Below are 72,089 nucleotides of genomic sequence, written 5' to 3' on the forward strand. Positions count from 1 at the left end.
TAGAGAGCGAGAAAGGTGAAAATGTGAAGGTGAATAAGATTGGTGCGGAATGACTTCCGAACCCAACTCTTGTAAAGTGTTTTCTGTCAGTCTAGCATAATGCGGGCGGGCGTTAACGTGGACTAGCATCAGTTCACGCAGTCTTCCTGCTCGTTGTTCTTGGACTGCGTCTGTAAGACGTCTCAGTTGTTGACAATAAATGTCAGCAGTTATAGTTACACTTCGCGGAAACAATCTGTAATATGACACGACATCGCTGTTCCACAGATGCATGACGCTGTCGTTTCTGGATGCGCACAGGTCTATGTACGAGCAGTTGCTGCTTTGTTTGTGCTTCTACGTCATACTCCGCAAGCCACCTAATGGTGTGTGGCGGGGTCCCGGCGGAGGTTCGAGGCCTCCCTCGGGCATGGGTGTGTGTGTTTGTCCTTAGGATAATTTAGGTTAAGTAGTGTGTAAGCTTAGGGACTGATGACCTTAGCAGTTAAGTCCCATAAGATTTCACACACATTTGGACATTTTTTGGTGTGTGGCGGAGGGTACTCTTGTACCCCTAACTGAGCCCTCCAACCCTGTTCCACTCACGTGTAGAGCGTGGAAAAAATGATTGTCCGTTCGCCTCTGGTTTGGCTTTATTTCTGAAATTTTCTCCTCGTGGTCATTACGCAAGGCATATCTGGGGGAAGTAATACATTGTCCGACTCTTTCCGAAAAGAACTCTCTCGAAATTTCAATAGCAAACCTCTCCGTGGTGCGCAACGCCTCTCTTGAAATGTCTGTCAGTGGAGTTTGTTGAGCGTCTATGGAACGCTCTCGAGCCAACTAAACGATCAATAGTAAATCATTCCATTCGTTTCTTTTCCTTAACATAAAAATACCATTTCTCATTACCAATAAAGATACATGATAGGAAAGGTCGGTGTTGTTCACGAGCCGATTGACGACCAACAATCAGAGATACACAGAGGCCAGCTGCTGATTTTTGTCATTTTTGGTTAGAGCACGCGGTACCCATACATCCAATTTTTGAACCTTCCCCACTGAGCCATGCGTGGCTCGTGTTCGTGTCATATGTCATTTGACATCCTGTTTTTACTGGACCACCACCTCGTTGTGTTAATTTCAATTACTGGTGTCACTGAGTTGCCGCCTTGCCAGCCCGTGAGCGCAGCAGCGGCGCTTATCGATATAAGCCCTGGCGCATTATCTTTGCTGACTGCTATTACTTCCCAGTTGTCGTGTGTTCTGGTTAGTTTGGATGTATCAGTGAGTTGGGAGGCGCTAGCAGTGCAGTTCGGACCTCGCAGTGCTTAACTTAGGACGTGGCAGAAGTTCAGTGGGGGCGCGGCTGCAGTGAGTTCCGGACAGCCATGACGGTTGCCGATACATATCACTCGGGTGCGGACCACCTTGGCTGGTCGTCGGTGGGTCGTCTTGTCGGACGACATGTATGTTGGCCCGCGATCACTTATGGGTTGACTGCGTGACTCGTGATTCGTCCTTGTTATTGTACAGTCGCTGCAATTAGTATTGTCTAGTCCTTCGTGCAAGTGTTTGTGAAACTGTGTGTAGCTTGTGATGTCGACTACTCAGTTATTTTAGTGCTGTCTCCGTGCTGATAGGGTGGCAGTCGGTCGGTTGGTGTGGATCGGCCAGGAAATTTCCGTGGGGCGTAGTTGGTCAGGCCAACTGGTGGTCTCTACGCAGTGTCGGAATTTGTGGGGCTGTTCCCATTGCTACGAGGTCCATGGCTCACCGACCCTGGACACGAAAGTTGAGTTTGGATTTAATTTACCAGCAAGTTAAGACTGTTCACATTGCGCCGTTTGGTTCTTGTTGTTGACTGTTAGGACATTCCCGCGAGCAATAACGTGCGTGTTCAAGTTGGCGAAGGTTTAGCCACCGTCCTGTGGAGTCTAACTGTATTTGGTTATTTGCAATTGAAGTGCACCGGCGGAATTTTCTGCCTTGTGGCCGTTAACGTTCCGGTTACCTGCCCTGGCCGTTGACGTAAATTTAGGTAGTGTCCTTTCCTCACCGTGTTGTCGCTGTCCAGCTGGTGTGTAGTTCGACAGCTTAATTGATGGTTTTATGTTTGCAGTGAACTCCCGGTTGCGTGCTGGTCGAGTGCAGCGCACTCTCTATCTCACCTAAGTGAACGTTAGAATTTCAAGTGCTGACCGACCCCTGAAACTTCTGAGCGCCGTTAGCTGCACTGTATTTTCTTATTTCCTGTTGTGTGGATTTGTATGGCTCATAGCCGATGGTTTTGAATTAATGTTGAATTGGTTTCCGTGGTGTTTTAAGTCACGGGCCTTCAGCCGCTTTAAAATTAAAGCTCCTTGCTTTTCAAGTGTTAGATTGTTTGGGCCATCAGCCTGATTGAAATATTGTTTAAAGATAAAGCCTTGGGCCTTCTGCCTACTAAAAAATTATTTTAGTTGTGTTTTAAGTCATGGGCCTTCAGCCGTTTTTAAAGTTAAGGATCTTTGTCTTTCGGTCATCAGACACTTTGGGGCCTTCAGTCCAACTGGAGATAAGGCCTTTTCCATTGTGTTTTTTTTTTTTAATGAAATTTTACCTTGAGTCTTAAATCATGGGCCTTCAGCCGTCTTTAAATGAAGGTTGTTGCTTTTCAAGTGTTAGATTTTTTGGTCTTCAGCCCAAAGTTATAGAATTTACTTAACGAGAGGCCTTCTGCTTTCTAAAAGTTCTCTTTGGCGTCTGAATTTTGAGTTAATGGCTTTTAGCCGTCTTTTTTTTAAAAATTAGAATGGTTGTGTCCTTAAGACACAAGATAGTGTGGCGTATTCAGCCGATAAATAAGTTCAAGAATTTGCACTGTAATGTTTGGTCAAATAAATAAAGTTGTTTGTGTTCGACTGTAACTGACAGCCGCTCATTTTGGCCCCTTTCCACAATTCCAACTACCTGTCCTGTCCTGCGGGTTTAGCAGGGCGTTTCACCCACTGCATGCAAATGTATCACGACGGCGGAATGATCACAGTTCATCACATTTGCCAGTTCTCGAATACACTAACATGTGTTATTGTGCATTAACCTGTTTAAACGATCTTCATGAAAGCCCGAAGGTCTTCCTGAACGTCGAGAGTTACTAATGTCAAAACGATCCTCCCTTAAAACGAGAAATACCGTTTTTTGTTGTATTCTGTCTAGTGGCATTAACTTCATACATAGTGCAAATGTTTCTGCCAGCCTCCGCTGCTGTCACCCCTCTACTGAACTCAAACAGAAGAATATGTCGGAAATGTTCCGATATCCACTTGGCACTCCATTTCCTAGCGTCCACAGCTCCACTCACTATATCCAAACGACAAAATGGCAACATGTAAACTCAAATAGCAAAAATGACAATCGATAATCAAACCCGTAGCAACAGGAATGCGAACAAGCAAAGCGAAAGCTTTAAGAACTAATGCATCCAACTAATAGTATTACTCGACAGCTCGGACTCTTCCCAGTTAGTCCTGTTACTTGTGAGGGAACTCTAGTGCAATAACACCAAGTTAAATCTCGACAAAACATAGATGTAATAGACTGATACTTAGGTGTGCGGGGTACTACCGCGAAGAATGTAACACGTAGAAAACAAGATCGACGCTTAGTCGAAAGCCGAAAACGCAGTAGACAGCGAGCACTGTGATTTCAGTTACCGATAGCTGAAAACAGTAACCTTGAATGAAAGCAATAATCGCCTTACGCATCGACACACAGTTCAACAGGAGTTCCAAACATATCTCCAGGTCTACAAAGCAATGTACCTGATGTATTCGAGAGTCGGAATAGCAGATTAAGCCTAGGGCAAAGATTAACAAATTGTTCTTGATGTAGATAAATTCAGACCTGTGTAATCCATGAAAGGTAAAAGCGTGGCTTACTTTGCCGGCTGCAGTGGTCGTGCGGTTCTAGGCGCTGCAGTCTGGAACCGCGAGACCGCTACGGTCGCAGGTTCGAATCCTGCCTCAGGCATTGATGTGTGTGATGTCCTTAGGTTAGATTTAACTAGTTCTAAGTTCTAGGGGACTAATGACCTCAGAAGTTGAGTCCCATAGTGCTCAGAGCCATTTGAACCATTTGAACCGTGGCTTACTTTGATTACAGTTACAAGTTATAAATATAAGATCTTATTTTCACATGGAATCAATAAAGTTGCGTAATTAACTTGACGTATATTTTCACGGAAACCTAGTGTACCTTGAAATACACGCGCCACAGTACTGTAGCGCACCGCTAGAGGCGACAAGAGCAAAATGACAGAGCCGACTGATATAGTGGACTATCGTGGTGTAATTCGTTTTCCGTATTTGCAGCCGCATTATGTTACTACAGTGACCAGTCAGTTACTCTAAGTGTACTGCAGCAACGCATCATCATATTGCCCAATGGATAGGTTGCGCATACGCTTTAAATGTTGTTGCCGAACAAATATGATGACGAAGAACGAGGTGGCACTCCAGGATCGCAAGAGAAATGGTGCTCGAAATCTGGCTTGTCACGAAGCGATAGTGGAAAAATTGAAAATCAGTCGAGGGTTAGTTATTTGTATCTTTCATGACATTCTAAAGGTGACAAAGCTCGTCGCCCGCTGCTTCGCTGCAGCTAACATCCATTCACAAAACCCGTCGAATCGAGGCAGCAGGGGAATTATTGCAGCTGTGTCACGCCATTCCAGATGGTTTCTCTAAACGTCTAACCTTCAAGGAGGAGACAAAGAAGCAAAGCATGCTGAGCAAACGTGTGGATTCACCAACACCGAAAAAAGCGTTGACCCAATCAACATCGGACAAGGTGTGTTTTTAGACTGCCATGGCGTGAGGCTAACAGTTTACGCTCGTAAGTAGGAAACCGTCACAGGACCATAAGCACTTCGAGAATGAATAACACCAGTACAAAGTTCCAACATCGCAGCTTTATTTGCTTCTGGTGATTCTTCGTATAATGAGTCATATAGAGTCAGCCGTGTCAGACAAATATTTGATAGCAACGACGTGCAGATATCCGAAATGTAGCAACCACATAGACCAAAATGCGGGTAAAAAACGACAAGTTGCAATCCACGTATACGATTCTGGGAAACTATAGTTTGATCTACAAAACAGAATGCATAAAAGACCTTTTTATGGCCCATACGTGATAACTGTGGAAAGACCGGTTACTGTCCTGCTGCACCTCAAAACTGTAATAACGGTAAAATAAGTTGCAGTAAACTTCCGACCTATAGTGCAACAAATCACAAATTATTGAAACTGATCAATGCAAATAATTTATTTGAACAGGCTTATACACTCCTGTAAAAGAATATTTACATTTGTTAACATCAGTATGTAGCAGAAACAGTAAAACACAATTTCAAGCTTTTTTGCTTTACAGTGGTCATAGCTATGTAGTATTAATACTTTTGGTGTAATAAGTTTTCATGTAAGACTAAGACTCATTTTGGGAAAAAAGTATCTGTTGTCAAGAGATAAAGTGATTTAAAGCTTTATTTATTACGGTACTTTCGGCGTAATCCCAAGTTTGGATAAATAATAACCAAGCAATCGGTTTCAGACACTGTGGAAGATCTGAAAATAGTATTACAGTAGTGTGCTTTTAATTAAAGTGCCAAAGCATCGTTGTCATTTATACCTTGATACGATAAATTTTTATTCAAGGGAACTTCTGTAACACTTCCTGCAAATAGTGCAGATTGTCAGAAACCGATAATTTGGCTACTGATGATTCAACATTGTGATCGTGCCAAAGGTTACCTAAAAAAACAAGACAGTTTTGTCACAATTTCCATTCTGTTGAAGAAGAAAAATCTGATTCTTACATTTTACGTGAGGATTGAATTTTTGCAATGCTTATCCCCAATGGTGAGATGTTTTCAGTACAATGGTATATCGTACTCAGCTTCTTATTTTTGATGTGGCAGTAAATATAATATTTGCAGGTACATGTCGATGTTAGATAATTTCTGATTTATAATGGAGAATTGATTTCCTGGTTTTTACTCACAGATTTATTTTTCATCGAGGACGTACCTTGTAAGAAGTAGGTGAGGGCAGCTCATATCAAAATTTTCCGTACAATTTGCGAGAAAGCCGGAATATGTAATGAAAATGGAAATAAACGTTTGGCGTCATTAACTGGGAAGCCCCTTGCTGGGCAGGTCGGGCTGCCTTGGCGCAAGTCTTATTATATTTGACGCCACATTGGGCGACCTGAGCGCCGGACGGAGATGAAATGATGAGTAAGACAGCACAACACCCAGTCCCTGAGCGGAGAAAATCCCCGACCCAGCAAGGAATCGAAACCGGGCCCGTAGGACGGCAATCCGTCACGCTGACCACTCAGCTATCGGGGCGGACTGTATATTTAGTGTGCATTGATTAGTAGCAAGTGTACACAACGCCTTTTCTCCTGAAAACTCAAAACTACTTTTCGATTCGTTGCTTGTTCTGCCACATGATGTCTTCGAAAGAAAGACTTCTCACGGAACTCACATATCGGCATCTCCCCGAAACTGTCGCCTCTCTCTATGGTAACTTCTGAGACGAAAACTTCCCTTGCCAGAAACCAATCTGTTGAAACCAGTTTCGAAGAGATACTTCAGTTTAACTCTGATCGGCTAAAAAGAGGTCTCCTTAATGTACACTAGTCCATCGAATAATAATAAGCTCAAACGTGTCTGCATATTGCATCTTGTTACGATACATCCGCCTTCGCAAGTTCTTTTCTTGCCCGGTTTTTCCGAGAAATAATGGGCTGGTGATGTCTCATCTCTTTCCTCCCTTTCCTCCTCCCTTTCAATATTCGGCACTGTACGTCTACGACTCTTGAAACATTTTAAATCGCAGCCCGAAAATTACGAAGTACTACCGCACAGAATATACGTATTCGCGACGTTGTTCGCGAACTGGAATTCCAACACCCAATACCTTTGAAGCTGTAGCTGTATTTTTGGACGAACTCTTATATGTAAAGCTTCGTTTCGAGACAAATCACAATGCTGAAAATGGTTCAAATGGTTCTGAGCACTATGGGACTTAACATCTGAGGTCATCAGTCCCCTAGAAATTAGAACTACTTAAACCTAACTAACCTAAGGACATCACACGCATCCATTCCCGAAGCAGGATTCGAACCTGCAACCGTAGCAGTCTGGCTGTTCCAGACTGAAGCGCCTAGAACCGCTCGGCCACCGAGGCCGGCAAATCACACTGCTATCAAAACCAGTACTCTTACAAAAACACTAGTTCACAGCAACAGCTCTCGAAAGCAGAACACTCCAACACTCGTAAACACTGTACATCGCAAAGAGAGCTGAGATAAAACGTATAACAACTGAAGCTCATCATCACATGATGTTGTTTACTGACAGCATAGCAACTGGCTGCATTATCCTGCCGACCTATTAACGTGGGTCGTGGAGGATCGTTGCTCAACGTTGATGTTCCATGGGAAACAGTGTTATGTCCCCTCTACGGGGTCGAATTGTCAGCAGTCGTAGGCTGTCTGTTGGGCCTTGAAGCTGTACTGATTTATAAAAAAGGGAACTATCTTATTAATGCACTGTGGATTGTAGCTAAATAAATGTGAAACATAGGCTGCAGTTGCGTCTGGGGTGAAGGTCACATCTAAAAACAGTAACTGAAATGTAATGTTATTTGTTTCTCTAATTTCATAGCGCCACAATATTACTTTCTGATATTCACATTACATGAATGACGCTGGTTGTGACGTAGCAATGTTGCAAAAAAAAAAAAAAAAAAAAAAAAAAAAACGCTGATTTTTGTGTTTCGTAAAGGGCAGAAGTTCACATGCCTATATATTTGGGTAGGCTCGTTCATGTTGTGAGCTGCAGTAACTTCATGGTCTCGATAAAGCGAGGTCATGCAACGCTCTCTGAGCGAGATGAACTAAGGAAGTTTATATGCTGTGAATTTAAAAGAGGATAAAGAAGGTAACCTATCCGCATTTTGTATTTTGAGTAGCAGTACCATTACAACAAAAATGTTCTACGACCGGTTTCGGCCTATAGGCCATTCGCTAGTGTTCACAAATGCCTCTAAAGGAGAGATAAGGAGAATCTTAGAATAAGTCCCTATCAGAGTAAGGGGAAGCTGGATTAAATCTCCTCTCCTGCTTTAACCTCTTCGTCTCACCCCACGTCCTCACTTATTTGCTGGATGTCTTCCTCTACAGATTTTATCCGCTACAGTTCCCTATAGTAACGTACAAGTAATTGCCTGATGTTTTAGTACGTGTCCTGTCATGCTGTCTCTTCTTCTTGTCAGTATTTTCCATACGTTTCTGTCTTCACCGCTTGTGCGGAGAACCTTCTCATTCCTTACCTTATCAGTCTACCTAATTTTCAGCATTCTTCTGTAGCACTGCGTCTCAGACGATTCAGTTATCTTTTGTTCTTGTTTCCTCACAGCCATGGTTCACAACCATACAGCGTTGTGCTGCAAACAGAAATTTTTGCCTCAAATTAAGCTCTGTTTGATACTAATAGTCGTCTTTTGACCAGAAATGCCCTCCTTTCCTGTACTAGTCTTCTTTTTACGCCCTCCTTGCTTCGTCCCCCATGAGTTATTTTGCCTCCACTGGAGTAGAATTCCTCAACTACGTCTACATCGTCGTTACAGATTTTGTTGTTAAGTTTTCCGCTGTCCTAACTTCTGCTACTTTTCATTACTTTCGTCTTCAGTCGGATTACTGTCAATTCATATTCTGCACTCATTAAACTGTACATTCCGTTCAAGAGGACTTGTAATTCTTCCCCAATTTCACTGACGACAATTTTATCAGCGAATCTTATCACTCATATCCTTTCAACTTAAATTTTAATCACTCTCCTGAACCTTTCCTTTTATTTTCATCGTTGCTTCTTCGATCTTGAACACGGGTGGAAGCAGCAACTGCAAAATGCAGCCTTCGTGAGGGAAACATGAACAGCAGCCAAATCAGTTACAATAGGGGAAAGATTAATTAAAAACTCCTTGACCTAAGTTTCGACGTCTTTAAAACGTCTTCTTCAGAAAGATCAATGATTGTACCTAAAATGTTTACTGTTATATACGTGTTAGAATATTGGTGTATAGTAAGACAACAAATCATTGACTTACAAAGAATTTTTACTATTTTTGGGTAAATAATGCTGCGAAGTTACATTAAAAATGCAGCGTCAAGGCAGAATCAAAGATAAAATTCACCTCCATGATCGTGCCAACTGTCATCAGAAAGTGCTTCACAAACTCAGCTGGTGAACTGATGGCGCGTAGATGTCTCTTCAGCTGAGGAAAATGTCGTACGAAAGAGAGGCGGTACATTTATAAGCGAAATAAGTGTGCCTTTAAGTAAGGGAGGGAATCACTCTGAACTGACTAGAAATCAACTACAGAATTAAAAAATTGAAATACTGTCATAAAAAAGGGAGGCTTAGTGCCCGTATGACAGTACGAAATGACAAAAATACAGCTTTTTATTTGGTTATCGTCAATAAAACTATTTTCCGAACCAATGACGTAGCTCAAATATAAAGAAATTATATATAAAGTGATAAAGGGAATGGAGGTCGAGGTTGTGACGTGTCAAATAAATTTGACTGGCTTTAGTGCCGTCACGATGTTTTTTGTCGTTTCAAATTATTGCAACGCAGCCAGGAAGTAAGTTAACTCGAAGAGCTTTACATACGATATGTCAAATTTTTATAACTAATATTCATCTTAACACCTATGTTGTAGAAAGCCAGTAGTGTCGAGTCACACAAGCATTCGAAAAGAGGAGGCAAAGGTCAACCTTGTGTCGTCGACCGCGGCACCGACTGGGCACACCAAAGATCGTCTTGGGCGAGCTAGTTGCTACCAGAACAACCGGCAGCCATGAAATGTTCATTTGTAATTATTAAAAATAATGGTAGCGCTCTACGTTTGTCTAAATGAATGGTTCCCCTATGGCTTTCTATGGGAGTAGAGTCAGTCACTATTGAGGGTCGAAGAGAGAGGGAATCAAGATCGGTAACCCGACGTGCTCGTTAGTGCATCGTAGTTAGGACACGTTTGCAAGTGTCACAATCGAGACCCAATTGATAGTAAGTGTATCAATTATTTCGTGGGTATGAGAATGTCCTAGAATTTTAATGTGAATGTAATTTACGTTGTTCTTGGTTGGAAAGTTCAGAAAGGAAAGGGATGACGTGTTGCAGTAACTTATTTTGGGTACTAGAAACGGAACTATATTCCGAATTTGATTCGGAATAGGGCTCCCCGTATTTTATTTTGTGTATGGGCTTATTCAAGTGATAGGCTGATTTTGGTGGCTGATAGGAATTTTAGTGAGTGGTGAGGTACGACAGTTTTGAATACCGAATTCGGTATTTTTCTGAATGGGTCCGTTTGTGGTTGATGTGTTCTTAGTTTGTGCACACGCCAGTAGACTGTGTGTTGCAAATGGTTATTGGTGGTTGAGGAAGACACTCTCTAAGGCAGCTGATCACTAGCCGCTAGTTTATTTTTTGCCTAGATACATACTACGAGGTGTTAACATTTGTCGTTTATAGAGTGGTGGTTTATTGAGCTGTAGTCTCTAGTTCTAATTGATCCGTGGATCAAGCACACAAACACGCGGACCCGAATTCATGCTTATAGTCAGCGTACTTCGGCCTTAAGGAGTAACAGTGACATGACAATTAAGATAGTGGTACTCTAGTTGAACCATCTTGACGCGGAAACCCAACTTATCATTATTTTAGTAGTTCAGTGTGACTAATGACATTAACTTATGTTTTTCTAAGTGGGAACGCGATAAGCCAACAACTGAAGATGCTGAATTTTTTAACATGGTGGTGGGGTGTAGGTGTTTTCTTCTTTTATTTTCATCCCGTCACTCGTTCACATTACGACGTTGGTTTATTGCAAAACAAAACATACTGAAAAAATAGAACATAAACTATAGTTCGTAAAGTCTAATCTAAAGCCGCACGAGTTTTCATTTCCATTCAAATTTAAATATATGAATCATTTTATAGGTAATTTGAAAGGGAGAGAATCTAATGAAATTCAGTTTTACAAGTAGCTGAAGGTCGCTAAAGTTGGAGGTGAGGTATAGACTGCGAACTGACGCTTGTTGATATAGAGAGATTAATGTGCAAGGAATCGCTTAATACGCTACAAGCCATTAAACCAGTAAAAAGTGATTTCAATGAGGTATCGAGTCAAAATAGATGGTGGATATAATTTAAGAATGCTTTCAACAATTTTCAGAAGGAATGGACAATTCTCTGTCTAAAGATAGTAATAAATAAGGAAAATGAAATGAGCATATGGTATCGTTGGTCGGGAGGCCCCATCCAGGGAAGTTCGGCCGCCAAGTGCAAGTCGTATTTCAGTCGACGCAACACTGGGCGACTTGCGCGCCGGTGATGAGGATGAAATTATGATGACAACACAACACCGAGTCTCCGAGTGGAGAAAATCTCCAACCTGGCCGGGAGTCAAACTCGGGCCCCTTACATGGGAGGCGAGCACGTTACCAAGCAGCTGAAAAGGCGGACAATAAATAAGGAATAAGCGTATAATAAGGAATAAGTAGATAACTGAATACCAGAGGTTAAATTTAGTGAAATTAATCGTCGTTGACTTAAAAAACCATCACGTCTCTGGATTAAAAAACAAATTGTGTTTCATTGAAATCCGTTTGTATATTAAATTAACAATTTCGTGATGCTTTTTGAGTTGTAAGTAACCTTAGGACTGTATGAATAGTTTATTTTTACGGCAAAGGTATTTTTAAATACAGATTAGTGCTACGGGCCGTTACTGTGAGGTTATTGGAGGTTAGCTTCACTCGTTGAATTACGTGTGGTGTAAGATACTTATCTTTGGTAAGGAGAGGGGAAAGGGAGGTCTTCGATTCAAGATAATTCATATTATCATATTTTTATTTCTAGTAGCACGATAAATACGTCGTAAAAGTGTTTGGTAGTATTCTCTGGCACGATTATTGGGTGCTAATTTTACGAAGTTTTCTCCATACAACGGATTGATTGGCATTCGTAATATTTTATGTTCACGATTAAGAGAAATTTAATTATAAAAGAGTGGATATCGATTTATTCCGGAGGTATCCAATAGAGCTGGGAGGAATAATTTCCATTTCAGACAACATTAAATTTTCTATTACGTGTTGCGTTCATCTATATTAATACAACGTATATCCTTACCTGACAAATCAGATACGTCTCTATTGCATTCCTCCATTATTATTTAGTAACATTAGTTTTTCAATTTTTTCTCGATTTTCTCTTGTGCTGGCGCGAGATCGTGCCTAAGCGTCTTAAACACTACAAATTACGTGGACATTGACAGGTAACAATTTCGGCACACTGCAAGGTAAGCGAAATGTTGGGAAAAAATGGAAAAATGAACGGGAGCAATTTAAAAACTAGTCTTTTTAGATAGAACAGAGTAGCTTCTAGACACGCAGACTGTAATAAAGCTATCATTTTCCTCTCCACCCATTCTTTTGGTATTATGTTTGTTAAGTCAAATTTTTAATTTAGACCTTTACTTACTCCTTTCGTATATAAGGCTATATTTCTGTCTTTACTATAGACCGCACATTATGTACCTCCTAGCTTCTGCTGACGCATTTTTGGTTTTTCTATACACTAACTTTGGTATACGTTCTGCGAATTTTTTCTACGAATCTATGATGTCGATTAGGCTGTAGGTACCCAATTGAATCCTGAAGCCAAATTGATCGTCATCTAACGGCTTCTCAATTTTCTTTTCCGTTCTTCTTCGTATTATTCTTGTCGGCAACTTGGATTCTTAGCTGTTAAGTAGATTGTGTGATAGTTCTCGCAATAGTCTGCCCATGCTATTTTTGGAATCGTGTGGGTGATACTTTTCCAAAAGTCTTGTGATACATCGCCAGCCACACAAATTCTTCACATCAACTTGAAGAGTCGTTTGGTTACAACTTCCCACAAATGGTTTTAGAAATTCCTATGGAATGTTATCTATCCTTTCAGCCATATTTAATCTCAAGACTTCCAAAGCTCTTTTAAATACTGAGTCTGAGATTGAATACCATATATTTGCCTCGTCGAATACAGTTTCTTTTTCTATAACGTCGTCAGCCAAGTCCTACCAGTCATAGACGCCTTCAGTGTGCTCTTTCCACCTATTCGCTCTTTCCTCTGCATTTAACAGTGGAATTCCCATTGCTGTCTTAATGTTGCCGCCCTTGGTTTTAATTTCACAGTAGGTTATCAGCCCTTCCGAGAACCATTTCTTTTTCGATTCCTCAAAATTTTTCCTGCAGCCAGTTCGCCTTCGCTTCCTTGTTCTTCCTATTCATTTAATTCCTGCGTGATTTATATTACTGTAGTCCTGTCTTTCCTTAAACATTTTTGTACTTCCTTCTTTCGTAGATCATTTACCCAAGGTTCCTTCGCAGTTAAGTTTCTAATTTCCGTGTTTGTCTTTCCAACATTTGTGAGTGCCCTTTTTAGAGCTGTCCACTCCTCTTCAACTGAACTCCCTAGTCTCGTATTTCTTATCGCGTATCCACATCCTCAGCGAACTCCAAATGCATCTCGCCATTCCTCAGCATTTCAATGTCGCGTTTCCTCATTCTCTGTTTCTTTTGGATGCTTCTCATAATATTCAGTCCAATCTTCATCATTACTAAATTGTGACCTGAGACTATATCTCCTCCTGGTCGCCCTTTACAATCCAATATCTGATTTTGGAACCTCTGTCTGACTGTGATATCATGCAGCTGGAATCTCCCTGTGGCTCTGGGTCTTTTCGAAGTATATCTCCTCCCCTTGCGATTTTTGAACAGGTTATTAGCTAATACCACCCGAAATTTACTGAAAAACTGAATTAATTTTTTTCGTCTCATTCCTGTTACCAAGCTCATATCATCACGTTACAGTTTCTTCTCTTCCTTCCTCTACAACCGAATTTCAATAACCCATGATTATTACATTTTTATTTCCCTTCACATACTGAATTACCCTTTCAGTATCTCATACACTATCTCTACCTCTTCATCTCCTGTTTGCGACGTCGGCATGTACACCTGGACCATCTTTGTCGGCTTTAATTTTCTGTCTAATTTGACGGGAACAACCCTATCATTAAAATGTGCACAGGGTTTCATTCTCTGCTCTACTTTCCAAGCCGGCCGGTGTGGCCGTACGGTTCTAGGCGCTTCAGTCTGGAACCGCGTGACAGGTCACAGGTTCGAATCCTGCCTCGCGCATGGATGTGTGTGATGTCCTTAGGTTAGTTAGGTTTAAGTAGTTCTAAGTTCTAGGGGACTGATGACCACAGACGTTAAGTCTCATAGTGCTCAGAGCCATTTGAACATCTACTTTCCAATTTCTAACGAATGCCACTCCCGACATGCCATTTACTACTACTTTCGATATTTCCTTATATTAGCCTGACCATAAATCCGTAACTTCTTTCCATCTGACACGAAGGGCATCCGGACATCGCTTAAACTACTCGTGCCAAATCCGTTAATAACCATGATGAACCTGCGCCGATGCAGGAAAAAGGCAAACGGAAAGAAGAAAAGTAATCAATACGACACTGGTCGCGTTATTTCCTTTACCTATCTATAGCTAATCATGTACCTTAAGATAACCGATAAGTCATCTGTGCGCCTGTTTTCCGTTTCAGATCACCGAACGTCCGCCAAAGAATGTATGCTATGCACATGTTGACTGTCAGCAACCAGTCCGGTATACCAGGCACTTATGCAACCCACTACACACTTCTGATCTGCGGGTACGGGCGTACAGGGTGACGCAGTTCGAGAGACGACAAATAAAAGCAGCGGCTGATATTGTAGCAAGTTCCGTGAAAACAGCAGTCGTCTCCAATATATTTAAAGTAAATAAAACTTAGTAACAGACTCTAAATTTACGCAAATTAGTAGTCAACTATGGGACAAGTCGACTTTGGGTTCCAACCGATATTCATAAGTACTGATGTTAACCTATGCACCGTTTAGTCCCCAAAAACACTAGCCACAACCACATTACCGGCATTTGTAGCAAACTTTCGTAGTTGAATACGTTTGTCTTCCAGTTATCTGTGCGTCCAGAGGTGGCTATACAGTACAATTCGAGAGGTAAACAGTTTGCCACAGTGATGACAAATGGTTCAAATGGCTCTGAGCACTATGGGACTTAACATCTGAGGTCATCAGTCCCCTAGAACTTAGAACTACTTAAACCTAACTAACGTAGGAACATCATACACATCCATGCAGGATTCGAACCTGCGACCGTAGTGGTCGAGCGGTTCCAGACTGAAGCGTCTAGAACCGCTCGGCCACATCGGCCAGCCAGTGACGACAAGTGGTCCCAGGTGAGGAGGTTATATCCTTCCACTTCGTCTCATCCATCTCTATTTGTCGGGTCTTTTCTTTCAAAAAGTGGTGCCCCGCTATGATCTCGTAATCTCCAGGATGAGGGATTGGGGGATGATGTCTCCCATTTGTTAACACTAATGTGATACATATTCATATTAGTCCCAATTATATCCTTAAATCGTTTCCTCTGACCTCCCGCTGCTAGAGTAAAATACTTGTTTGGAAATTTGGATACTGGGCATATCGACTACATGTCCTATCTTAACTGACATTTTAAAAAATTGTTCCTGCACTGATTGCGCGAGCTTCTTCAAAGATGCTGACATCTGTGCGTCTGTCGCACCATGCTGTATGCAGAATCTTCCTCATTCCTCGCTGGAGACAGTGTTCCAGTTCTTTAAAATGCCGTCTGTAGCAGGTCCAAGATTCAGATCCATATAGCAATGTAGAAAATACAGCTGACCTGTATATGAGCACCATTGTTGTAACATCGATATTATGATTGTCAAAAACTCTAGATCCTAGTCTGGCAAAGGATGTCCAGCGTGGTTAATACTGTACTGAATTTTCTAATCTATAACTTCACTTGATGAGAGGTAAGAAGAGATGTTAACTACTTGATTACTCATTCCGTCTATGGTGATACCTATATTTCTTCATTCATCCTGAGGGGGTATTTTTGAAAACGATTTGTATTCTGCTGTCATTCTTTTTGACATCAAACTTTTGTATGCTGTGAAAAAGGCATTCAGGGTTAACATCAGTTCTTTTCCGGACAGAGAAACCACTGCATTTTCATCAGCATATAACGGAACAGTGTTGCTCTCCTTGTATGTAGGGTGTTGCTGAAATCTGAAGTGCCTATTTAATAGATTTTGTAAAGTTTTAATTACAGTGATAAATACACAGTTTAATTATTATTCTACAACTGAGAATATAATACAAATCGTTTTGTTATTACTTACTATTATTACTTTTGGTATTAATTATTACTAAAAAAAGTGTAATTACATGCATAAGAAAGAAGGAAACCATTAGTCTTGATGGAAGTTTAGCGTGTTGTCCTTGTCATTTCCGTTTGGCAAGCGCCTTTTGTATAGGGACAAGGCGAACTAGGGAGATCCGGCGACAGTAATGAGATAGAGGCAATAGGTGGCCTTGTCGAGTTCCGTTTTGGGAACAACTTTTATTTGGAAAAAAGTTTACGGTAAGTGCTCTGAGCAGAGCGGTAGTAGGCAGACAGCAGTGACTGTGAAACGTGCGCTCCTCAAGACTTCACTATTTCTTCTAACATTTGCACGAAGTATTACAGGAAAAGGTTTATTAATACTTTTGTACTTAAAAATCGTCTCTGGTAATTATTATCCCTGGTTGCAAAGCTTATCAGGCTCAGTTATTCGTTTGTAGTAGTTGCTCGACTTTGCTTCAAGAACGCCGAATATGTGTAACCTTGACGATGCCATTATCTTATAGTTTTAACCACAGCAGTGAAGAATTTGCAGAAGTCTTTTTTGGCAACCACTTTCTCAACTGTACTGCTCAAACATAGCTAGCTACGGATTATTTAATTATCGTTATTGTCAAAGAGAACCAGTCTTAATTCAACTTGTTCTGTGATCAAATATGTTTCTTCAACATATTGTCATACCTGCAGAGTGTTAATGTTTGATTTCAAAATGCATTTCATTTTTCTTGCATCTTACGTTCAGTTGTAACATGATGAGCGTCACAGCAGCAGCAGCAGCAGTAGTTGCAGTGTTTTCTGAAATTTAAAGACTCAGAGTTTTACTCACTTTTGATGGTTCGTTTTGCTACATCGCTTGAGTAAAATTCAATTGCATAAAATCATTTTCTTAAAATTTCAAGAGTATAGTATCTTTATTAAAATGACAAACACTAACTTTGGCTGAATTTTGAAAAGACATAAAGTTTTGAAAATAAGTCAATAAAATATCTTGTCAGTTTCATTCTGGATCTCAAAAACAAAGTTTTACTTGTTTGTACTGTTTCGGGTGTCCAGCTGCGTGCAGTCATTTTCATAACACGACATTTCGGCAGCGTACCTTGCCGTCATCTTCAGGTGACAACTGCAGAAGGTATCACCCGAAGACAACGGCAAGGTACGCTGTGAAAATGTCGTGTTACGATAACGACTGCACCCGGCTGGATACCCGACAACAGTACAAACACTAGCATCGCCGGGAAAGCCTAAGATCATACAAGGCTTTACTTCATTAAAATTAACTTGAATAACTATTCCAAGTTGAATGAACAGGTTCAGTTTTCAAAATTCGTTCCTTCAGAACGCGGCGACAGTATATAGCAAATAGTAGCTTTAAATTTCAGGAGGTAGTTCTCAATATGTATTTAGTCAGAGTTTCTGTTCCAGTCGTAGATACAGTCACTACGTTTAGTGGAAAACATAGAAGGTAAGCAGAAAAGTGCTTGGAATACTTTATTGCTAGATATAACGACTTAGTGATTAGTCTGCTAAACACTTTAAAAGAAGTTTGATAGCCAAATTAAATTTTAATGAGGGAAACATGCCGTCAAAATTAGTCAAAGATTCCATTACAGTTTAACATAGTGTTCATGCGCAAATATTCTTGTCTGTATTGGTGACTACGCCTTTAGATGCTACGTAACACGGACAAAGTCGCAGCAAGGTCATCTGCTTCAAAGATATGACGAGACTCTCGATAAAACTAAAATTAAGAGAATAACAAACACTATGTAAGCGGTGATCATTGAGGGCGTTGCTACAGCATATATGCAACCCACCACGACTCCATTGCGGGTATATAAGCAACGGCATATAGGCAAAGAGTTAGTGTTGCCTTAGAATGGAAACTGTTTGGTCGCCCCTTATATCTGAGCATAGGAAAGGTGGCGACAGGGTCCTTTTAGGCGTACTGCGTACTCAACTCATACCGCAGAACGTATTAATAGTATGCTTCAGGGTTGTTTCCATTTTATGCACAATATTTCGACGATCGACCCCGCGATATCCTTTAGGTTCTGAGAGTTTCGCTGTTACACGCTTGAGTGAGGTAGCTGGCGAGTTGTGGCGCCATGAAAATTCGGAATCGGCATGGCCGGGGCTCGTCAGCAACCCTGTGTGGTGCGGAACATTAGCCGGAGCAAGAGGGGCAGCCCCAGCGCGTGGTCCAGGCCGACCGCGTAGCTGGGAATTCCATGTTGACGCTGTGTCGAGGAACGGGCTTTGTGTCGATGTAGGAGATCTGTATGCCGGGAGTGCCAAAGATGGCAGACTTGTGATATTATAATGGCAGACATTTCACAGTTCATGTAGAAATTAATAAACTATTGGCCATTAAAATTGCTACACCACGAAGATGAAGTGCTACAGACGCAAAATTTAACCGACAGGAAGAAGATGCTGTGATATGCAAATGATTAGCTTTTCAGACCATTCACACAAGGTTGGCGCCGGTGGCGACACCTACAACGTGCTGACATGAGGAAAGTTTCCAACCGATTTCTCATACACAAACAGCAGTTGACCAGCGGTGCCTGGTGAAACGTTGTTGTGATGCCTCGTGTAAGGAGGAGAAATGCGTACCATCACGTTTCCGACTTTGATAAAGGTCGGATTGTAGCCTATCGCGACTGCGGTTTATCGTATCGCGATATTGCTGTTCGCCTTGGTCGAGATCCAATGACTGTTACCAGAATATAGAATCGGTGGGATCAGGGGCGTAACACGGAACGCCGTGCTGGATCCCAACGGCCTCGTATCACTAGCAGTCGAGATGACAATCATTTTATCCGCATGGCTGTAACGGATCGTGCAGCCACGTCTCGATCCCTGAGTCAACAGATGGAGACGTTTGCAAGACAACAACCATCTGCACGAACAGTTCGACGACGTTTGCAGCAGCATGGACTATCAGCTCGGAGACCATGGCTGCGGTTCCCATGACGCTGCATAACAGACAGCAGCGCCTGCGATGGTGAACTCAACGATGAACCTGGGTGCACAAATGGCAAAACGTTATTTTTTTGGATGAATCCAGCTTTTGTTTACAGCATCATGATGGTCGCATCCGTGTTTGGCGACATCGCGGTGAACGCTCTTTGGAAGTGTGTGTTCGTCAACGCCATACTGGCGTATCACCCGGCATGGTGGTATGGGGTGCCATTGGTTACACCTTTCGGTCACCTCTTGTTCGCATTGACGGCACTTTGAACAGTGGACGTTACATTTCAGATGTGTTACGACCCGTGGCTCTATCCTTCGTTCGATACCTGCGAAACCCTACATTTCAGCAGGATAATGCATGAGCGCATGTTGCAGGTCCTGTACGGGCCTTCCTGGATACAGAAAATGTTCGACTGCTGCCCTGGCCAGCACATTCTACAGATCTCTCCTATATATATATATATATATATATATATATATATATTCAACTGTCATTTCTTGTTAACAATATTAGCATATTCCAAAGAATAAGCAGCTTTCACTCAGTGTTAATGCTCGACAGAAATCAAACCTGCATTTGAGCGCACTCCCTTAACTCTTGTGCAGAAAGGTGTGCAGTATATTGATGCAACCGTTTTCACTAATCTACCACTAGAACTCAAAAATCTTATCAGTACTCCACGCACTTTCAAATAGAAACTGAAGAGTTTTCTCATGAGTCACTCCTTCTATTCAGTCGAGAAGTTCCTTGAAAAATTAAGCTGATTCTTATTGTATTGTTGACTGCGTATACTTAAACTTATAGTCTGAAATTTTTCGGGTTCATAAACATTTATTTTTATCTGTTATTTTTTTTACATTGTAATTTCTTTTACTGACACATTCCATGACCTTGAAGATGTGCGCCTCAATTTGGTCCTACGGAACTTGACGTGTAACTAAACTAAAGTAAATAAAGCTGTGATCGTTGGTCATGAGACGTACCTGCCAAGCTGAGACAGCATTTCCTGAAAAATAAAAGCTTGCAGACTCCAGTCGTGGTCGAATACACAGTTTATGTGCTCTATAAACAGGTATGTAGGGCAAACAGAGAGTTAATATCAACAATTGAATGATAGGATTATTCTCATTCATATCGACAGAAAACTAACACCAGTTGCTCAGGTACATAAGCCGATCTCACAGGCGAAAGGTGAAGAGATAAGGTCTATCAGTACACTGAAATTATACCTCAGTACGTAAATAAATGCGAAAATTTAATATATTAAGAAAGGAATTAATGTCCTGTGTAAGTCCGTGAACATTGTGAATATTTTGTGAATAAAATCACCTATACAGCTTAATAAATTTATTTATTTATTACGCAATCTAGACGGCATTATTTGCAAAAAAAATTAATAATCCTGGGGGATAAGAATACTACATCAGGGGAAGTAATTGGGATGTTACGGGGGGAATCTGGGCTTGGTAGTAGGAATGAGAGAGTTCAGCACTAAATATCAGCTACTACTAGCGAATATACCGTTCAAAATTCACAAGAAGAGGAGGTGATTTGGGAAAGGCCCGGAGGCACGGGAAGATTGCAACTGTACATCAAGGTCAGACATAGATTCCCAAATCAGATAATCGACTGTAAGGCGTATCTAGGGGCAGATATGAAATCATATCACAATTTAATAATAATGAAGATTACCTTCAAGTTTGAGAGGACCGTCACAAGGAATCAATGTGTAAAGACTTGACGTACTGAAGCACTGAAGAACGATCGATGTGTTTGAAGTTCTCAGAGAATGTAAAAATTTTTATAATAATCGAAGAGTAAGATAGTTCGCTGCGAAGAAATTGTAGGTCACAGAGGAAATCGACGAAAGAACGAACCACAATTATGTTTAAGAAAATATTAAGAACAATGTAAGTCACCCAAAAATGAAACCGACAACAATTACAAGGAAGCTGCATGTAAGATATGAAGAACATGGGAAGAAAGAATGTCGATTTGGAAGACATGGGGCTCCAGTACTAGAGTTTGAATGAGCGTTGGAAGACTTGTGACCAAACAAGCGGAAAGGACGGATTACATTTCTACTGAATGTATATCACCGTTCGGGCAAATGCCATAAAATCAATTAACATGTAGAATCTACAAGACTGGAGACATACTATCGGACGTTCAAAGGACTCCTCCAACCAGTCCTGATGACAACAAAGGATGATAACATTTAGAACCATCGTAACTCAGCTAACAGCCCATGCTAACACAAATAATGAACAAAACAATGGAAAAGAAAATTGAGGAACTTTTAGCTGAGAATCAGTTTGACTTCAGGAAACGTAAAGGCAAAAGACAGACACTTCAGACGTTGCAGTTGATAATGAAGGAAAAATATAAGAAAAATCAAGACATTTCACAGTATCTAATGACCGAAAAAAAGTACGACAACTTAGTATGCGCAAGTTACAGGGCCTGACAAAAAATTGGAGCGCCCAGAAGATATGGTCCAATGTCAGTGTAAGTATACGTACACATTGTCGACGAGTATGGAAATGATTAGAGTTGCGATTCTTTGTGACAAATACAACGACTACAAGAGTAAATTTGTGTTGTTCGTGTTTGTTGACGTCACCACGACTGGTAGGCTGTACAGTGAAGCGCCAAAGAAACTGGTATAGACATGCGTATTCTAATGCAAAGATACGTAACAAGCAGAATATGGCGCAGCGGTCGGCAACGCATATGGAAGACAGCAAGTGTCTGGTGCAGTTGTTAGATCGGTTACTGCTGCTACAATGGCTGGTTGTCAAGATTTAAGTGAGTCTGAACGTGGTTTTGTAGTCGTCGCAGGAGCGATGGGACACAGCATCTCCGAGGTAGCGATTAAGGGGGATTTTCCCGTTCGACCATTTCACGAGTGTATAGCGAAAATCAGAAATCCGACAAAACATCAAATCTACAGCATCGGTGCTGCCGGGATCAACGACGACTGAATAAAATCGTTCAACGTGACAGAAGTGCAACCCTTCCGAAAATTGTTGCAGATTTCAATCCTGGGCCACCAACAAGTGTCAGCGTGCGAATCATTCAACGAAACATCATCGATATGGGCTTTCGGAGCCCAACGCCCACTCGTGTACTCTTGATGAATGCACGATACAAAGCTTTACGCCTCGCCTGACACCCTTCAACTCCGACATTGGGCTTTGATTACTGGAAACATGTTGCCTGCTCTGATGAGTCTCGTTTCAAACTGTATCGAGAGGACAGACGTGTACGAGTATGGAGACAACCTCATGAATCCATGGGCCCTGCATGTCAGCAAGGGAGTGTTCAAGTTGATGGAGGCTCTATAATGGTGTGGGGCATGAGCAGTTGGAGTGATATGGGACTCCTGATACGTCTCGATACAACTCTGACAGGTGAAACGTGCGTAAGCTTCCTGTCTGATCACCTGCATCCATTCATGTCCATTGTGCATCCCGACGTACTTGGACAATTCCAGCAGGACAATGCGATACCCCACACATCTAGAATTGCTACAGAAAGGCTCCAGGAACATTTTTCTGAGTGTGAAGACTTCCGCTGGCCACCAAACTCCCCAAAATGGTTCAAATGGCTCTGAGCACTATGGGACTTAACTTCTGAGGTCATCAGTCCCATAGAACTTAGAACTACTTACACCTAACTAACCTAAAGACATCTCACACATCCATGCCCGAGGCAGGATTCGAACCTGCGACCAGACTCCCCAGACATGAACATTATTGAGCATACCCGGGATGCCTTGCAACGTGCTGTTGAGAAGAGATAGCCACCCCCTAGTACTCTTGCGGATTTATGGACAGCCCTGCAGGATTCATTCTGTCAGTTCCCTCTACCACTACTTCAGACATTATTCGAGTCTATGCCACGTCGTGTTGCGGCACTTTTGCGTGCTCGCGGTGGCCCTACATGACATTAGGCAGTTGTACCAGTTTGTTTGGCTCTTCAGTGTATAAGGGACGTGTATAGCGTCAAATGTTGAGTGATCACTGTGAAAGACACGGAGATGCAGCATTTTCATCTGAGACTTTGTTATGAGCGTGTGACAGAGTTTGAAAGGGTCCTCACTGTGGGTCTCCATGTGACCGGCTGGCCGTATCGTATAATATGCAGAGTTGTGGGCCATTCGGATGTGACAGTAACCCGATGGTGGACTACACGAGGCCGGCCAGTGTGGCCGAGCGGTTCTAGGCGCTTCAGTCTGGAACCGCGCGACCGCTACGGTCGCAGGTTCGAATCCTGCCTCGGGCATGGATGTGTGTGATGTCCTTAGGTTAGTTAGGTTTAAGTAGTTCTAAGTTCTAGGGGACTGATGACCTCAGATGTTAAGTCCCATAGTGCTCAGAGCCATTTGAACCATTTGACTACACGAGAATTTGAGGGCAGGCATACTCGTTGTGAAGGTTTGTTCGATGAAATCTGACCAGCAAGAGGGAGGATCCGCCGTGCTGTGAACGAACCTCATCGTAATCCCTTCACAACTACACCTGTTACCCGAGAATAAGTAATGGATTTCGTGCAACATTCTGCGTCCTCCCGCACCACTGGTCGGGAACTAGCAGCAGTCGGAGTAGGGAATTATCGCTCCTGATTAGGCTACCGTTAGCGTAACAACACAAACGGCTGCTTGTGGAGTGGTTCCGTAACCGGCAAGCGTGGACTGGTGATGAATGGCGTCGCACTGTTTTTGTCGATGAATCACGTTTCTGTACTACACCCCATGACCAGCATCAGCGGGTATGGCGGCAAACTGGGGAGAGGAGCCATTCTTCATTCACAGCGGTGTTATTGTCCATCATAATTATCCGGACTGTTATGCCGCGGTCGGTTGATGAACTCTGTGTCAATTCCCAACGTTTCGTCCCCGTCTGCGGGGGACATCTTCAAAGGGGTCGCTAGCTCGATGGAAGGTCCAACACACCCACTGGCTATGGCACAACACCCCAGATAATTATAATGGACATGACATTTTTGGCCGTGAAAGTCTACATTTTAGTATCAGCGGTGTTATTCCTAGCGTCATAATGTGGGAGGCCGTGGGGTATGACTTCAGGTCACGGCTAGTAGTTATTGAGGAAACACTGACGACAAAACGGAATTACGGATATTCTGCCTCATCATTTGTTTTACTCGCGTGCGACAGTATCGAGGTGCCATTTTTCAATAGGATAGTACTCGTCCACACGTGTGTCTTTATAATCGTCTCCGTAGTTTTTGAGGCTCTCCCGTAGCCAGTAAGATACACAGATCTGTCCCCAATTAACACGTGCGGGATGAGCTCTGCCAGTGTCTGTATTCAGGATATCAAGGCCCAGTTACAACACTTCTTGGTCAACTAGTCTCAGGAGAGGATGCAGTGGCTTTACGATACTCTTCTCAAACCCAACAGTACAGGCACTCTGGCGAGAAGGTGTGCACCGTCATACTGACAAGTGGGCTCACACTGCTAGTCTTTGTAAATCTGCGTGTATATCGTAATCAGTAAAATAGCACCACATACCCTCTCAGCACAGGAAGTTCCATTTCGTTCCCACCCTTCCTTCCCCCCCCCCCCCCCCCACCACCACCACCACCACCCCAAATCGTTCTTGGTGCTTTTCTTTATTTGTTAGGCAGGGTGTATGATGCAAGATGTATTAAGCGATCAGAAAGGCATAAATTATAGGGAATCACAGGTAGTATACAAATGTGTAAGAACTAATAAGGGACCATAAAGATGGAAAATGAAGAGAGAGCTGCTCACTGCTGTTCAATCGAAGAAGCAATAATGGAAATCAACGTAGGATTCAGGAGAGGGATTAAAATTCAGAATGAAAGGATATCGATTACAAAATTCGCCGATATTCCTACCCTCAGTGAAAGTCGGGAAGAACGGAAGGATCAGCTGAATAGGATGATCAGTCTAATAGGTACGGAATATGGATTGAGAGTAGAGCAAAGATGAAAGGAACCAAGACCAGCAGTAACGAAGCTAGCGATAAACTAAGCAAACAAAATTGGAGACCAGTAGTAAAGGAACTGAGGGAATTCTCGTACTTGGAAACAAAATAAATCATGACGGGCAAAGTAGGTAGTATAGAAGAACAGCATAAGCCAAGAGGGCATTCCTCGCGAGAAGAAACCTGAAATTAGTCGGGAAGAGTTAATTGCAGCCTTCAGTCGGCTTACTGACACATCACCTTTCACCAGCTTAAAAATTCTTGCTTAATGAAATTAATTTAACACAGTTCTAATAAAAATTCTATGTATTATTAGTTATTTTGATCAAAACACTTACCAAGTAAAGCCTTATACAGCTGTTAACATGGTCTCAGTACCTGACATTGTTCAGATTCGAAAATTGTACTTAAGATCAATCAACAACATTTACTGTTTGTATTAAACATCAGTTGGTTTAGTCGGTGATAGTTTTGGTCGCCCATAAGGTGGAAAGTCTGATGCTCACTCGCTACGTGGATTTTTACTTCAGCCGTCACACAAAAACTATCAAATACCAAAAAGTCTGAGACCACAACACCATTTAGTCTCTTTAGAGTTTACGAAAGAAAATATGTAGAATATAAACAACCTCTTTCAATATCCGGAAGTTTTTGCAATTTATTTATTTATCGTATGTTTTTTTGGTCCCTTGAAAAAAATACATAAAACGTATCGCCGCGCGGGAAATAGCAGAGCGGTCTGAGGCGCTGCAGTCATGGACTGTGCGGCTGGTCCCGGCGAAGGTTCGAGTCCTCACTCCGGCATGGGTGTGTGTGTTTGTCCTTAGGATAATTTAGGTTAAGTAGTGTGTAAGTCCCATAGGATTTCACACACATTTTTGAACATAAAACGTACAATATAAAACCATACAACCAAACGTCTCGGGCATTTATGTGATATATCAACTTTGGAGTTGCCAGCAGTCTTGTGGTCTACCATGGTTTGATCTTATGGGACAGTTTTCTGTGATGTATCCGATGGTCTTGGTTTTCTGCTGTCATGAAATGGGGATGGTTTCTTACCACATTTGTGTAAAAAAAAATTGCACATCTACCATGTTGGGTTTTAATTCTGTGTAGGACTGACTACACTTTGTGTGGCAAATCAAATCCATATGGTTTTTGAGTGATACATGGCATATTATTATTTGTTGAGAACTTCGTTCAAGAGTCCATGCTTTGATAAGTTTGAACTCATCTTCCACAGCGACCCTTGCAATTTTTGTTGGTGGTCACCTAAAGCGGGGTCTTTTAGGTTTGCATCATCGATTTCTTTATGGATTGCGAGATTTTATTATCCACCGTCTCTTTGTACTTGTTTGTGAGAGCATATATGCGTCGTAGTTGAGAGGTAGGAATGCGACTTAGAACTGGTAGCTATTCAGTAGGGGTTGATTTGATAGCACCGGCAATCTCTGTCATGGTGTTATTTACCTGCGTCTTTACTTTTTGTGCGCATAGGTTGTTTAGCCACGCTGGGGCACGGCATTCAGCAGTTGAGAATACAAGAACAGGAGCAAGAGAACGTAAGGTTGGTGCCGATGTTCCCCAGACTTTACCGCTTAGCTTTTGGATCATGTTGCTTCTTGTTTCCACGTTTCTGACTGTTTTTGTCAGATGCTCTCTGAAATATGTAGTACTATCAAGGGTTATCCCAGGTACTTTTGTGTTTTATTCTGAGAATTTGTTGTGTTTTCAAATTGTGTGTTGAGCTTTTTTTCGGCAAGTTTATTATTTAGGTGGCAGCACGAAACATCCTTTTTAGTTCTTCGCTCTCAGCGGCCACAACACAGGAGACGGCTACACACTCTGTTTATCACGGTCAGCGCCTCTCACAGCCTCCGTCACAATCTCCTCACAACAACCGACTACTGCCGACTCATTTTTCTTGCCTACAGTGGTGTTCCTTTTGTTATTTGGTACGGACGGTGTTTTGAACGCGATTTCTCGCCTCTAACTTATCTAACTGCCCACTCAAAAAGCACATTCACGCAATAGCAGTTCTTAAACATTCTTCTCAGTTGAGATTCTATTCCAATACTAATATTTTCGGTTATAGAGAACAGTTATCAGAACACACTGACAAAATCTGATATCTTTGTTTAAATAATTGGGGCCTCTACAAATTTTCGAATGGAACTACTGGTAGCCATTCTCCTCTGAACACGAAATTTCAAAACATCTGTACCAAGCAATATTATACTCATCATCTTGAAAGCTGGTACAGCCTTATTAATCTATAATTGGAACATGGTGCTCAAATTTCTACTTGCCTGTTTATCTCTAACGTTTTCAACTTCTGTGCCAAACATTGCACTGCCAGGAAAACTTTCGCAAAATAATGAAATTATCTCACCAGCGACCTCAGCGTAAGAATTTAGGATAAAATACATTTTCTAAGTACAAAACTTTCAAGTTTGTGGCTTTCATATCTCGCACATATAAAATTTACGAAAATCGTCTTTTTTTATGGAAATTATTACATTAATCATTGTTAAACTCAGGATATAGTACTCTTATACATAGATGATTTGTAAAAGTTACAGTTTGCATTAATTTTTCCAGTGTGTTGTTGCGCAGTCTCTAGCGGCACGCCCCATCAGGGAGCTCGCGCGCTTGACCCTGAAGCGCAGAAGAGGGGAAAGGGAATTCGAATTTCTCTGGAGCTCTGTACCATCTCTAACACTTAGTAAATGAACAAACTCATTTGCTTCCGTACAAACGATAGTGGCAGTTAAATTGACAGACAAAAATGAGCAGGTCTTCCCAGAATAGGCGAGGAACGCAACATCTGGAAAATGCTGAGTAGTAGAAGAGACACGACGATAGCGCATATCTTGAGACGTAGAGGAGTAACTTCTGTGGTACCAGAGGCCAGAAACTGTAAGGGAAGATAGAGACTGAACAACAAACAATTGAGAACGTTGTATGCAATATTTACTCAGAGATGAAGAGCTTGGCACAGTGGCATAGGAGAAAAAGTCATAGCGTTTCGCAACGAACCAGTCAGGAAACCGTTGACTCCCTCCTCCCAAACCTTCCCTCTACTGCGTCTTACAGTGCCAAGTTCTTTATTGATGGATATCGTAACACATTCCCACCAAGCAGTCTCTTCTTGTGGTAAGGGTCTTTCGTAGACTGCATCCCACGCCTTTGTTTTTACGAATATTTCATTCCTTACTTTTCCGCCCTTTTAATTACTTAATGCTTATAGATTCATTTATTCTCGACTAGCTGTGTGTCGGATAATATACCCTCATATCTGTCACCGAGAGTCAGTTCGACTCAATAAGACGTACAGTGGCCCAGAATCCTGAAATCCTGCTCATAATTCCAAACTCTGCTCCAGTACAACCAAAAACAGATATAATGCGGTTTCTGACCCTTCTGATAACTATTTTTAAATAAAAATTTAAAAATTCAAAACGTCGGATCCAATATGACGAAAATAATCTGGGAAAAAGTAATGAAGAGGACAAAAAACGCTTTTGGGTGAAGATTCATAATTTTAATGGTAAACTTTATTGCAAAACTGCCTCTATTACCGTGTTTATACAAGTAACTTAAGAATGAAATAAACACCAAGTGCAGGGAAGCTACGGCGAAATGCTGCAAGAAAAATGTGAAGAACATCTACATCTACATCCATACTCCGCAAGCCACCTGACGGTGTGTGGCGGATGGTACCCTGAGTACCTCTATCGATTCTCCCTTCTATTCCAGTCTCGTATTGTACGTGGAAAGAAGGATTGTCGGCATGCTTCTGTGTGGGCTCTAATCTCTCTGATTTTATCCTCATGGTCTCTTCGCGAGATATACGTAGGAGGGAGCAATATACTGCTTGACTCTTCGGTGAAGGTGTGTTCTCTAAACTTTAACAAAAGCCCGTACCGAGGTACTGAGCGTCTCTCCTGCAGAGTCTTCCACTGGAGTTTATCTATCATCTCCGTAACGCTTGCGCGATTGCTAAATGATCCTGTAACGAAGCGCGCTGCTCTCCGTTGGATCTTCTCTATCTCTTCTATCAACCCTATCTGGTACGGATCCCACACTGCTGAGTAGTATTCAAGCAGTGGGCGAACAAGCGTACTGTAACCTACTTCTTTTGTTTTCAGATTCAATTTCCTTAGGATTCTTCCAATGAATCTGTCTGGCATCTGCTCTACCGACGATCAACTTTATATGATCATTCCATTTTAAATCACTCTTAATGCGTACTCCCAGATAATTTATGGAATTAACTGCTTCCAGTTGCTGACCTGCTATTTTGTAGCTAAATGATAAGGGACCTATCTTTCTGCGTATTCGCTGCACATTACACTTGTCTACATTGAGATTGAACTGCCATTCCCTGCACCATGCGTCAATTCGCTGCAGATCCTCCTGCATTTCAGTACAATTGTTCAATGTTACAACCTCTCGATACACCACAGCATCTTCTGCAAAAAGCCTCAGTGAACTTCCTATGTCATCCACCAGGTCATTTATGTATATTGTGAATAGCAACGGTCCTATGACACTCCCCTGCGGCACACATGAAATCACTCTTACTTCGGAAGACTTCTCTCCATTGAGAATGACATGCTGCGTTCTGTTATCTAGGAACTCTTCAATCCAATCACACAATTGGTTTGATAGTCCATATGCTCTTACTTTGTTCATTAACCGATTGTGGGGAACAGTATCGAACGCCTTGCGGAAGTCAAGAAACACGGCATCTACTTGTGAACCCGTGTCTATGGCCCTTTGAGTCTCGTGGACGAATAGCGCGAGCTGGGTTTCACACGACCGTCTTTTTCGAAACCCATGCTGATTCCTACAGAGTAGATTTCTAGTCTCCAGAAAAGTCATTATACTCGAACATAATACGTGTTCCAAAATTCTGCAACTGATCGACGTTAGAGATATAGGTCTATAGTTCTGCACATCTGTTCGACGTCCCTTCTTGAAAACGGGGATGACCTGTGCCCTTTTCCAATCCTTTGGAACGCTACGCTCTTCTAGGGACCTACGGTACATCGCTGCAAGAAGGGGGGCAGGTTCCTTCGCGTACTCTGTGTAAAATCGAACTAGTATCCCATCAGGTCCAGCAGCCTTTCCTCTTTTGAGAGATTTTAATTGTTTTTCTATCCGTCTGTCGTCTATTTCGATATCTACCATTTCGTCATCTGTGCAACAATCTAGAGAAGGAACTACAGTGCAGTCTTCCTCTGTGAAACAGCTTTGGAAAAAGACATTTAGTATTTCGGCCTTTAGTCTGTCACCCTCTGTTTCAGTACCATTTTGGTCACAGAGTGTCTGGACATTTTGTTTTGATCCACCTACCGCTTTGACATAAAACCAAAATTTGTTAGGATTTTCTGTCAAGTCAGTACATAGAACTTTACTTCCGAATTCATTGAACGCCTCTCGCATGGCCCTGCTCACACTACATTTCGCTTCGCTTAATTTTTGTTTGTCTGCAAGGCTTTGACTATGTTTATGTCTGCTGTGAAGTTCCCTTTGCTTCCGCAGCAGTTTTCTAACTCGGTTGTTGTACCATGGTGGCTCTTTTCCATCTCTTACGATCTTGCTTGGCACATACTCATCTAAAGCATATTGTACGATGGTTTTGAACTTTGTCCACTGATCCTCAACACTATCTGTACTTGAGACAAAACTTTTGTGTTGAGCCGTCAGGTACTCTGTAATCTGCTTTTTGTCACTTATGCTAAACAGAAAAATCTTCCTACCTTTTTTAATATTTCTATTTTCGGCTGAAATCATTGATGCCGTAACCGCTTTATGATCGTTGATTCCCTGTTCTGCGTTAACTGTTTCAAATAGTTCGGGTCTGTTTGTCACCAGAAGGTCTAATATCGCCACGAGTCGGTTCTCTGTTTAACTGCTCAAGGTAGTTTTCAGATAAAGCACTTAAAAAAATTTCACTGGATTCTTTGTCCCCGACACCCGTTATGAACGTTTGAGCCTCCCAGTCTATCTCCGGCAAATTAAAATCTCCACCCAGAACTATAACATGATGGGGAAATCTACTAGAAATATTTTCCAAATTATCCTTCAGGTGTTCAGTCACAACAGCTGCTGAGCCAGGGGGCCTATAGAGACATCCAATTACCATGTCTGAGCCTGCTTTAACCGTGACCTTCACCCAGATTATTTCACAGTTCGGATCTCCGTCAATTTCCTTCGATACTATTGCACTTCTTATCGCTATAAACACGCCACCCTCTTCACTGTCCAGCCTGCTTCTGCGGTATACATTCCAATCTGATTTTAGGATTTCATTACTGTTGACGTCTGGTTTCAGCCAACTTTCTGTCCCTAGTACTATGTGGGCATTGTGACCGTTTATTAATGAGAGCAGTTCTGGGACCTTTCTACAGACGCTCCTGCAGTTTACTATTAGCACATTAATATTGTTATTCCCTGTTGCATTCTGCCTACTCCTACCTTGCCGCGTCTCAGGAGGCGTCTTGTCGGGCCTAGGGAGGCAATTCTCTAACCTAAAAAACCCCCATGTGCACTCCACACGTACTCCGCTACCCTTGTAGCCGCTTCCGGCGTGTAGTGCACTCCTGGCCTATTCAGGGGGACCCTACATTTCTCCACCCGATAGCGGAGGTCGAGAAATTTGCACCCCAGATCTCCGCAGAATCGTCTGAGCCTCTGGTTTAAGCCTTCCACTCGGCTCCAAACCAGAGGACCGCGATCGGTTCTGGGAACGATACTACAAATAGTTAGTTCTGATTCCACCCCGCGAGCGAGGCTTTTCGCCTTCACCAATTCCGCCAACCGCCAGTTCGAACTGAGGATGACCTCGGAACCCAGACGGCAGGAGTCAGTGGTGGCGACATGAGCAACAATTTGCAGTCGGGTGCCCCCAGTGCTCTCTATCGCCGCCGGTAGCGCCGCCTCCACATCTCGGATGAGACCCCCCGGCAAGCAGACAGAGTGAACACTGGCCTTCTTCCCCGACCTTTCCTCTATTTCCCTAAGGGGCTCCATCACCCGCCTAACGTTGGAGCTCCCAATAACTAGTAAACCCCTCCCCCCGTGTGCCTGCTCGGACCTTGCTGAAGGAGCAACCACACGTCCACTCATAGGCAGAGCGGGCGATGCCACACGGCCAGCCTCCACATTTACCCTCCGCCTCGTGCGCCGCGAACGCCGCTGAACCCGCCACTCCCCTTGGGGAGAGGGTGGCCCAACCGCGCCCGGTACCCGCGAAGATGTCTCGACAGCAGGGACAGTGGGTGAAGCATGTAACACCTGGGGTGTACCTTGCGACGCACCAGACCCCCCACTGCCGCTACACTCCGAGGCAGCAGCCTGAAGACGGCTGACCGCGGCCATCAAAACGTTCAGCTGTTCGCGAACAGTGGCCAGCTCCTCCTGCGTCCGTACACAGCAGTCACACATCCTATCAATCCTAAGGAATCAATTTACTGAAGAGAGTTAATCAACTTTTAACTAGACTGCTAATTCACTAAAGGCGGCTGATTATTGATTAAACTGCGATTGCTAGCCACCTCTTGTAGAAAACAATGAAAATAGCACTACCTGTCTCTGGACTGTATTGAAAACAAACACTAGCACTACTGGCACTATGGTTGAGTACAGGGACTCTCTCTGACTGTATTCAAAACAAACACGAAATCTATGGAACACTATTAATAGCACTCGACAATTAAAGTTTCCTAAAAGCAAAAACACACGTAAGAAGAAGTGACAAGTAAGAAAAATACAGTTAATTCTTAAATTAAGGTAGCTCACTGCACAGCAGACGTGAAGCAGACGGCGGTTAGGACGACGCTCAAGAAATTGAAAAAGAAACGAAGGTCGGTTCAACACGGTTCAAATGGCTCTGAGCACTATGGGACTTAACAGCTGTGGTCATCAGTCCCCTAGAACTTAGAACTACTTAAACCTAACTAACCTAAGGACATCACACACATCCATGCCCGAGGCAGGATTCGAACCTGCGACCGTAGCAGTCGCACGGTTCCGCACTGCGCGCCTAGAACCGCGAGACCACCGCGGCCGGCTCAGTCCCGTAGAACTTAGAACTACTTTAACCTAACTAACCTAAGGACATCACACACATCCATGCCCGAGGCAGTATTCGAACCTGCGACCGTAGCGGTCACGCAGTTCCAGATTGTAGCGCCTAGAACCGCTCGGCTACCCCGGCCGGCAAACGACGGTCGAATGACAGACACAGCTTATAGAATAGTCGAAACAACCATCAGTTAAATTAAAAGCAAGGGTGGTAACATGAAGAGTACAACTGGAATTCCACTGTTAAATGAAGAGGAGAGATCGGATAGGTGAAAAGAGGGTTTAGGAAACGTAAAGGCGCCAGAAAGGCAGTTCCGACGTTGTGGTTTATAACTGAAGCAAGACTAAAGAAAAATAAAACACGTTCATAGGATTTATAGATCTGGAAGAAACGTTCGGGAATGTCAAACGGTGCAAGATTTTCAAAATTATGAAGAAAATAGGGGTAAGCTATACGGAAAGATAGCTAATATAGATTATGCACAAGAACAAAGAGGTATCATTAAGAGTGTAAGACCAAGAACGATGTGCTCAGATTTAAAACGGTGGAAGGCACGAATGTAGTCTATCGCCCCTGCTGTTCAATCTATACATCGAAGACGCAACGACGAAAATAAAACAGAGAGACAAGATTGGAATTAAAATTTAAGGTTAAATTCGTTGATGACATACCTATCCTCAGTGAAAGTAAAGAGGAGTTAAAGGATCTGCTGACTGGAACGACCACTACAGAATATGAACTGAGAGTAAATCGAAGAAAGACAAAAGTAATGAGAGGTATCAGAAAAGAGAACAGTTAGAAACTTAACATCAGGATTGACGGTCACAAAGTAGATGACGTTAAGAATTTCTGGTACCAAGGCAGCAAAATAACCAGTGACGGACGGAGCAAGGAGGACATCAAAAGCAGACTAGCACTGGCAAAAAGGGCATTCCTGGTCAAGAAAAGTCTAGTAGTATCAAACATAGCCCTTATTTTGAGGAAGAATGTTGTAATATTAGTAATTTTCACATCACGAACATTAATATACGCTCAATAGTAAATGCCTGATGGCCTAAAGTTATCGAACAATTGTAAAGTACAAGAAATGAACCATCGCATAGCAGCGACAGAGTCTATTACTCTTTATCTTTGCCGTTCTTGCGCGGTGCCTGTAAATCTCTATGTACATGTGTGGTGTCACCGCCAGACACCACACTTGCTAGGTGGTAGCTTAAATCGGCCGCGGTCCATTTAGTACATGTCGGACCCGCGTGTCGCCACTGTGTAATCGCAGACCTAGCGCCACCACCAAGGCAGGTCTCGTGATACGGGAGAGCACTCGCCCCAGTTGTACGCGAACCTAGCTACAGCCGAGTTGTACGAGAACCTAGCTACCGACCAGATGTACGAAGCCTTTCTCTCTCATTAGCCGAGAGACAGAATAGCCATCAGCTAAGTTAATGGCTACGAACTAGCAAGGCGCCAGTTGTATCAGTGCCTATAGCTTACGAGTATTCAAGAGAGATGTATTCCAAGGACTAATAAAAAGATAAGTAATAAGCATCTACATACTTTTCTTCTTATTCATTTATAAGTTCTCATGTTCCAGACTTCACGCCCGTCTGCTTTAGCCGTGCGTGCACTATCGGCTACAGCGTTAGTCTAGAGTTCATTTTCAGCAATCTCAACTTCACGGTGTCGGCCCAGCTACCGACACAACAACATGTATCGATTAATGGTATAAAAAAGAATTCTGTTGTTTCAAGACAAATGAGGCTTTTGGCGCCTCACCTTTTACTGTTTGTATTCTATGAAAGGCGGACGTGGACTTCCTGCGTTCCGCAACTGTATTTTATATTTTATGTGAAAATATTGAGTGAATATGCTAACTGTTATTTTTTTTTCAATCAGAAAACGTGTAGTTTCTTGTAACTGATTACGAACAGACAGCATCAAGAGGACATTTTGACTGTTATGTATAAAGTATTTAACCACAATGGTCATCTATTGTAATTTAATATGAAAAGGTACGTAGCATTAAAAAAAGGGTGTGTTACAGATAAGTGTGCTTATTTTAGTAAATTAACCTTGATGATTTCCATCTCCTTACTTACCTGAAGGATAATTATTTTGTGTTACTTCATCACCAGAAATTACGATCACGCTGATGGGCCGAACGCAGCATGAGACAGAAGGAACATTATCGTTTTCCTATTATTTCTGAACCAGCTTTTTTTGTGTAGTTTTGCATTTCTTTTAAAGTCTATAAATCTTCTGGTCCCTTAGTGTTGATCCGGGTATGACTACATCACGACTATAAAAATGCACAGAAATAATAATGTTTCTTCCGAACGATCTCAAATATATATCAATATGCTGCTCTTATTCAGGTATTTAATGCTCAACGTATGTTATTATAATAGTGTAATCAACCCTGATTCTGTTGCCAAGTGGCCCACCAAAATATTCACTTTTTCAACATTAAAAAAAAAGTAACAATTCTTTTTATTTTCGTCCCCCAAGAGCAACGCTACATTGTACATTTGGAACACAGCATTGTATGGTAGTGAAACAAGTGCTGTGGGAAAACCGGAACAGAAGAGAATCGAAGCATCTAAGATGTGGTACTACAGACTAATGTTGAAAATTAGGTGGACTGTCAAAGTAAGGAATGAGGAGGTTCTGCGCAGAATCGGAGAAAAGGAATATGTGAGAAACACTGTCGAGGAGAAGCGAGAGGAAGATAGGACATCTGTTAACACATCAGGAAATGACATCCATGGTACTAGCTGTAGGTGTAAAAACTGTAGAGGAAAACAGATATTAGAAAACATACAGCAAGTAATTGAGGACGCCGGTTGTAAGTGAAGAGATTGGCGCTAGAGAGAAATTCGTGGCGGTCCGCATCAAACTAGTCCGCAGACGAATGACTCAAAAAAAGAGAAAAAACACCGAAAATATAAAAATTTGGAAGCGTAAGATCGGATGATGACAACACAGCTCTGTCGAAACCGGTGCTTGGATTATAAAATTTTCTTCAGTTATTATACACGGCACATTACCCCCAGATCCACAATGTCAGCAATATATAAAATTTTGTAAGTTTTCTTTATGTTCTTCATCTTGTGCTTCTTGTTCTTCATCATATCCTTCTTCATATTATTCCTCACCGCCATTTGTATATCCTCTTCATCACGCTCAGCTATTGATTCCTCGTAATCTTCGGCAATAGGTACGAAGAGGGTAACAGCGTTAGATGACCAAGTTTTCACTTTCCTCGGGGATGGTCTTCGCAAAGAAGAAATGTGAGGACCGAATATTGCCACAAGTCTGCGGAACACGTCCTTCAAATTTTTCACGCGGGGAGTCTTTCCACAAAAGCTTAGGCGGTATTGTCTTAGTAAGTTTTTTGTGGGTCACTACGTATCTTTCGACAGCTGACCGATTGGTAAAATTCTAGTAATTATATTTTTATTTTGTAATAGCTTATTTGGAATATTACATAATTTTGTGTGCCTATGTACTTTATTTGTATTTAAGTCGTATTTTCAGTTCTGCTTTCTCATTGTAAATAACGATATTTTTCAACTGACGCTTAAGAAGTGGTTATAAGTAGGAGTTGCGGCTTGTACTTGGATTTTAAGGGTGATTCGTGAAGATAATAGTACATACTTAAGGACAGAATGAAACAGAAAGCGGAATGTCGTGGAATCTAAACCTAATCTCCTTTTGCGTCCGCGTTTTACAATTTCTTTGCTTACATTCTAATACGAAGTCAATTAAAAAACTTTAATTAATGATTAAAATGAAATAAGTGTTCTTTATTAAGTAAATAATTTCTGAAATAGCCTCTATTAAAGAAAAACGCTCTGATTTTTCTTAACAAAACTTTCTCATCCGAACGCCATCCCGACTCGATCGGCTCCCGGCTCAGAAATAAATGCCGCGTTTTAACTGAAACTCCACCTTCGGAAGAAACAGCTGGCCGCTTCTGAGACACAGATTAAATAGTACCTCCATTACTCTAGTCAGCCTGTTAAATGAAAGTTCTTAATTCCGCACCTTTTTTTTCAGATTATGGCAACATTTTCAGCATTGTGACACACACTGCGCCAGGTTAGAGCCCCTCTTACTGCTAGCGATATCAGTTCTGTGTACAAAATTTCGTACCGTCAACATCTTCAAACCGCGTACAGATTCAGTCACGTATTCTTCTTACCACACTGTACACAAACAAAACTTAAAGCTTCGTTATTTTCCTTTCAGGTGGTGAAATTTTAATGGCCACAAGCGTATTCACGGTGATATTTTGAACACAGTGCACCCATCTTCAGGTGTTACGTATTTTACAGCATCTACCCATGGTCTAGCGGATGCCGGCACGGTAGCTCAGCGTGTTTGATCAACTGCCCTCTGCAATAAAAAAAAAACTGAGTGAATAGATCTACGATAAAGTTGAACGGGCGTCATGGGAAGTCCACCACGAACAAATGCAATGAACAATGATGAAAGAAAATGAGATAAAAAAACAAGCGGTAGAGTCTTTAATTGATAATCAAAACGTACTCACTCCCCAGCTCGAACTACATCACTACTTAAATTTTTAATAAAAATCATCAGCATTGGCGCTAAAAGACTTCCACCACAAGAATTCACCCTCCTAATGCCAACGACCTTGTCAAAGACAGCGGTGGTGAAGACAGATGCTCTGCTAACTCTCTTGCACTTGGGGTAGGAAACTAAGACACGGAAGAATCAGCAATGACCAACCGTATGAGAAGGCAATGTAAATCACTGCATTAAAGACACATAACGTGTGTCCACAGGATATGTTGTCTCTAACAAAAAAAGTCTCATCAATACCTCTCCATCGGCAAAAGATTCGGGACTAGTCCCCCATTCGATTCTCCGGAAGGGGATTGCCAAGAGGGAAGTGACCATGAGAATAGATTAAATAACCGACGAAAGGATAACGATCTACGTACGAGTCGGGATGTAGAACGTCAGAATTTTGAAGGTGGTAGGGAAGCTAGAAAATCTGGAAAGGGAAACGATAAGGCTCAGTATAAATAGACCGGGCATCAGTGAAGTGAAATGGAAATACGAGATGCATTCAAGTTCTAAGGCCTCCGATTTTTTTTCTAGTTAACTACTCACCCGAAATCGATGAAACTGGCGTTACTTCTCGACGTAATCGCCCTGCAGACGTACACATTTTTCACAACGCTGACGCCATGATTCCATGGCAGCGGCGAAGACTTCTTTAGGAGTCTGTTTTGACCACTGGAAAATCGCTGAGGCAATAGCAGCACGGCTGGTGAATGTGCGGCCATGGAGAGTGTCTTTCATTGTTGGAAAAAGCCAAAAGTCACTAGGAGCCAGGTCAGGTGTGTAGGGAGCATGAGGAATCACTTCAAAGTTGTTATCACGAAGAAACTGTTGCGTAACGTTAGCTCGATGTGCGGGTGCGTTGTCTTGGTGAAACAGCACACGCGCAGCCCTTCCCGGACGTTTTTGTTGCAGTGCAGGAAGGAATTTTTTCTTCAAAACATTTTCGTAGGATGCACCTGTTACCGTAGTGCCCTTTGGAACGCAATGAGTAAGGATTACGCCCTCGCTGTCCCAGAACATGGACACCATCATTTTTTCAGCACTGGCGGTTACCCGAAATTTTTTTGGTGGTGGTGAATCTGTGTGCTTCCATTGAGCTGACTGGCGCTTTGTTTCTGGATTGAAAAATGGCGTCCACGTCTCATCCATTGTCACAACCGACGAAAAGAAAGTCCCATTCATGCTGTCGTTGCGCGTCAACATTGCTTGGCAACATGCCACACGGGCAGCCATGTGGTCGTCCGTCAGCATTCGTGGCACGCACCTGGATGACACTTTTCGCATTTTCAGGTCGTCATTCAGGATTGTGTGCACAGAACCCACAGAAATGCCAACTCTGGAGGCGATCTGTTCAACAGTCATTCGACGATCCCCCAAAACTATTCTCTCTACTTTCTCGATCATGTCGTCAGACCGGCTTGTGCGAGCCCAAGGTTGTTTCGGTTTGTTGTCACACGATGTTCTGCCTGCATTAAACTGTCACACCCATGAACGCACTTTCGACACATCCATAACTCCATCACCACATGTCTCCTTCAACTGTCGATGAATTTCAATTGGTTTCACACCACGTAAATTCAGAAAACGAATGATTGCACGCTGTTCAAGTAAGGAAAACGTCGCCAGTTTAAGTATTTAAAACGGTTCTCATTCTCGCCGCTGGTGGTAAAATTCCATCTGCCGTATGGTGCTGCCATCTCTGGGACAATGAACACGGCCTCATTTTAAAACAATGCGCATGTTTCTATCTCTTTCCAGTCCGGAGGAAAAAAAATCGGAGGCCTTGGAACTTGAATGCACCTCGTAAAACAAGGATTTCTGGACATATGAATATAGAGTAATATCTGCAGCAGGAATGGTATAATGGGAGTAAGATTCGTTATGAATAAGAAGATAGGACAGAGAGTGAGTTAGTGTGAACAATTCAGTGATAGGGTTTTTCTCATCAGAATCGACAGCAATCCAATAACAGTAACAACAGTTACTGTATACATGCCAACGTCGCAAGCGGAAGATGAAGAGAGAGAGAAAGCATATGAGGATATTAACCGGGTAATTGGGTACGAAAGGAAGATGAGAATCTAACGGGCACTGGGGATTGGAATATGGTTGTAGGGAATGGGTACAAGAAAGAGTTATGGGAGAATATTTCTATGAGATAGGAGCACAATTGCAATAAATTTCAGGTGGTAACAGCAAATACTCCGTTAAAGCATTACGAGGGAAGGAGGCATACTTGGCAAAGGCCGGGAGATACTGGAAGATTTCAATTAGATGACATCATGGTCAAGCAGATATCCAAAATCAGATATTCTACGCGTATTTTAAGGTTTACATAGGGATAGATATAGACACAGATCAGAATTTGGTAGTGATGAAGAATAGACTGAAGATCAAGAGATTAGGCAGGAAGAATCAATGCGCCATGAAGTTGGATACGGAAGTACTAAGGAGTGACGAGATACGCATGAAGTTCTCTGAGGCTATAGATATTGCAATAACGATTAGCTCAGAAGGCAGTTCAGTTGAAGAGGAATGGACATCTCTAAAAAGGTCAGTCCGAAGTTGGAGAGAAAAACGTACGTACAAGGAAGGTAACTGCGAAGAAACCATGGGAAGCAGAAGAAATACTTCAACTGATCGACAAAAGAAGGAAATAAATGAATGTTTAGTCACATTCAGGAAGTCACTTAGGAATGAAATAAATAGGAAGTGCACGGAATCTGAGTCGAAATGGCTACACGAAAAATGTGAGTAAGTCGAGGAACAAATGTTTGTCGGAAAGACCACTTAGCATAAAGAAAAGACAGAACAACCTTCGGTGAAATTAAAAGCTAGAGCGGTAACATTAAGAGAGCAATGGCAATTCCACTGTTAAATGCAGAGGAGAGAGCGAATACGTGGAAAGAATTCACTGAGTGCCTCTATGAGGGGGAGGAATTATCTGATGACGTGATGGAAGAAGAAACAGGAGTCATAGGAAAGAGACAGGAGAGTCGTATTAGAATTAGAATTTAGAACAGCTCTGGAAGACTTAAAATCAAATAAGGCCGACGGAATAGATAAGATTCCACTGGAATTTCCAAAATCGTTGGGGGAAGTGGAAAAAAAAGAAAGATTGCTGTGTAGAATGTGTAAGACTGGCCATGTACGATCAGACTTTCGGAAAAACAATTCCGAAGATTGCATCAACCGACAAGTGCGAAAATTATCGCACAATCAGCTTAACATCTCATGCATCCAATGTACTGATAAGGAGAATAGACAAAAGAAACAAGCCTGTACAAAAATCAGGACATGTTCAAAGGATTTGTCGATCTGGAAAAAGCGGTCGATAGTCTAAAATGGTGCAAGATGTTCGAAATCCTAAGACAAGTAGGTATAAATTGTTCTGAAAGGTGGATAATACACAATATGTACAAGAACCGAGAGGGAACAACAAGAGTGGAAAAGCAAGACGAAGTGCACGGATTAAAAAGGTTTGCAAGACAGGGATGTAGTCTTTCGTCCCTTCTGTTCAATCTTCACGTGCAAGAAGTTATGTCGTAAATAAAAGAAAGGTTCGAGAGTTGGATAAAATTCAAGATAAAAGGATAACAGTGTTAAAATTCGGTGTTGACATTGCTATCCAAATTGAAATTGAAGAAGAATTACGGGACCTGAATGAAATTAACAACCTATCGAGTACAGAATATGGACTGAGAGTAAACTGAAGAAAGACAAAAGTAATGAGAAATAGCAGAAATGAGAACAACGAGAAACTTATCATAGTTGATCATGAAGTGGATGAAGTTAAGAAATTCTGCTACTGAGGTAGCAAAAAAAAAAAAAAAAAAAAGTTGGACATTAAAAACCAACGAGCACTGGCAAGAAGGTCATTCCCTACATTCCCTGCCAGTGGAAGTCTACTAGTATCAAACATAGGCCTTAATTTGAGGAAAACATTTCTGAAAATATACGTTTGGAGCACAGCGGGTAGCGGAGGCTGTGTGGCATGGACTGGGCGGTGGTTTAGGTTAGAAGGCCTCGGGAAAGTACGGGGTGGGCTGCAATCTCAAAGGGTGCATGGAAAATACAGGACGTGCTTGGAACAAGGAACAGTCGGAATTGTAGTTGTAAATTGTTGTAGTTGTGCTGGGAAAGTCCCTGAGCTACAAGCGCTAATAGAAAGCACAGAAGCTGAAATCGTTATAGGTACAGAAAGCTGGCTAAAGCCTGAAATAAGTTCTGCAGAAATTTTTACGAAGTCCCAGACGGTGTTCAGGAAAGATAGATTAGGCAGAATTGGTGGTGGAGTGTTTGTGTCTGTCAGTAGTGGTTTATCTTGTAGTAAGTCGAAGTAGCTACTCAGTGCGAATTGGTATGGGTGGAGGTTATACTTAACAGCCGAACTAAGTTAATAATTGGCTCCTTCTACCGACCTCCAGACTCCGATGATATAGTTTCTGAACAATTCAGAGAAAATTTGAGTCTCGTAACAAATAAATACCCCACTCATACGGTTATAGTTGGTGGGGACTTCAACCTTCCCTCGATATGTTGGCAAAAATACTTGTTCAAAACCGGTGATAGGCAGAAAACATCTTCCGAGATTGTCCTAAATGCTTTCTCCGAAAATTATTTCGAGGAGTTAGTCCACGAACCCACGCGAATTGTAAATGGAATGGTTGCGAAAACACACTTGACCCCTTAGCCACAAACAATCCAGAGCTAATAGACAGCATCACGACTGATACAGGGATTAGTGATCACAAGGTCGTTGTAGCTAGGCTCAATACCGTTTCTTCCAAATCCATCAGAAACAAACGCAAAATAATTTTATTTAAAAAAGCGGATAAAGTGTCACTGGAAGCCTTCCTAAGAGACAATCTCCATTCCTTCCGAACTAACTATGCAAATGTAGACGAGATGTGGCTCAAATTCAAAGATATAGTAGCAACAGCAATTGAGAGATTCACACCTCATAAACTGGTAAGAGATGGAACTGATCCCCCATGGTACACAAAACAGGTCCGAACGCTGTTCCAGAGGCAACGGAAAAATCATGCGAAGTTCAGAAGACCGCGAAATCCCGAAGATTGGCTAAAATTTACAGACGCGCGAAATTTGGCACGGACTTCAATGCGAGATGCCTTTAATAGGTTCCACAACGAAACATTGTCTCGAAATTTGTAGAAAATCCGAAGACATTCTGGTCGTATGCAAAGTACACAAGCGGCAAGACGCAGTCAATGCCTTCGCTGCGCAGTGCCGGTGGTACTGTTACCGACGACTGTGCCGTTAAAGCGGAGTTATTGAACGCAGTTTTCTGAAATTCCTTCACCAGGGAAGACGAATGGAATATTCCAGAATTTGAAACACGAACAGCTGCTAGCATGAGTTTCTTAGGAGTAGATACCGTAGGGGTTGCGAAGCAACTCAAGTCGCTTGATACGGGCAAGTCTTCAGGTCCAGATTGTATACCGATTAGGTTCCTTTCAGATTACGCTGATGCAATAGCTCCACATTTAGCAATCATATACAACCGCTCGCTCACCGATAGATCTGTACCTACAGATTGGAAAATTGCGCAGGTCGCACCAGTGTTTAAGAAGGGTAGTAGGAGTAATCCATCGAACTGCAGACCTATATCATTGACGTCGGTTTGCAGTAGGGTTTTGGAGCATCTACTGTATTCAAACATTATGAATCACCACGAAGGGAACGATCTATTGATACGTAATCAGCATGGTTTCAGAAAACATCGTTCTTGGGCAACGCAGCTAGCTCTTTATTCGCACGAAGTAATGGCCGCTATCGACAGGGGATCTCAGGTTGATTCCGTATTTCTGGATTTCCGGAAAGCTTTTGACACCGTTCCTCACAAGCGACTTCTAATCAAGCCGCGGGCCTATGGGGTATCGTCTCAGTTTTGCGACTGGATTCGTGATTTCCTGTCAGGAAGGTCGCAGTTCGTAGTAATAGACGGCAAATCATCGAGTAAAACTGAAGTGATATCGGGTGTTCCCCAGGGAAGCGTCCTGGGACCTCTGCTGTTCCTGATCTATATAAATGACCTGGGTGACAATCTGAGCAGTTCTCTTAGGTTGTTCGCAGATGGTGCTGTAATTTACCGTCTAGTAAGGTCATCCGAAGACCAGTATCAGTTGCAAAGCGATTTAGAGAAGATTGCTGTACGGTGTGGCAGGTGGCAGCTGACGCTAAATAACGAAAAGTGTGAGGTGATCCACATGAGTTCCAAAAGAAATCCGTTGGAATTCGATTACTCGATAAATAGTACAATTCTCAAGGCTGTCAATTCAACTAAGTACCTGGGTGTTAAAATCACGAACAACTTCAGTTGGAAGGACCACATAGACAATATTGTGGGGAGGGCGAGCCAAAGGTTGCGTTTTTTTGGCAGGACACTTAGAAGATGCAACAAGTCCACTAAAGAGACAGCTTACACTACACTCGTTCGTCCTCTGTTAGAATATTGCTGCGCGGTGTGGGATCTTTACCAGGTGGGATTGACGGAGGAAATCGAAAGGGTGCAAAAAAGGGCAGCTCGTTTTGTATTATCACGTAATAGGGGAGAGAGTGTGGCAGATATGATACGCGAGTTGGGATGGAAGTCATTAAAGCAAAGACGTTTTTCATCGCTGCGAGATCTATTTACGAAATTTCAGTCACCAACTTTCTCTTCCGAATACGAAAATATTTTGTTGAGCCCAACCTACATAGGTAGGAATGATCATCAAAATAAAATAAGAGAAATCAGAGCTCGAACAGAAAGGTTTAGGTGTTCGTTTTTCCCGCGCGCTGTTCGGGAGTAGAATGGTAGAGAGATAGTATGATTGTGGTTCGATGAACCCTCTGCCAAGCACTTAAATGTGAATTGCAGAATAGTCATGTAGATGTAGATGTAGATGTGGATGCGTATTTAGGCGATCTAATCGGCCGCCCAGTATTGGTAAGAGGTGAATTTGCTTGCACAGCTGAGAGCTGGTTGACTTCAGAGGCAGCGACCATTGCTGGAGAGGCTAGGTGTGGGCACAAGGGCTCCGCTGGGAACGGGGAAAATCCCTAAGCTGGGAATTTTGACAGCTATTACTCGGACGGCCTTTGTGCAGGAGATGCTCCAAGAAATGACAAAGTGTCAGAGACTCTTAAAGATGTATAAGTTACAGTTCCTTCTTATTTGACAATAACTCACAGTCAGATATTAGTGCAAATCTCTACATATCTGCGATCTCAAAAACGTGAGGCATATCTAATAACAAACAACATTTTAATACATTTAAAACTACAGAAGCTAATATTTCACAGTGAATAAACATTTTCACAATAAAACTCTGAATTATCAACTTTTAGTCATTTCATGTGATTTCAACAAACGATATCTCATATGATAGCACTTATCGATAGCTATAATCCCTAATAGCCATTCATCTGGATCTATTTTGTATATTGATTTACAATGTATTTTATTTATTTTTTAGCATACAAATGTTTGTCAGAACATCATATTCTCTACATTTACACAGCTAATGAATACACTATGAATATCTCACATTTCGCCATACTTGTGTAACTATTTAAAGAGCAGTTTACTATTTTGCCAGTAACTTTATTTAAATGTTGACTGCAAAGTGCAAGTTAAGGAATTGTGCTAATTTAAAAGTGGTCAATTGCATGTGTTAGCAGACTCCACAGTTGAAAAGAGAACCAAAAAATACTTATGTCACTTGCGTAAGAGTGCTAGCTTATTTTTATGAACTCACTAATATTTATATTTATTGTGAATGATAACATTTCTTTACTTAAATATTCATGTAACATATCAGTTTAGTATGGAGAGATTAAGAATGATGTATTTTTGGTGAGTACGGCCTTTAGCCAACGGAGAAGCAGACAGTAGTGGAACACTACAGGAATCAAGTGGAGACTGGGACTTTTCGAGTGAATAGCTGAAGGGCGTGATTCTGGACAGTTCATGTACGTTATTGAAGAAGACAGACCTGCCTGAGGTAACGTGCATGATTTGGACATATTGGTAATTGTTTCTAGGTGATGCGCAGCCGCTACAATACTTTTGGAGGGACTCCATATTTCGAGAGATCTGAATGTGTTCCAGGGTAGGACTCTGAGTTTTGACACTCAGAATAGACAGAGTATGAGTTAGTATTCTTCGTATTACATGAGTTAATTTGTGAATCGTCATGCTGAACACTGAGCTATTTTGAACTGAAGAGTGTTTCGTGTATTCTGATCACGAAATGGACTTAGTTTTTGTGAGTCTTTGATGAGTACTTTGCGGATTTTGCCACCATTCTCGTAATTCTCCCAACGTAACTTTGCTGCATTTGATAAGGGTATTTTCTGTCTGTATTTTAAGTGAATGTCCTTTCTTGAACAAACATTATTCAACATAAGTCTCTGTCGTCTTCATCAATTATAGACATTAGAATAGAACCCTTTCTATTAAATTAATCTTTTATCTTATATTTCCGTGTATTTTATTAACTGGCAATTCCAGCCAATGCATAGACTTTTTAACTACAGGATCACAGCTACAGGTTATTATTTTCAGCCAATTAGCTGCAGGATATGGAAGCAGATGTGCGCGGGTCAACCCTATGACTCCATTAAGCTATACTTTTTAAACAGAGCCAAACATAGACCCAGTACCTTAAGTGCGAGCCCGCATGGCTAGCCGCGCGCTTTAACGTTCTGCTTCCCGAGGGGATTAGTGTCGAGGTCCTGTGTGCCGGCCAGCCTTTGGATGGCTTTTAAGGTGGTTTTCCATCTACTTCGGCGAATGCGGGCTGGTTCCCCTTATTCCGCCTCAGTTACACTGTGTCGGCGATTTCTGCACAAACACTATTTCTGTGTACACGTACAGCATAATTACTCTTCCATGCAAACATCTGGGGCTACATTCGTCTGGTATGAACGTTCCTGGGGACGGGGGGGAGGGAGGAGTCCACTGTGGGCCGAACCGCACAATAACCCTGGGTTCGGTGTGGGACGGCGGTGGAGTGGGTGGACTGCTGTGGCCTGTTGTGGGGTTGTGAACCACTGAGTGCTACGGTGGGACTAAGCCTCTCCGTCGTTTCTAGGTCCCCGGTTTAATACATACATATCTAAAGTACAAGTAACTGCAGGGAAAGACGCAACTGGTTTCTTTTTTTGGACTGCTGTTTGGAAGGCCAACTACTCAGCAGCAACTACTAGGTACTGTCGCATATGTCAGTGAGACATGGACTGTGGGAAATCCGGAACAGAAGAGATGTGGTTCTACAAAATAATGCTTAAAATTAGGTAGAGAGTGATGAGGTAAGGAATGAGGAGTTTCTCCGCAGAATTGGCAAGCAAAAGAATATATAGAAATCACTGACAAGAAGAAGAGACAGCATGATATTACATTTGTCAAGACTTCAGGGAAGCCGCTCAGGGTGGCCGAGCGGTTCTAGGTGCTACAGTTTGGAGCCGCGCGACCACTACGGTCGCAGGTTCGAATCCTTCCTCGAGCATGGATGTGTGTGATGTCCTTAGGTTAGTTAGGTTTAAGTAGTTCTAAGATCTAGGGGACTGATGACCTCAGATGTTAAGTCCCATAGTGCTCAGAGCCATTTGAACTTCAGGGAAAAACTTCCAAGGCACTTGAGGGAGCTGTAGAGGATATAAACGGTAGACTAAGGCAGAGATTGGAGTACATCTAGCAAATAATTGAGGACGTAGGTACAGTTTGGAGCCGCGCGACCACTACGGTCGCAGGTTCGAATCCTGCCTCGGGCATGGATGTGTGTGATGTCCTTAGGATAGTTAGGTTTAAGTAGTTCTAAGATCTAGGCGTGAGGCAAAAATAGTGGCACATGAGTGAAATTCGTGTCGGGCCGCATCAAATCAATCAGATGACTGATGACTAAAAAAAAAGTGTCTTATTACATCATATCTTGCAAGGGACTTAGTAAAAACGGTGTGATATGACAATAAAATAATTACTTAAATTTTTTAGTGGAATGTGTTTTAACAGAAACACCATCGTATCAAAAAGAGCCAGACACATATCAGTGGATATTAATGTGGTATGTGTCCACTTGTCGCCTCTATGATATTTACAGAGAGATTTTTGAATGTCTGCCGAGGAACAGCTGGCCATTCGTCGGCAAGAGACGGAACTGGAGAAGGTAATGATGCTGGACGCTGATGTCTGAAGCGAACTCGACGTTCTGACACTTCCAAAATATCTCCCATTGCGTTCAGGTCGGCAATCTGGGAAGGTCAGGCCATCTCAGGAATGTTACTGTCCACAAATCATTGGTACACCGTCATGCCGATACAATGCTACAAGCAATCATCTGCGAGCTGTTTCTCTACTGTATACAGAATACAATGGTGTATAATGAATTCATATCCTTACGCACTTAGCGTCTCCTTTAGCTCAATTTGGGGACTACACTCTTCACCATGAGAAGCACTCCCAGACCATAACACCAGTTCCTCTGTGTCTGACTCTGGCACTACACATGATGGCAGGTAATGTTGTCCAGGCGTTCGCCAAATCGAAGTCCTTCTACCGGATTTCCGCAAGGTATATCTTTATTCAACACTCCAGACCGTTCTTTTACAGTCATCCACTGTTCAGTAGCTGCCTCAACCCAAACGTGGCTTAGCAATGAATTCAGAAATATGTGGCTTGTGAGGAGCTGTTCGACCACTGTGCTCCATTTTTTTTCCCCTCCCCACGTAGTCATTGTGCTAGAAAGACTGCTAGTGGTATTTTGAAACCCATGCGTGATTCCTTCCGCTTATTTCATGTGATTTATGATAACCACGCTCCACAATGCTCGATGATCCCTGTCCGTCATTACATAAGGTGTGCGTAGATTTGTTTTAGCTGCGGTTCTTCCTTCGTGTTTCCGTTTCACAATCACATCACCAGATGTCTAAATGTGCAGGTAGAAGGGTTGAAATGTCCGTGATGGATCGGTTACTTGGGTGACACCCACTGACTAGTTCACTTTAGAAGTCACTAAGCTCTCGTGACCGATCTTTTCCAGTGTTACTGCTTCTCTACTGACAACATAATACTCCACAACTCTTTTTATATTCATAGGTCCACCTCTCGTGACATCCAGCGGTCAATTCTGCGTTACACAGGCGTTTCAGGACACTTTCGATCCAATACTGTATGGCTTTCTTGAAATCATATAAAAGATACAAAAAAATAAATGCTATAAAAACAGAAGAATCTGAAGATGTGTCCAAATGATGCGTAATGTCACAGTACGTAATTTAAAACAGTTATTTTTATGATTTGCTATGTAATCCATATAAGCTTTCGTCTGAATCACCACAGTCACGGTAATGTCAAGTGTAGAGGGTAAAATTAAAATAACATTTAATTTTAACATCCTGTGTTAGAGAACTATAGATTGAGGACTTCATAACTGGCTTTCTAAATGTTGTTGGATAGCCTAAAGAAATCGAATAAGCTTAATATGCAACTTTGTGTCGCTGTAACATGATTGCAGGCAGCATATTCTGTAGAATCTGCAGTATGTGTGTAGAGAGCATCATCCACTTTTTGAGGAAATTTCGTACAATAGCTTTAGACCTGTGAAGTACTAGAGCAGTCTGCCGATTTCCTTTGCTGCGTACGAACTTCTGGCGAGCTTTTCCGCTTGATCGCTGAAACCGCGTCTTTCTTCTCAACGTACTTCCCTCAAGTTTCCAATGGCCAGAAATTATCTACGCCCTGCATTTACTCTTTTGATATATGGTGTTGTCGCACTATACGTATCATGATAGTCCCTCTGCAGCAAAATAATGAACGAATGCTCGACTTCCGACGCATTCTCTTGTACTTTGCTTGTGGATACATGGTGTCTTTCTTTTCCTCACTTACAGACCAGAAGTAAATTTTAGATCTTTGTGAGTTAGGCATGTAAGCTACATATTTCTGTTTCTTTTTGTTTTGTCTCTAGGAAACAATGATCCTGGGGTATCACGAATCACATACTTTGTATAAAAATGAAAATTACGTGGATTATACAAATCATGAATGCACATTTATTAAAAACAGCACATCCTTATCATCAGTCTTTCGATAGCTAGACCTGGTTCTTTTTGATCCACCTCTTTCCATTCTATGTAAGGACATCTGCTGACACTAAGACCCTCAGAACAGTCGACTGAGTTCGTATATTGCATACTATGTTTTTCCTCCCCATGAAATTAAGTAGAGGATGATGACACTTGTCTACGTTCTGCTAGATTTCCTAAATTCTCCTTTCCTTGTTCATCTTCCCTTTAGTACTTATTAACTATTACTGGCGTCACATGTACTGTTACAATGTCTTCCAAACAATTTCAGTTTTTCTCCAACTGATATGTCTTCTTGAAATATACCTACAATTGAAGCCCTTGCAGAAAGGTTTTCACTTGATTTTGTCTTTAAGCGGCAAACGCTCTTCACTTCTTTAATGTGTTCTTTTTTTTTATTCCGTTGTATCAGAAACTGAAGCTATAGGGTCCCCAAGACCCTTGTATGTTCCTTGTATGAAGAGTATAGGATGGTCTTCGTCCTTTCTCAGTGTTCATTCTAGCCCTGAATGTTAAGACAGGAATTTTTCTCCAGAGTATCAACATTTTTGTCATATGGAAAGGTGTCAGTGTACTTTTTCATCTTTTTTTTCTTTTTCTTTTTTATATTGTTTCGGTACACAAGAAATATGTTTCAAAAAACTGAGAATCCATTATTTTGGGCTTCCGGATTTATTGATTCAATGTGTATACTTTCCAATGTAGATGGATCATTTGATGAATGTACAGGCAGTTTTGATTTTGGTAGGCTCCACTGAGCAATAATCTTTCAGAGCGTTGCACAATACGGGAAATAAAAATCCATCAGACACTGTTTACTCTCTTTCACTCTCCTGCGACGTCGTTTCGTAATTTTCAATACGCATGAGCTCACAGACTTCGATTACACTGTCAGCGATACGCATCTGGACTTTTCCGCGCCTATCAAATCCTGACTGGTACTCGCTGAGAACAATATCAAGTAGCAAGTTAAGAAAATAGGAGGCGATATTTCACTGAAAAAATTCAGAGCAGTCGAAGGCCTAGTACAAAACCGTGTATTCAGTACATTTGTAAGCTGCTCTCATGTTGAGAAAGTAAGTAAAAATAATTAAGAAACGAACTCATAATCGTTAAGGCGACTAATTCAGAAAAGAATGTGATTAGGGCTAATTGGTCTTAAATTGAAACTGTTGCGAAACGAATTTTTTACTTGACCTTAGAAACTACTGTTAGAGTAATGTACGCTGCTCCAACCTCAAGCTACCTTTAGTTAGCATCGAAGAGCTAGAAACTGTTCAGTTCGGCTTCAGCGTGTCTAAACTTGCAGCCCTTGTCTTCACGACTCGGCTTAGAATGTTTCAACTAGTATGAATTCATCCAAAGATATTTCTTATCTGTGCTCGATTGCTTTAGTTATACCCTCAGCATGCCAGAAATGACCGAAGCAGAGTTGTACAAAGTTTAGTTGGTGCATTGTCCAATTTGAGAGCACATACAGTCATGAACATTCAAATTATGAACACATACTGATTGGCTTCCAGAACCCCGTTTCCACCTGATGAGTGCGTCGATGTGACGTAGCATAAAAACCACAATACTCCAAAAACGTTGGGAAGTCATGTCGAAGTTTGGACAGTAGAAGAGAGTTACCAGCAGAATTGAAGCTATGCAGGTGGGTAGGTGAGTCTTACCTGGATATGTAGTTGAGTAAGGAAGAGAATTCTCGCCAAAGACAAAGTTCATATTCTGTTCCTAGCCCGGCATATATTTTTAATCAGCCTGGGAGTTGCATCCTGATACAGGTTCGCTGAACCACCTTCCACCTGTCACAGACACTCGCCAGAGCTGAGTCAACGTGTGTGTATTTCGATCGGTGAGGCCCCACTAGAATTAAGGTCAGGTGACCTGAGATTCCACACAAGCACCATCTGGTCTGTCCATTGTTTCTCAAACCGTTCTCATAATATTTGGCGATCACAGGATGATACGCCGCCTGCAGTATGTGAAGTCTCCATTTGTACATTAAACATTGCACCTGGAACAGTTAGCTGTCTGTTAATCCCACGCATTTTACTTCAGACTGAACCCGTAAAATTTCACTGAGGGATGTATTACCCTTCACGATCAATTGTGGAATTTTGTATCTGGCAGCATCCTTCTTTGGTTTTGCTCTTCTTAGCTTGACAGAGGTCAAGTAGGTCCCTCTCATGCATAAGTCTCCTGCTTTTCTGTGCCAGTAGGCTCTCTGAAGGAAGGCGTCGTTGGTATTCTTTTATGTTACCAGTAAGCAGGTACCTGAATCATTTCGTATCCTTTTTTCAGCGTTTAACCTGTTGTGTATAACTGAAACGAGTGAATGTGAGTTTTCGTGAGAGCAGCCAATAGCTGTCCGTCTGCTGTTGCAAGTTCATCTGCAGCTGCACTTTTGGCAATAGCTATATTGAAATTAGAAAGGCAGATAGGTCTAGCTAGGTCATCGGAGCTGGTACAATAGCAGTTAAGCTGGCAGATGACGACGTTTGCATCTTTGGTGCTTCCTCCCGCAACAGATGAACAGAAGCGGTTAAGATTTTCCGCGGAAATGGTCACTGTTGTGCGGAAGTTTGGTGTTTACGGACTGATATGTGGGTAGCCAACGGATGGAGGTATATGAATTATTTAGTGTGCGCATTTCAATCATTTTTATTTCAGTTCTTTTAGGAGTCAGGGATGATTATGCTACTTCTCGTGAGAATAATTTCATGTGAAGATTTAATATCATGTAACATATATGCAACAATACGTAACGTAGTTACAGGCAATATTGCCTATGTTCGTCTGTCAAAATGGACTCGATAAGCAACCTGAGCTATCAGTAAACGGAATCTAACCTGCACAACACTGTGTGCGTGTTGTTTGAGTCTCAGTTTGACTGTCATTTGAGCCCTCAACAGATCGTTACATTAAAAACTTAAAACTAACATTTAGATAAGCTATCTGACTGCGTATTTGAATGAGAAAAACTACAGGAACAAATGAACCTGTAACAATGAATACCTAAGCTATCTGACTGTGTTTTTGAAAAAGAATTTTCAAGTGATACAGAATCTGAGTTGTGCAACGGACTTCACTGGACTAGAGTACATGACATGTTGTGGTGTGTCAGTGTCTCTGTTTTGGCCCTAAGTTTTGCACTCACCTCTTTAGATGACTGCATTTTTCCCTGTGGTTTGCAGCAATTCGCAGCAGAATGCAGCAGCAGCGGTTAAAGCTTATTGTTACTAAGAATGAATTTAATAAAAAGGAGTTTGCTTGGGTCCTGTTAACTACTAAATAACTTGTGAGAAGGGACTTCATTAATTAAGTCTATTTAAAACTTCAGAATCATCATGAACAAGTATTAATAATGACAATGACAATGAGATAAGTGTCAATATTGGCTGAGTGCCAGATTAACAAATTATTTCAATTTCAAAGTTACTTTAACATTTAATAACCACAGCAATTTATTAATTAGATGTGGAGAATAATAATTATTATTTGGAGGCTAAGGTGGTTTCTTTAACTGACAAGCAAAACATGGGATTATTGCAAACTCGGAGTAAGAATCACGAGCCTAACCCTGCAATTGCTTTTACGCTATGCTTGAGAACTTTACCTTGAATTCCATCTTCAAGCGTAGTTAAGCCCTTTAAATCTATCCTGGCTATATAAATGAAATCAGGTCTTGAGCGTGGCAAGATTTGCCATCAGCGACGTGAGGGCAGCGTGACACGCCTTCTGTCTCCGAGCTCTCGACCGACATTACTACTTCCGCTCTCGCAAACAGACCTCGTCTCACAACAATGCTTAGAATCGCGCTCCCATATTTCGCGTTAGATTGTTACTATCGATATCTGAGTGCTTACACAATGCAAAGGATAGTGTTAAGTGGGATATATTGTTTTCAATGTAATGCACAGTTCTGACACACTCCTTAGATTCATTCTTGAGTTTTTTGGTAAGAAAACTTTGTGTATTGATGAACTAGCTTCCACGTGTAGGGTAGAACAAAAAGACTTTGACTTTCCAGGCCGGTAGAGCAGTGGATTCACTCCCAATGTATGGAGTAAATTTATTAAACGAAAGTACGAGAGGAGCGGGATTAGATCCTTCATGAGTTTTTGGAGATGAATAGTCGATGATTTTGATCAATCACACTACCTCGTAGTCGGTGACAGAGCCTAAGCCCATTCTTTGTTGAACTATGGTAAATGTGCGCACCTTCAGTGCGTGAGTGCTGCAAGAAATGGATTCCAGATTTCTACTGAATTTTTCTGTCGTAATTCTATGCTTTTTCACTTTGGGAACCTGGGTTTCTCCGCCATGTGCGAGCAGAGTAAAGTGTATTGCATCCTTAAAATCAGTCAGTAGAATTATCTCAATCTGTAGTGTGGAAAATGAATTTGATTAGCCAAATTATTTTTGTGGTTCAAGAATTGAGCAGTTTACAGTTCTTGTGGAACGTGACCACATTTAGTCGTCCATTCATTAATTTCACGACAAATGCTCACCTCTTCGGCCTTCATGGACTGTTTGTACGCCTTTTCATGTTTCTGCAGATTTTGCCGAAGACATAACCAGAGCTTTTCTTTGTATGTATTGTGCAATGTGCGACCATGTGTTGATCAGCCCACGTCGCATCTCACATCTCTATCCAAGATAATCTGTGCTGAGAAGCAGTTGGGTTTCATGCTAATTTTAATAATAATAATAAGGTGGTGTTTATTCCGGTATGTTGGGGTACGAACGAGTCTACGAGTACTAGATTCGTTTTCTTAATTTCTGCTCCCCTTGGTTATCCCCACCACACCACATCACTGTTTTGATTCAGTGCATTGGTGTATTTCACTGAACCTTTGGGTAAAGTAGAGGATCACACCAATCTATTATTTTTGTGAATTCTGTGGTTTTGACTGTACTTGTTCCACGTTCAATAAAACAGTTTCGTAAACCATTCGAACCATATTTTGAAAAATACATCACGATTTTTGCATCTCTGACCCACTCCCTGTTTTTGGGAAAGAGTGAGTTGAAATCCTTATTGATGAAATCAGACGTTCTGTTCTGTCTCCTGAACTACTGTGTTAAGTGTAAAAAATAGCTATCTGTTGCGCACTCTTTTTGAATGGTAACATATTGGGCTTCTAAAAGTAAGCCATTTTTGAGAAAGGTCGTCTAGGACCTCACAGACTGGGAGACCCCACAGATGGTTGAGGTAACGTAAGTTTTTCGCTCTTGTATCATTGTTTACTTTCGCATGAGTAATGGAGCTGCAATAGAACTGAAGTCGAGTAGCCTTGACATCGGAGTCAGCTACGGTGCTCCAGTGAAAATTCTCACGCATTCATTAAGATTAATGTAAAAGGGCATGTGAGTGAAATCCTCAACAGGTTAGCTAATTTCTTCGTGATGTTGCCATGTACCTTGTAAATAATGGACTAACTTAAACTTGCGCCACAACATTTAACGTTACAGCGATTGTTTACCTGTTCATTGTTTATGTTCTCATGATATATGCTTACGTTGAATTTTTGACTTGCTCTCTAATTATTCGAGTTAAATGTACATACCTCCGTTCTAACTTCCTACAATATAAAGTCAACGTTTCTAGTCCTTGGACGAGACGTTTTCTCCTTGGACCCACATGGAGGAGTGAAGAACCAACGCTAGGTCTAACGCGTAGCTGAATTTGACTTTAACGGTGTCAGAGAAGTCACTAAACATTGAAGAGTATTAGAGACAATGCAGAACCACGAGCAAACGTTTCCTTACTGTGAATATTTTGCTTGTGGTTTGCCTAATCGTTTGGTAAGAGACATTTTAAATCATGAAGGAATATTCCTAATGTCTAAAACGTCACTGAAAAATCTCTTTAGTTATTTTTTTACACGTATTTGTAGGTATCGAATAAAATCCGTCAAATCCTGATGCCTTCCCCATTTTCCACTGTTTCTGTCTGTTGTTTACCATGTTGTTATTACATAGCCTACTTTGACAATGAGTTCATACATGAAATGCTGTCATTTCTGACCGTCATCGTGCAAAACAACAGAAGAAAATCACTGGAACAACATTACTTCCAATGGCCGTTATCGACTTGCTAGGCACCGACACGGAATCAGTTGGAACTTGGAACGTGTATACCATACTGCTCAAATTACTTCAAATCACCATCAATTGTCGAAACTGAAGAAGTATCTGCGAAGTAAATAATTTTCTACTAATGACAAAATGACAGAATCGCTCACCGATGGGTGTACAGATCGATCACGAATCTAGTACAGCATAAACACACCTGTGGCGTTCAAAACAGGCTTATTTCTCTGGTCGCATGATGCATGCAAATTCTGAATGGCAGTTCATACCATTCATTCCAGGAAGAGTGAGCTCCTTGAAAGATGCTGTGGAAGTATAATTGGTCACTAACTACTTTCCAGTAAAGAACAACAGCTCGACCGAATTCACATCCAACTCACATGTAAGATAGTGAGGCCATGTTATGTCATAAAAAGGTGCATTTTATGTGCTACGTAGAATCTTGTATGACTGAATGAACATGGCCTTCTAAAGCGCATTCCTAATGGTACACTATGACTAATATCTTGAGAAAAAGATAAAGAAATAAATCAGCCTTCCCGTAAAAAACTATACATTTGTCTAGACATATTTTTATTCTTCCAGGAACGAAGTGTTACAGAAATTAAATTTTACAGGCTATCGCACAAATAGCAGTAGATGGTCTTTCAGAGACAAATTATGAAGACGTTAGGTAACCGTTTTGATGTAATAAAAGTATTTGATAGTATGGGCAGAGCTTGATTTTTGTACTATGTAGCCTCAGGACTACACGACATTGCCAGAACTGTGGGCAGCCTTGGGAGAGGTAGCCATGACAAAGCTTATCCATGTGGTGTGCAAGTTGTATGAGACAAGCGAAACGCTCTCAGTCTTCAAAGTATGTAATAACTCCAATCCCAAAGAAAACAGTTGCAGACAGGTGCGAAAATTACCCAACTATCAGTTTAATAAGCCATGGTTGCAAAATACTAACACGAATTCTTTACAGAATAACGGAAAAAACTGATAGAAGGCGACCTCAGGGAAGATCAGTTTGGCTTTCGGAGAAATGTAGGAACACGGGGGGCAATACTGACACTACGACTTACCTTAGAAGATAAGTAAAGGAAAGGCGAACTTCCGATTGTAGCATTTACAGACCATAGGGAAAGATTTTGACGATGTTGACTGGAATACCTTCTTTGAAATTCTGAAGGTAACAGGGATTAAACACAGGGAGTGAAATGCTATTTACAACTTGTACAGCAACCAGACGGCAGTCACAAGAGTTCAGGGGCATGCAAGGGAAGTTGTGGATGAGAAGGGAGCTAGACAGGGCTGTAGTCTATCCTCGTTGTTATTCAGTATATACAATAAGCAAGCAGTAAAGGAATTAAAGTCCAAGGAGAAGAAATAAAAACTTTGAGGTTTGCCGATGACATGGTAATTCTGTCAGAGACAGCAAATGATGCTGAAGAGAAGTTGGGTGGAATGGACAGTATCTTGAAAGCAGAATACAAGATGAACATCAGCAAAAGCAAAACAAGGATAATGGAGAATAACTGAATTAAGTCAGATTATGGTGAGGTAATTAGATACGGAAACGAGACACTTAAAGTAGTAGATGAATTTTGCTATTTGGGCACCAAATGAACTGATGACGGCCGAAGTAGAGAGAACATAAAATGTAGACTGACAATGGCAAGAAAAGCATCTGGAGTGTAGCCGTGTACGAAAGAGAAATATGGGCGGTGAACATTTTAGACGAGAAGATAATATAACCTTTCGAAATGTGATGCTGCAGAAGAATGTTGATGATTAGATGGATAGATCACGTAACTAATGAGGAGGTACTGAACAGAATTGTGGAAAAAAGAAATCTGTGGCACAGCTTGACTAGAAGAAGCGATCGATTGATAGGACACATTCTGAGACATCAAGGGAGGGGGGGGGGGTTAAAAATCATAGAGGGAGGACCAAGAGATGAATATGGTAATCAGATCAGAAAAATGTAGGTTGCATCAGTTATTCAGAGATAAAGAAGCTTGCATAGGATAGAGTAGCAAGGAAAGATGCATCAAACCAGTCTTCAGACTGAATACCACAACAATAACATAGCCTCATCAGTGGTTTCTTTCATAGTTAGAAAACTGAAAGCACAACGTTTTTCTCCAGCCTTAATGACTGAAGAAGTTTATTGTATTTAGATTCCCCCCCCCCCCCCCCAGGCAGGGGGGGGGGGCTAACAGCAGCGTAATATGCCGCTCTGCAGGCTACAGATAAAGTTAAAAAACATAATAAAGAGATACAACAATAAAAAACATGTGACAAAACGGTGACTGCTTAAAACGAACATGGTGAAAAGTTGCGAATAAAATATAAAAAACAAAGGGTGGGCGATACTGATTAAAACACATAGTATTTATACAGGCACAATTATTAAACATGGCGACAGTCTGGTTTCTGTTCACAACACTTATAAAGGGGGATGCACAACACTGAACACTCACAGAAACACTGTATTATAGAGTACAAATACATATGGGGGGGGGGGGGGAGAACCTGGACAGATGAGGGGAGAAAAAAAGAGGGGAGAAGAGGAAAAGCAAAAAAGGGGGGACCGATGGAGGGAGAGGACACAGAAAAGGAGGAGCAGGTGGATGCGAGAAGGAGTGGGGAAGGCAGTGGAGGGGAAACCAAAAGGACTGGCGGAGAGAACAGCGTCAAAGAGAGAGTAGGTGGGGAGTAGGAAACAGGATGGAAGGGGGGAGATGGAGCCCGGAAAAAGGACAGAGGGAGGGAGTGGGAGGTGAGGATCAGAGTTGAGAGGAGGGATAAATGGAGGGAGAGAGGGCATCATCTGGGAGGGGGGGGTGGAGTTGACGGAAGTCACCGTGGGTGAGGAGATGAAGAGTGTAGAGGTGGAGGGTAGGTGGGACACAACAGTCAAGGCGGGGCAATGGGCGGGGGTTGGAAAGGAGAGGAGTAACTAGGGGATGGGGGGGATCAAGTCGGTGGAAGGTGCAGAGGACTCGGATATGTTTGAGGAAAAGGAGCAGATGGGGGAAAGAAATCAGGTCATAGAGGATCTGCATGGGGGACGGGAGGCATATACACAAGGCGAGGTGGCGTACATGGTGCTCGAGGATCTGGAGGGACTTATAGAATTTGGGGGGGGGGGGTGCGGATATCCAGGTGGGACTGGCATAATAGAGGATGGTATGGATGGTGGTTCAACCCCCATGTCCGTTTAGAGAAGAGCTTAAGGAGACGGAGGCAGTTGTGGGCTTTGGATTGGATAGAGCTGAGATGAGGGATCCAGGTGAGGTGACGGTCAATGGTGAGTCCAAGGTAGGTGAGGATGGGGAAGAGGTGGACAGGACGGGCGCAGATGGTAAGGGATAAATCAAGGAGCCGGAAGGAGCTAGTGATGCGACCTATGATGATTGCCTAGCAAAATTATTTCTGACAGGGATGCTGTGTAATGGGAGAAACCACAGGGTATATTTTTGAGCCCCAACTTTTCTTGATTTTCATTTTTTATTCGCTAAGGCCAAAAGTATCTTTGTGGAGGAAGTGAAATGAACTAGAGCGTTCAATAAGTAATGCAACACATTTTTACTCGACTAATTTCGTGTGAGAACGAGCGGAACTTTTTATGGGACATCGTGGAATATTCCCGCTTTAGTTCCTGTTGTGTCATGAAGTTTCGATTGGTGGCGTCTCTATACGCAACCTTCAAAACGTCGCCTCTAATGGGATGCGTTTCTTCGGAAAATCAGAGCACCGCAAATATGCTTAGGCGCTTGCAGAATGTCTACGGAGACCTGCCGGTGAACGAAAGCACGGTGAGTCGATCGGCGAGGCGTCTGTCATCTTCGCAACAACATCCGATATCCCTCTTGCCAGCCGGCCACCCATACTTTCAGGAAACTAAAGAAACGACTTCAGTGCGTTCGTCTCCCAAAAACGAACGATCTCCTCCATAACAACGCAAGGCCTCACACAAGTATGCACACCCGGGAGGAGCTCACAAAACTTCATTGGACTGTTCTTCCTCATCCACCCTAAAGCACGGATCTCGCACATTCCGACTTCCATCTGTTTGGCCCAGTGAAGGATGCACTCCGTGGGATACAGTGCATTGATGATGAGGGAGGTTATTGATGCAGCAAGACGTTGGGTCCGACGTCGACCAGTCGAGTGGTACCATGAGGGCATAGAGGCCCTCCGAGTGAAGTGGCGTAAGGCCATCGCATTGAACGGAGGTTATGTTGAAAAAATAGGATTTTGTAGCTGAAAAAGTGGGGAATAATATGGTGTATTGTAATCCTGAATAAAACCAACCAGCTGTCAAAAAAAAAAAAAGTGCTGCCTTACGCACTGAACGCCTTCGTAGTGTAAATGATGTATCACGTTTAGTGGTGGGTAATATTAATTAGTTAGTACAGATTGTCGTTTAATTGCAATAAAACACTTTGCTCTTTCGTAAAAGCTAAATTTTATTATCGCAGGATGATCAAATAATCATTCAAGATTAACGTTTTTAATTCCTAACACCGAAGACACATGTGAAACCTCCTTGAAACTATAACATTCAGATAATTGTGCAGAAACCGAGTGCAAACAGTTGCGCACTCTAAAAATTAACTTCACGATCAGTGACAGTGAAACGAGGAAACTTCCTTGCTGTGCTACTGTCGTAATATCTCTTTGGTGTCGTATTTTCTACATGGTTCAAATGGTTCAAATGGCTCTGAGCGCTATGGGACTCAACTTCTGAGGTCACAAGTCCCCTAGAACTTAGAACTAGTTAAACCTAACTAACCTAAGGACATCACACACATCCATGCCCGAGGCAGGATTCGAACCTGCGACCGTAGCGGTCTCGCGGTTCTAGACTGCCGCGCCTAGAACCGCACGGCCACTTCGGCCGGCCATTTTTTACATTCGGAAGCAATATGTTCAGGCCAGAAAGTTTCACAAACTTTGTGCATTCCATTGTTCAGTAGACCTCGGCTATCCGTGTAATACTTTGATTAATGGGAGGGTGTTTAATAACAATGATTAAAAAGAAACTGCAGCATATCCGTGTAATACTTTGATTAATGGAAGGGTGTTTAATAACAATCATTAAAAAGAAACTGCAGCATATACTCAGTGAAACTAAACAGCAAAGCTATATACTAGGATAATGATTCTGCCTACGAATGTACCGAAGGGTATGTTCTATTATTCAACTTGCAGTTCCAGTAGGCTACCAACAAAATTAATAAGTGTGAGTAATAAACCAAAAATTTCGGTTGAAAGGTTTACTTGTTGCACATTCCTTTTTTCCGTATAGGAATTCCTCATAGCAGTTTATCATTTTTCACTAATTCCTTGCGGTCCCAAGGGATCTGGAAAAAAGTTATTGTCACGGTAGTATATCACATGCGAAAATGAAGGTGGATACTTATCATACCACTTCTCCCTTCTTCCCTCCATACACCCTGAAAAAAAAGAACAAAATGCTATGGAACATACGAATTTCTTAAAGAGACGACGGAGATCAAAGTTATCCTCTGCTTCACTCACAAAATAAGAATTGTCGAATAACATGAAAGATCAACAATAGCTGCTGTAGGACACAACCTTTCTTGTTTTTCTTTCGTCTCATACACTACAGGTCCTAATTTCTTCTGGTTTACCTCTCCGCGGTAATGCTTACCGTAGACGTCTTTTAAGTTTCTTTAACGTCCCATAATTTCACGTTCCAGAAGCATCCGAGGCAGTGATAGTACATGTAATCATACAACAAAAGATTCTGATGCGTGTCATTAAATTTTCCATTCTCCTTCGAGAAAAATTTCCTCTAGACAGTAAACGTCAATAGAATGATAAAGTGTTGTTTACTTTTCGTTCAAATGGTTCAAATGGCTCTGAGCACTATGCGACTTAACTTCTAAGGTCATCAGTCGCCTAGAACTTAGAACTAATTAAACCTAACTAACCTAAGGACATCACACACATCCGTGCCCGAGGCAGGATTCGAACCTGCGACCGTAGCGGTCACGCGGTTCCAGACTGAAGCGCCTTTAACCGCACGGCCACACCGGCCGGCTTACTTTTCGTCTCCGGGTGAATTACATGCCAGATATCATTAACGCTGCAACTGTTTGCTTATCGTAAAACCGATATGATACCAAAGAGTTTTTGAAGGGTAGCTTAATGCTCTGGAAATAAACGCCCGACAAAAAGAAGTGAAGCACCCAAAAGATATGTCAAGATGTAAATGTAACTTCGTAGATGCGCAGACCATAGACGTGTATGTAAATGATTATAATAGCTTATCAATAAAGGAACCAAATTTACGGTATGAATCCGCGACCACCATGAATATTTTATAAATGAAACCGTCTAGATCACTAAAAAAGTCTTTATTTATTAGTATGTTTCAGCATCTCCCATCATCAGATATCGTAAACTTTGAACTTGCGAAACACGGTCCAGTGTCAATCAAATGATACTAAACCGCTTCTCGCAAGCTGAAAGTTTTCTATATATGATGATGGCAGAAACGGCGTAATAGATAATGACGTATTATTTAGCGATCTGGAGGGTTTTATCCATAAAAAAAAAATTATAATTGTAACTCTGCGCGTCACGCAGAACGGCCATCAGAGTGCATGAATGTTTTTCGTGGTTAGTATTACTACCAGGGACATGAACAGCGTTAAGACTGAGTCATTCAAAAAAGCAGATAAAAATTCACTTGGCGCCTTCCTGAGAGACAATCCTTACTCATTCCAGACTAATAATATGTGTAGACCAGATGTGGCTTGAATTCAAAGAAATAGTATGGGCAGCAATTGAGAGATTTAAACCGAATAAAAGAACAAACGACGGAGCTGATCCTCCTTGGCACACAAAATGGGTTAGAACACTGTTGCAGAAACAACGAAACAAACATGCCAAATTTAAACAGACGCAAAATCTCCAAGATTGACGATCTTCTACAGAAGCTCGAAATTTAGCGTGGACTTCAATGCGAGATGCTTATAACAGTTTCCACAACCAAACTCTGTCTCGAAACCTGGCAGGAAATCCAAAGAGATTCTGTTCGTATGTGAAGTATGTTAGCGGCAAGAAACGATCAATGCTTTCTCTGCGCGGTAGCAATGGAGATACTATCGAAGACAGTGCTGCCAAAGCAGAGTTACTAAACACAGCCTTCCGAACTGCCTTCACAAAAGAATACGAACAGCCGTATACAACCGTTCGCTCGACGAAAGACCCGTATCTAAAGACGGGAAAGTTGCACCGGTCACACCAATATTCAAGAAAGGGAGTAGGAGTAATCCACTAAACTACAGGCCCATATCGTTAACGTCGACATGCAGCAGGATTTTGGAACATATATTGTGTTCAAACATTAAGAATTACCTCGAAGAAAACCGTCTATTGACACACAGTGAATGTGGGTTTAGAAAACATCGTTCCTGTGAAACACAACTAGCTCTTTATTCACGTGAAGTGTTGAGGGCTATTGACAAGGGATTTCAGATCGATTCCGTATTTTTGGATTGCCGGAAGGCTTTTGACACTGTACCACACAAGCGGCTTGTAGTGAAATTGCGTGCTTATGGAATATCGTCTCAGTTATGTGGCTGGATTTGTGATTTTCTGTCAGAGAGGTCCTCGAGTAAAATGGAAGTGATTTCTGGCTTTCCCCAAGGTAGTGTTATAGGCCCGTCGCTGTTCCTCATCTATATAAAGGATTTGGGAGACAATCTGAGCAGCCGTCTTAAGTTGTTTGCAGATGACACTGTAGTTTATCGACTAATAAAGTCATCAGAAGATCAAAACAAATTGCAAAACGATTAGAAAAGATATCTGAATGGTGCGAAAAGTGGCAGTTGACCCTACATAACGGAAAGTGTGAGGTAATCCACATGAGTGCTGAAAGGAACTCGTTAAACTTCGGTTACACGATAAATGAGTCTAATCCAAAAGCCGTAAATTCAACTAAATACCTAGGTACTACAGGCTAACCACAGACTGAGTTTTATTGGCAGGACAATTAGAAAATGTAACAGATCTACTAAGGAGACTGCTTACACTACGCTTGTCCGCCCTCGTTTATAATACTGCTGCGCGGTGTGGGATTCTTACCAGATAGGACTGACGGAGTACATCGAAAAAGTTCACAGAAGGGCATTACGTTTTGTATTATTTCGAAATATGGGATGGAGTGTCACAGTAATGATACAGGATTTGGGCCGGACATCAAAAGAAAGGCGTTTTTCGTTGCGACGGAATCTTCTCACGAAATTCCAATCACCAACTTTCTCCTCAGAATGCGAAAATATTTTGTTGACGCCGACCTACATAGGGAGAAACGATCACCACGATAAAATAAGGGAAATCAGAGTTCGTACGGAAAGATAGAGGTGTCCATTCTTTCCGCGCGCTATACGAGATTGGAATAATAGAGAATTGTGAGGGTGGTTCAATGAACCCTCTGCCAGGCTCTTAAATGTGATTTGCAGAGTATCCATGTAGATCAAGATCATGACTATTAAGGACACGGAGATGCCACGGCCGCCTGTGAGATAGCGTTATCGGCACCTGACAGGGCTCGAAAGGGGGTCTCCATTTTGCCGGCTCGTAGAGTCTGCGGATTTTTGGGGTATTAGGATAAGACAGGTGAGGGCAGGAATACTCGTCGTCGAGGTTATGATCGATGACATCTGACCATCAAAGGGAGGACCATTGTACAGAACCAAGCACATCGTAACCCTTTCTCATCTGTGCCTGTCATCCGAGAACTAGAAATGAATTCCGTCCAATATTCTGTGTTATCCTGCACCATTGGTTGGAGCAGCAGTCGGCCTAGGGAATTAACAGCTCATGCTTAAACAACACAAACGTCTGCGTAAGGAGTGGTGTCATGACAGGGAAGCATGAACTGCTGATGAATGGTGACCCATTGTGTTCCTCGATGAATAATCGCGTTTCTGCCCTATCCCCCACCCACCACCACCACCACCCCCGTGACCCGCGTCAGCGAGTAGGGCGGCTTCTTGGGGAGGAGTCCCATTCTTGCAGTGTTTTGTAGTACAGTGATGTTACTCCTGGTGCCATGGTGTTGGAAGCTACTGGGTATGACTCCAAGTCACAGCTGGTAGTGACTGAGGAAACGCTGTTGGTGCGCAATAGTATGTCACGGATATCATGCTTCGTCATGTGTTACCTAGCACACAAGTGTACTGTGGCGTCATTTTTCACCAGGACAATGTTCATATACTCATAGCATAAGTCTATGAACTGTCTGTGTGGTAACGAGGTACTCCTGTGGCCAGCGAGATCTCTAGATCCGTCCACGACAGAAAACGTGTATGACCAATTCAGACGTCAACTTCGTCACAGTGTATTATCCAGGATATCAGGGACCAGTTACAACCGTCGTGGGCTCTCTTGACCTGCAACGTTTTATTTTGTTTCTCTTCCTTCCCTTATTGGTACTTCACTTCTTTTTGTCAGGCAGTGTATTTGTCTTTCGATGAGCTATACGAATGCCAGATTCTGAGTATTTCTTGTTTGAAATTTAACTTGGATAGTCTGGCAGTTGCTGAACAACATCAAGCACAATGCCCCAAAATGAAAGACATAAAATTTTCTACATGGCTCTAGGTGAAAATATCCTTCTATACAGCAGCACGTGGACGCTCACAACCGTACCTTTCTCAAAAAGCATAGCAATCTTTTATATACGGGTGCAACATCGGAAATATTTGTCTACTTTCTTTCTTTCTTTTGCGTGCGCCTTTTCCCACAAGGACGCAGGGTCGGCATGGTTAATCGGATTTGGCAAGGTTAATTTAAGGGGTGGCCAGATGCTCTTCCTGCCACTACCCCATACCCTCCGGGATGGAATTAGTGTACCCCAACTGTCTGTGCCCAGTGTAATCCATGGAATAGTGCGAATGTGTTCAGATGTCCACGAGCCATGTAACTGAGGCGGGACGTGGGGACCAGCCCAGTATTCACCTAGTGAGATGTGAAAAACCGCGCTAAAAACCGCATACAGGCTGGCCGGCATATCGGCCCCGATCGATCTGGGGCCGGCGCGCCTACCTGAGTCCTGGAAGCAGCGCATTAGCGCTCTCGGCTAACCTGGCGGGTGGAAATATTTGTATACTGCCGGAAAAAAATTACTAAACCCTTTTAGAAGTTTCCAGTTCACTCTTGATTTATTGTTGCAACAGTGCATATGTAGTACAGAAAAGATTACATTTACAGATCAACAGCTCAAATTGTTCTGAGGTACCAGTTATAGATACAAGCTGTTAACACCCATACTAGTACGCAGTGTAGCCTCCATCGGTGGCAATGCAGGCGCTGGCACTGGCATCGAGCCAGTCGTACAGGTGGCGAATACATTATTCGACACGTGCTTGACCTGATCATGTAGTTCTGTAAGAGTTTTTGGATGACGAGTCCCTTGAGCCACTTCTTGTCTCATCATATCCCACACATCGATTTGAGACAAGTCTAGAGATCGTGCAGGTATCCATACCTGTAGTCTCACTGCTAATAACCATTTCGCAACAGTTCGTGCTGACACATCTAGGCTCACAAGCCCTCTTATCTGTGGTGTGGTAGATGTACGATCTGCCACTACTGCCCTTGTTATGTGACGATCCTGGCAGGTGCCTGTGCTGAGTGGATGTCCAGAGCCTCGTATACAGGTGTGAGAATGTTCAAGAGACCGCTGATACTACCATCATTGCACAACTCAGGCAGAACCTCCAACTTTGTGGCAATTCTGTGAAACGAATATCCCGCCACTCGGAAGGTCACAGTTTGACCCCTTTCAAAGTTGTTCAGTTGGCTGTAGGAAGCACAGGTGCATCTCCATGGCACAGTTGCCTGCTTGCTTCATATGTTTGCAACACACTGACCCTTCTGGCTCTCTGAGCATTCCCTATTAAAGGGTGCCGGCTGGAGTGTCCGTGCGGTTCTAGGCGCTACAGTCTGGAGCCGAGCAACCGCTACGGTCGCAGGTTCGAATCCTGCCTCGGGCATGGATGTGTGTGATGTCCTTGGGTTAGTTAAGTTTAATTAGTTCTAAGTTCTAGGCGATTGATGACCTCAGAAGTTAAGTCGCATAGTGCTCAGAGCCATTTGAACCATTTTATTAAAGAGTAAACACAGGTGGCGCTCTCTTAGCTATGCAACTGTTGGCGGATGACGCTGAAAGCGTTATTAGTACATCTAGTATCCCCCAGGTGGCATATGCCGTTATCGAAATCGTCTTTCCAGGTGTACTATTTTTTTCCCGGCAGCGTACATCACTCCACAAAAACACCTCCTTTCGCTCCTTCAAGGTTACCAGGTAGTACAGACACGTAATCTTTTCCATAATCGACTCTATGGAGCTCACGACCGTTCAGCATGCCTAATGAAAGATGTGATAACCTGGCGAACTGTCTGCCCCAACTTTTTAATTTCAAACTCTTAGGCTTCTACCTCTTGCAGCTAATCTGTATCCACTGCCTGCACCATATCCATATTCATTCTTTCACCCTGTGATAATGTCGCTCACAACGTATTACTTATCATCACATCTACCCACACTGCCCTACTCTGAAATTCATCTAAACAACCCTGAAGGGCTCCTTTTTAGTTTAAAGTATGAGATCATTCACCATATTCATATAATGAGTCACCCTAGACTGCAATCTGTGCATGAGAAGGAATTTCATTCTGAAAAAATTTCAACGCATGTTCTACTTCAGTGTTGATTCTAAAGGAACTAATTGCTTATTTATGTCTAGTGATCCCCTCACGTCAACTGTGATAGTTCCAACATCACCCAGCGAAGCTACTGGGTCAACCTGGAAACTCTGCATGCCGGAGCTTTCCCTCGGAAGGCTACTTCAGAGTACAGCTCTGCTTTATAGTGAACTGACGCCTGGGACATCCCTGAAAGCTACACCTGCATGATGACAATAAGGAGCTCATAAGGCAGAACCCAGATAACACTATCCTAATACGATATCAGGCACCATGCTAACACAACACTGACCACGCTCCGCTATCAAAATGTGGCACAGGATTCTGGTTAGAGTGGTATTTGGATGAGGCTTGTCTAGGTATAGGCACCTGAACAAAAACTTCGTTTTATTAGCAACTGTATACAATGCCAGAGTGCATACGTAAATAAACAAACACTTGTGGTCAGTCTTCAAATAAACTGACTTCAAATCAAACAACAATTTCCAAAATAAATAGTTGACCCAGAGTAATAAAGTAGTATAAACTTCTTAGCAGCCACTAACAACATACAAGAGCACTTAATCGAAGCTACATGTATGCATATCATTCATAAGAAATATGACTGCAACTTACAGAAACTGATTTTACAAGGATCACGGAAAATAATACCACACAACATTGTTCAGTTCAAAAAGTACAACATCCAACTACAACCAATACCTTAATCACACATCAGACACTATATATAAACAACACATTCTACACTGAAGTAACTAGCTAACATACAATCAAGCAAGAACTAGTGATAGAATTACAAGGCTTATTTCTATGACGCAACCAGACACCCCATGGCCTTGACATGCCTTTTTGATGCAGCTACAATTACAATAAGAGCACACCGCAGTATTGTTACCCCTTTTTAATTCAAATGCCACAATGTAAGCACTGCTTTACGAATTTAGGCGCAACACGGCCTGACGGTGCATTGACATTTCAAATCCTTGTGACACACTAATGCCAGCACAAATACAGTTGTGAGCACACTCAATGGCAAGTCTGATACAGTGGGGAACTAGGTCTGGAGCACTGCTGCCGATAAGCACACAGGGCAAACAGATACTGATAGTGATGTTTAAGCAATACCATACCTCGATTTGCGCCTACGCACTTACACAGTTAAGCATTAGGGTGATAAGAATTTAAACACTCTTGAACGCATTAGTCCAACTCGGATCAATCACTCACAGTTTCTCCAATTATCCATTCTTATAACTTTTCAGAAATTGTAATCTGTACGACCAAGAGGTCGATCTCCACGGCTACCTCAAGTCAAAAGGGAACCAACCAAAATCAGTTAAGCATTTACTTTCGCGTACGGAAATCAGGATTCTAAAGCAAAGAGGCGCTTATCCGGAAATCTATAATTATAATAGATATAAATAAATAAAAACATATATACAGCTGAGCGAGTACCATTTTTTCTCGTAGTGACCAATTCTTTAAATTTAGTCGGACCAAAATAGACCCCAAGTTAACAGTTACCATTTAGTGTAACCTTTCAATAAAACAGTAAATAAGACTCGTTAGTGAGTGCCTCAAAGGCAACGCATAATAACTTAAGAGATTAAATAGCACTAATCTGCCTCTGCCTATTTCACTCAAATTTACGACAGAATCGACAAATCAAAAGATTAACTGTGATACTTAAGGCACCAGTGTCAGCTAGTCGATAACTCTGAATTCAGTGAAGATATGTACCTAACTGCACCGTGGACGTTCTCGTCCAGATACAAGTACTCGGTATTTACAATAAATCAATGGCGCGCAAAGGTGCCACTGCCCTTGATAGTAAGCGTTATGACCCAGAAAAAACATCAATACTCTCGTCAACCATGTACACTGGTGACTACTGTAACATACAAATCGAGGCGTTACGACACCAGTTAATTATTAAGAAACTGAAAACATAAAATCTCTAAGTCTGACGCTACAAAAACGGACAATAAGACGTGTGCTTGCTCAACCATAGACGGTTCTCAGTTTTTAACTAAGCTGATACAAATACCTTTTTACGCTGCGAACTTTCTTGTTCGTGTACAAGCCTTCGGCTTTCAAAATAACGACGACGCTCAGCTGTCACACCGACTCAAAAGTTATAGAAAAGCCATCAAGTACGGAACAGTAACTTCCGCATTAATTATTTACACAGGTTACTACTGCAACATACACAGAACGCAACATTACTCCACAAGTTAAAGAAATACAAAACTTTTACACCATACTGATCTGTCCTAGAGAGCAAAACGATTACAGACAGACGTGGAGGAAGGTTAGCTATATCAGCTAATGAAGCCACACGAGCAGACAAAAATATCACGCTTATGCCTGAAACAGTAAAAAAAATAATACGGTAAATCGAAAATGTCGTGGCTAATTATCAACAATTGCTAAAAGGTTGGAAATGCGCAAAAGCGAAGTCAAACGCACGAGCGACCAAGTTTGAGCACACGCGAATTTGTGGCTATGAATATTTAATGTGAGCAGTGAGTGGCTCGGGTTCGTGCCATATCTCATTTGACATCCTGTTTTTACTGTACGACCACCTCGTTATGTTAATTTCAATTACTGGTGTCACTGAGTTGCCGCCTTGCCTGCCCGTGAGCGGCAACAGCGGCGCTTATCGATATAAGCCCTGGCGTATTATCTTTGCTGATTGCTATTACGTCCTGGTTGTCATGTGTTCGGTGTTAGTTCGGATCATCCAGTGAGTTGGGAGGCGCTAGCAGTGCAGTTCGGACCTGGCAGTGTTTGACTTAGGACGCGGCAGAAGTTCAGTCGGGGTGCGGCTGCAGTGAGGTCCGGACAACCATGACTCGCCTGACGGTTGCCGATACATATCACTTGAGTGCGAACCACCTTGGTTGGTCGTCGGTCGGTCGTCTTGTAGGGCGACGTGTATGTTATCACGTATGGGTTGCCTGCGTGTGCCGACTCGTGATTCGTCCTTGTTATTGCACAGTCGCTGCCGTTAGTATTGTCTAGTCCTTCGTGCAAGTGTTCGTGAAACTGTGCGTAGCTTGTGATGTCGACTGCCCAGTTATTTTAGTGCTGTCTCCGTGCTGATGTGTGGTAGTCGGTAGGTTGGTGTGGATCAGCCAGGAAATCTCCGCGCGGCGCAGTGGGCCAGGACTGCTGGCGGTCTCTACATAGTGTCGGAGTGCGTGGGAGCCGTTCCGATTGCTACGAGGTTCGTGACTCACCAACCCAGGACATCAGAGTTGAGTTGTGATTTAGTTACCAAAGTCAGTCTGTTCACATTGTGCCGTTGGTTTTCATGGTTGGCTGTCGGGGGTATTCCCGCGAGCAACAGCGAGTGTTCAAGTTGGCGAAAGTTTGGCCACCATCCAGTGGAGTTTAACTGTATTTTCGTTATTTGAAGTCCAAGTACACCAGCGGAATTTTCTGCCTTGTGGCCGTTAGCGTTCTAGTTACATGCCCTGGCCGCTGACGTAAAATTCAGGCAGTTTCCTTTCCTCACCTTGTTGTCACTGCCCAACACGTTTGTGTGGTTTTGACAGCTTATGCATACTTGGTTGTGGGCGGCTACGCCTTTTACGTTTTGGCTTTGGAGTTCCTTGTGTACTGGTCAGGTGGAAATCAAGTCGTCTTGTCGATGGGTCCGTTGACTGTCTCTTGGCTGGGTTGCCGGCGGATCGGATATAGTCGGGCCGACTACCTGTCTCCCCTAAGCGAACGTTAATATTTCAAATGCAGACCGACCCCTGGAAACTTCTGAGCGCTGTTGGCTGTACTGCCTTTTCTTATTGGTGTATGATTGTGTATTTTTAATGGCTCATATCCGATGGTTTGAATTTGTATGTTTTCAGTTGGGTTTTATATGATGGCCCTTCAGCCGTTTTAAAATTGAAAGTTCCTTACTTGTCAAGTCTTGCATTGTTTGGGCTTTCAGCCTCATTTCAATTTTTTTTTTTTTTGATAAAGCTTTGGGCCTTTTTCCTTTTGAAAATTCATTGTAGTTGTGTTTTTCAATCATAGGCTTTCAGCCGTCTTAAATTTTAAATTCCTTACTTGTTAAGTCTGAGATTGTTTGGGCCTTCAGCCTCATTTTAAAAAAAGTTGTTTAAGGATAAAGCCTTG

Source organism: Schistocerca piceifrons, chromosome 4 (genome assembly GCF_021461385.2).
Source record: "Schistocerca piceifrons isolate TAMUIC-IGC-003096 chromosome 4, iqSchPice1.1, whole genome shotgun sequence".
In the NCBI taxonomy this organism is placed as follows: Eukaryota; Metazoa; Arthropoda; class Insecta; order Orthoptera; family Acrididae; genus Schistocerca; species Schistocerca piceifrons.